The sequence below is a fragment of the Scyliorhinus torazame genome, chromosome 24 (assembly GCF_047496885.1).
Source record: "Scyliorhinus torazame isolate Kashiwa2021f chromosome 24, sScyTor2.1, whole genome shotgun sequence".
Taxonomy (NCBI): Eukaryota; Metazoa; Chordata; class Chondrichthyes; order Carcharhiniformes; family Scyliorhinidae; genus Scyliorhinus; species Scyliorhinus torazame.
The window spans coordinates 26,840,379-26,902,408 of record NC_092730.1 but is presented as its reverse complement, the minus strand read 5'-3'; the positions used below and the strand labels follow the sequence as shown (position 1 = coordinate 26,902,408).

Genomic DNA, 62,030 nt, shown 5'->3' with positions numbered 1-62,030 from the left:
CACTTCAGTGCTGTGTCATAACCCCCCAGTGCTGTGTCTTAACCCCCCAGTGCTGTGTCTTAACCCACTTCAGTGCTGTGTCATAACCCCCCAGTGCTGTGTCTTAACCCCCCAGTGCTGTGTCTTAACCCCCCAGTGCTGTGTCTTAACCCCCCAGTACTCTGCCTTAACCCCTCCCCAGTGCTGTGCTTCAACACTCCAGTGCTGTGTCTTAACCCACTCCAGTGCTGTGTCTTAACCCACTCCAGTGATGTGTCTTAACCTACTCCAGTGCTGTGTCATAACCCCCCAGTGCTGTGTCTTAACCCACTCCAGTGCTGTGCCTTAACCCCTCCCCAGTGCTGTGTCTTACCCCACCCTCAATGCTGTGTCTTAACCCCTCAGTGCTGTGTCTCAACCCACCTTCAGTGCTGTGTCTTAACCCCCCCTCTTGTGCTGTCTTAACTCCACCTCATTGCTGTGTCTTAACACCTCCAGTGCTATGTCTTAACCCCCCCCCAGTGCTGTTTCTTCACCCCCCCCATTCTGCATCTTAACCCCACCCAGTGCTGTGTCTTAACCCCCCCCCCCAATGGTGCATCATAACTCACCCTCAGGTCTGCATCTTAACCCACTCCAATGCTGTGTCTTAACCCACCCAAGTTCTGCACTTCAACCCCCTCAGTGCTGTGTCTTAACCCAACCTCAGTGCTGTGTCTTAACCCAACCTCAGTGCTATGTCTTAACCAATCCCCAGTGCTCTGTCTTAAACCCCTAGTGCTGTGTCTTAAACCCCCAGTGATGTGTCTTAACCCCCCCAGTGATGTGTCTTAATCCCCCAGTGCTGTGTCTTAACCCCCCAGTGCTGTGTCTTAACCCACCCTCAGTTCTGTGTCTTAACCCACCCCAGTGCTGTGTCTTAACCCATCCCAGTGCTGTGTCTTAACCCCTCAATGCTGTGTCTTAACCCACCTTCAGTGCTGTGGCTTAACCCCCCTTGCGCTGTCTTAACTCCATCTCATTGCTGTGTCTTATCCCCTCCAGTGCTGTGTCTTAATCCCCCATGCTGCATCTTAACCCCACCCAGTGCTGTGTCTTAACCCCCCATGGTGCATCATAACTTACCCTCAGTGCTGCATCTTAACCCACCCTCAGTGCTGTGTTTTAACCCTCCCTCCGTGCTGCATCTTATCCCCCCCCAGTGCTGTGTCTTAACCCCCCTGCCAGTGCTGCATCTTAATCCACCAGTGCTGTGCCTTGATCACCCCCCCCCCCCAGTGCTGCATCTTAACCCCAATGGTGCTCCATCTTAACCCACTCCAATGCTGTGTCCTAACCCACCCCAGTTCTGCGTTTCAACCCTCCCAGTGCCGTGTCTTAACCGCCCCAGTGCTGCATTTTAATCCCCTCTCAGTGCTACATCTTAACCCATTCCAATGCTGTGTTTTAACCCACCCAAGTTTTGAATTTCAATGCCCTCAGTGCTTTGTCTTAACCCCCCCAGTGCTGTGTAATAACCCCCCCAGTGCTGCATCTTAACCCCCCCCCAGCGCTGTGTCTTAACCCCCCCCCCCAGTGCTGTGTAATAACCCCCCCCAGTGCTGTATCTTAACTCATCCCAGTGCTGTGCCTTAACCCCCCCAGTGCTGCATCTTAACCCCCCCCCAGCGCTGTGTCTTAACCCCCCCCCCCAGTGCTGTGTCTTAACCCCCCCCCCAGTGCTGTGTCTTAACTCATCCCAGTGCTGTGCCTTAACCCCCCCCAGTGCTGCATCTTAACCCCCCCCCCCACAGCACTGTGTCTTAACCCCCCCAGTGCTGTGTCTTAACCCCCCAGTGCTGTGTAATAACCCCCCCAGTGCTGTGTAATAACCCCCCCCCCCAGTGCTGTATCTTAACTCATCCCAGTGCTGTGCCTTAACCCCCCCAGTGCTGCATCTTAACCCCCCCCCCAGCGCTGTGTCTTAACCCCCCCCCCAGTGCTGTGTCTTAACCCCCCCCAGTGCTGCATCTTAACCCCCCCAGTGCTGTGTCTTAACCCCCCCCAGTGCTGCATTTCAACCCTCCTCAGTGCCGTGACTTAATCCCCCAGTGCTGCATCTTAACCCACCCCAGTGCTGCATCTTAACCCACCCCAGTGCTGCACTTAACACCAACGGTGCTCATCTTAACCCACTCCAATGCTGTGTCTTAACCCACCCAAGTTCTGCGTTTCAACCCCCTCAGCGCTGTGTCTTAACCCACCTCAATGCTGTGTCTTAAACCCCCCTTGGTGCTGTGCCTTAACCCCCCCTCAGTGCTGCGTCTTAACCCCCCCTCAGTGCTGCACCTTAACCCCCCAGTAATGCATCATAACCCATCCACTGCTACACTCCCTCTCCGTTAGTTCATGGGCTGGTTTAGCACAGTGGGCTAAATAGCTGGCTTGTAATGCAGAACAATGCCAGCAGCGCGGGTTCAATTCCCGTACCGGCCTCCCCGACCAGGCGCCGGAATGTGGCGACTGGGGGCTTTTCACAGTAACGTCATTGAAGCCTACTTGTGACAATAAGCGATTATTATTATTTTTCTCATGCGGTGCCTCGCACTACCTCTCTGCAGCGTCACATTCACCCGGCCCCCTGCGGACCGGCCTTTCTGGTAACTGTCCCGGTGGAAAGAAATTGGCCTCGCCTCCCAACCAGGCCTCGGTTCGCTGACAGCTTATCGACGCAGGTGACACATTCTCCGGCAGCCGCAGTTTGTCTTGGCGATCCCCAGCGCTTGCAGGCTGAAACTGGAAAAACCGCCTTTGCAGGAGCAGGTTTTATTCCTCTGGAACGTGGCCCACGCGTTTCCCTAGATAACAGGCAAGTCCCGGTCCCCCCTTGTCTCCGCAAATCCGGGCGCACAGAAGAAAGAAGATCCATTCCGGGCCGCGGGCTCGAGGCTAAAGGGGCGATGTTGCGTTTGTTGCCCGTCGCCAGGGTCTGCTAATCCAGTCAGGCTGATGGCCACTGCAAAGCTGGGTAGGCCGCAGCCTACCCGAGTGGCGGGAAAAGCGAGCGGAGGAAATCGGAGAAGTTGAAGGTGCACGGTTGGGTGGAATGCAGGAGAGTTGATAAATGGCCAAGGGGCAAGACAGCGGGAGGTGGTGAGGCTGAGGGCCGCGGGTAAAGGAGGTTAAAATGGCAACAGCACCCGCTGTCGAGAAAGGAAAATGGCACGGCTAAAGGACGGTCAGCGCGGCGGCAGGGACCCGGATTCAATTCCAGCCTCGGGTGACTGTGTGGAGTTTGCACGTTCTCCCCCGTGTCCATGTGGGTTTCCTCCGGGTGCTCCGGTTTCCTCCCACAGTCCAAAGATGTGCAGGTTAGGTGGATTGGCCGTGCTAAATTGTCCCTTAGTGTCCAAAGATGTGCAGGTTAGGGGGATTGGCCGTGCTAAATTGCCCCTTAGTGTCCAAAGATGTGCAGGTTAGGTGGATTGGCCGTGCTAAATTGCCCCTTAGTGTCCAAAGATGTGCAGGTTAGGTGGATTGGCCGTGTTTAAATTGTCCCTTAGTGTCCAAAGATGTGCAGGTTAGGTGGATTGGCCGTGCTAAATTGCCCCTTAGTGTCCAAAGATGTGCAGGTTAGGTGGATTGGCCGTGCTAAATTGTCCCTTAGTGTCCAAAGATGTGCAGGTTAGGTGGATTGGCCGTGCTAAATTGTCCCTTAGTGTCCAAAGATGTGCAGGTCAGGTGGATTGGCCGTGCTAAATTGCCTCTTAGTGTCCAAAGATGTGCAGGTTAGGTGGATTGGCCGTGCTAAATTGCCCCTTAGTGTCCAAAGATGTGCAGCTTAGGTGGATTGGCCGTGCTAAATTGCCCCTTAGTGTCCAAAGATGTGCAGGTTAGGTGGATTGGCCGTGCTAAATTGCCCCTTAGTGTCCAAAGATGTGCAGGTTAGGTGGATTGGCCGTGCTAAATTGCCCCTTAGTGTCCAAAGATGTGCAGGTTAGGTGGACTGGCCACATTAAAATTACCTCTTTGTGCGCAGGTCAGGTGATGGGGATAGGACGGGCGGGCCGGGGGGGGGGGTGCTAGGTAGGTAGGTTGCTCTTTCAGTGGGTCAATGCTGACCGAATGGGCCGAACGGCCTCCTTCTGCACTGCAGGGTTTCTATGGAATTGCTGGACCCCATGCCGAGGCTGGTAGATTGAAAATTGTCAAGTTCACCTTGCCCTTCAGGAAGCAGCGTGGCGAGAGGCAATAGGAGGTGTGGTCGCGAAGCACAACAATACGTACGGTGGAGACGCTAGCTGGGAGAAATCAGTCAACCGTTAATAAATATAATGTGCTGGTAGACGCAGCCTGTCCACAATGTGTGACAGAAATAAATCTGACTAAATTCCTTCAACCATTCGAGGAAAAGCAGGCCACACCAGTCAGAAAGTTTCAGAAAAGGCTGCTCGCGGATCCCATGCAAAGCGAGATTAACTCTCGGCAGTAGGTGAAAACCCCCTTGTCAAAACCCTTTTCTTAAATTAAAGGCTGGCTAACCGCAACTCGGAGCTATTTATATTTCGGAACCAGCGTACTGGCGCCAGCTCAGGATGACGCAAGAGCTCAAGCAAGCTGCCAGTTTCCTCCCCCGACCTGCCACCACCCAGGAGGAGATTAAAGAGATGCTTGCCCCGTTGCTGGCCGGTGGGATCTCGCTGCGCGTGCTGATCGGCTGCCGCCATTACCCCGCGTTGCACTTTGGATGTCCGCCCCCCCCCGCCCCCCCCGGGGATGTGGACAGCCTGGCGCCCTTGTCCTGGGACATCGTCATGAGGCCCGATCGTCATCGTCAATAATCTTCCCTTCGTCAGGAGTGGGGTTCTTCGCTGATGACCGCACAGTGTTCCGTATCATTCGCGACTCCATTCGCTGAAGCAGTCCATGTCCAAACGCAGCGAGACCCGGGCAATATCCAGACTCGGCCTGACAAGTGCCAATGACCATTGCCAACGAGAGAGAATCCAGCCCTCTCCCCGTGATGTTGAAGAGCATCCCCATCGCTGAATTCCCCCCCTTCCCCGCCCCACACTATCAACATCCTGGGGGCCCAGAAACTGACCTGGACCCAGCTGTCTAAATATTGTGGCCACGAGCAGGTCAGGGGCTGGGAATCCGGCGGGGAGCAAGTCACTATAGAATTCCTGCAGTGCAGAAGGAGGCCATTCGTCCCAACGAGTCTGCACCGACCCTCCGAAAGAACACGCATTCGGCCCACTCCCCGCCCTATCTCCATAATCCCACCTAACCTGCACTCTTTCGACCGTGGGAGAAATCCGGATCGCCCGGAGGAAACCCATGCAGACACAGGGGGAGGAAGTGCAAACTCCACATGCCTCCTGACCCCTGCCGGGAGTAACTCGCCTCCTGACTTCCCAAAGCCTGTCCGCCATCTACAAGGCACAAGTCAGGAGTGTAAGGGAATACTCCCCACTCGCCTGGATGAGCGCGGCTCCCAACGACACTCAAGAAGCTCAACACCGTCCAGGACAAATCCACCCCCGTTTGGCACACATCCACAAACATCCACTCCCTTGTGATGACCGGAAGACTTTAGGAAAATTGGATTCGAAGTATTGGGAAATTTAAGGGTTAAAAGCCGGGGTTAGACTGTGTTCGACTGCAGCGGTCATGTTTTAAAAAAGAAAAGGAATTCTGTTTTGCAGTGGCTGGGTGTGTTTAGCAGCCAGAAGGTGAAATTGACAAAGCAGTGTATTTTTCAGTCTGGGCTAACGGACTATGATTTGACTGGGAAAGTTCCTGGGGGAGTTATTGTGCTTTGGAGCCTGCAGAGCTAATTTGTTATCAAGCTTGGGGAGGTGATGCCATTGCTGGGTGGAGCCAAGGAAGGCAGTGAGACGTTTCGAAAAGGAGAGGCGGTTTTTGGAGAACCTTTGAAGAGACGAGTTGAATTCTGATCTGCCTGACGCTGAGCCGCAATCCCCGCACAGTAAGATAAATTGAGAGCTGTATGTTTATTTTCTGGTTGTTTAATGGGAAATTGAGTAGTAGTGTTTAAGGGGTAAATGTCAACCGTTCTTTTCAGTGTGAAGTTGAAGAGTTTAATATTGTATTCATAATAAAGTTCTGTTTTAACAATAACCAAGCCCTCTTTTTTTCTTGCAATCACTCCTGGAGCGAATCATTCTTTTCGCACAGTCTTACAAATCAACTAAAATATTGGGGGTTTGGTCCAGTATCCGAACCACTGTTGGGGTCTGGTCTGGGATCATAATACCCTCCACCCCCGACGCACAGCGGCAGCCGTGTGCACCGTCTACAAGACACGCCGCAGCCGCTCGCTCCTTCGACAGCACCTTCCAAACCCGCCACCTCTACCCTCTAGAAGGACGAGGGCAGCAGCAGACGCACGGGGCACACCACCGCCTGCAAGATCCTCCCCTCCGAGCCGCTCGCCATCCCGACTCGGAACTATATCGGCCGCTCCTTCGCCGTCGGCTGGGTCCGAAATCCAGAGCAGCTGTTGTTCAGCGGAGAGTGAGAAATCGGTGCTTAATCATGGGACTCAGTTTAAGATTCCGTCACCGAGGCACAGAAAGAGGCCATTTGGCCCATCTGGCTCCTGCTGGTGTTTATATTCCATACAAGCCGCCTCTCAGGCCATCGACAAACCCAGCTGCCCGTCATTAACCTATCCAGCTACCCCATAAACACGCTGCAAAGTTATTCATCTCATCCTTGCACACTCCTAGTTCCCTGCGTCTTGCCTCAAAGTGAACGGAACAACAATTAGCATTTCTGCAGGCCCTTTAAAGTTGAATTGGTGGCAACAGGAGCCGACGCGATGCGCAAACGCGGAAGATATCCCCCTCCGGGAAGACATGAGGATTATGTCCGGGTGGTGGAGAGCAGCATAACTTGAGTGGTGGCCTGCGTTAGCATACATTGAACCCCTCCCTCCCCCCTCACACACAGTTTCTGCAGTGGGGGGTGCAAACACCCCCCTCAGAGCACACCTCAGCCGATAGCTGACGACATGGGGCTTCAGGACAAAAACGCTACCCACCTGTCCGGAGTCCTGTCAATCCCGATTGGAGCACAAGCCCCCTGCGCCCCCCCTCCCCTGCTACAAAACTGACGACCTGCCGGTAGCGTCGTCTGCTGGTTGAGGGTGAAATCACCAACCACAACCCGGCTACTGACCCCAAGTGGTCGGGTTGCGACCTCCCGCAGAGAATCGGGACCACCCTTGGTCATTGGAGGAGAGGGGGCCCAGGGGAGATAGAACCATAGAATCGCTGAATTCCTCCAGCACAGATGGAGGCCATTCGGCCAATCATGTCTGCACCGACCCCCTGAAAGAGCAGCCTACCCAGGCCCACTCCTCCGGCCTATACCCATCTAACTTGCACATCTTTGGACACTAAGGGACAATTTAGCATGGCCAATCCACCTAAACTGCGCATCTTTGGACACTAAGGGACAATTTAGCACGGCCAATCCACCTAACCTGCACATCTTTGGGACACTAAGGGACAATTTAGCACGGCCAATCCACCTAACCTGCACATCTTTGGACACTAAGGGACAATTTAGCACGGCCAATCCACCTAACCTGCACATCTTTGGACACTAAGGGACAATTTAGCACGGCCAATCCACCTAACCTGCACATCTTTGGACACTAAGGAGCAATTTAGCACGGCCAATCCACCTAACCTGCACATCTTTGGACACTAAGGAGCAATTTAGCACGGCCAATCCACCTAACCTGCACATCTTTGGACACTAAGGGACAATTTAGCATGGCCAATCCACCTAACCTGCACATCTTTGGACACTAAGGAGCAATTTAGCACGGCCAATCCACCTAACCTGCACATCTTTGGACACTAAGGGACAATTTAGCACGGCCAATCCACCTAACCTGCACATCTTTGGACACTAAGGGACAATTTAGCACGGCCAATCCACCTAACCTGCACATCTTTGGACACTAAGGGACAATTTAGCACGGCCAATCCACCTAACCTGCACATCTTTGGACACTAAGGAGCAATTTAGCACGGCCAATCCACCTAACCTGCACATCTTTGGACACTAAGGGACAATTTAGCATGGCCAATCCACCTAACCTGCACATCTTTGGACACTAAGGAGCAATTTAGCACGGCCAATCCACCTAACCTGCACATCTTTGGACACTAAGGGACAATTTAGCATGGCCAATCCACCTAACCTGCACATCTTTGGACACTAAGGGACAATTTAGCACGGCCAATCCACCTAACCTGCACATCTTTGGACACTAAGGGACAATTTAGCATGGCCAATCCACCTAACCTGCACATCTTTGGACACTAAGGGACAATTTAGCACGGCCAATCCACCTAACCTGCACATCTTTGGACACTAAGGGACAATTTAGCACGGCCAATCCACCTAACCTGCACATCTTTGGACACTAAGGGGCAAATTAGCACGGCCAATCCACCTAACCTGCACATCTTTGGACTGTGGGACGAAACCGGAGCACCCGGAGGAAACTCACGCAGACACGGGGAGAACATGCAAATTCCACACAGACAGTCACCCAAGGCCGGAATCGAACCCGGATCCCTGGCGCTGTGAGGCAGCGGTGCTAACCACTGGGCCACCTTGCCGCCCCGACGAAGCGCTCGGTCCACACATAGATCAAGAGCGGACGACTCAAGTCGCGACCACCCCGAGTCAGGCAAAACCACCCGCGCGACTGAGGCTTCGTAAAAATCCTCGGGTCAGACGGTGGCTTTCGATACTGATCCGCGAGGGTGGAGGTTTCGACAGAGAAAGTAGCTGAGAAACATTCATGTTAGGCCTGAGGTTCCCAACTGGCTGTGCGTACCGCTCCCTCTGCTACCCGTCCTCACAGCCACCCCCCCCCCCCCCCCGCCTCACTCCACTCCCCACCCCGGGAATTATCTTGGACAGCACACAGAGTGGGGTGGGGTCGTCGCGCGGGAGAGTGACGTGCGGGCCTGCGAGGCGGGCCTGCGTTACGGAGTTACAACATCCAACCTCCGGCTGAACACTCACGTTTCCTGTCTGAACCTCTTCCTTTGGTTTCCGGGAACTGTAAACCACCATCGCTGTTCACGCCAGGGGACTGGCGGGCTGCGGGCCAAATCACCTTGTAGGACGAGCGAGAGGCCTTGGCGTTTCTTTACCTACCCCCGTCCCCTTCCCCCGCTGACCCCCTACAACCTCAGGACAACCCAAAGGTTTTGCAGCCAAAGGAAGGACTTTCACCCCGACTGCCCTCTCCCGCAGTTGTAGGAAACGTGGCAGTCAACTTTTTGCCCAGCAAAGCTCCACAAACAGAACAACCAAATGGCCTGTCCCAGCAACGTTCGTTGAGGATACATACTAGCTGGAATGCTGGGGGTACCTTGTAGACGGTGCACATGGCTGCCGCTGTACGTCGGTGGCGGAGGGGGTGAATGTTTGTGGATGGGGTGCCAATCAAGCGGGGCTGCTTTACCCTGGACGGTCTCGAGCCTCTTGTCGAGTTTCCGTTGAAGAAGCCACGGTTTCAGCTAGCAATGCTCGTGACTAATGACCCAGATCCCCCCCTCTCCTAGAAGGTTGCACACAGGGGGCTGAATTTTACACGGAAGGGCGACTCCCCACACTCTGATGTAAAACAGAGCCAGGCCCGCCTGGCTGGCCCTGCGGCAGGTATTTGGACCTCCCCCCCCCCCCCCTCCACATCCATGAGGAGGTCCTGCCTCCAACAGCTGCCGGCCAATCAGCCGACCCTTGTCCCGAGAGCGCCGCCACAAGAGGTGGCCACTACTGAAGTGCAAGCAGTCACGAAGAGGAACCAGACTCCGGCGAGTTTATGGTCTCGCCGGGGCCTAGTTGCCAGGCCCTGACGCGATGTGGGGGGGGGGGGGGGGGGGGGGGGCAGGGCTGCCAGGGCAGGGGGTAAACCCTGTCGGGAGGCGGGGAGGGGGTGGGCTCCAATTGGCACTGGTTGCTCAAGGTCGCTCACAAAGCTCACCAGCTTTTCTTGGTCGCCTTGGCATTGGCCTCCCTCAGCACCAATGAGATCTCAGTGGCAGGTTGGAGGCGGTCCTTAAGTGAGCATTGATTGGCCTCTCAATCAACCTAATTGGCGAATCGGTGAGGAGGCCTGATGCCTTCCCCACTAGGGGTAAAATGTCCAGGGGGGGAGGGGATGGGATGTGCTGCCATGATGGATAATTTTGCACAACCCCCTCCTTCGCCAGCCTGCCCCTTCTGGGGGTGGGGTAGGGGTGTAAAATTCTCGCCTGAGGGGCAAGATCAAGTATCGTGATGTGGGATCAGTGAGTGGAGGGATGTTCAGCACAGGCGTGCACAGAATTACATCGTGGACAGCATGGAAACAGGCCATTCGGCCCCTCTGCTCTATGCCCGTGTGAAATGATCTGGGCAATCTTTACATTTTGATTGAAAACACCCACGTTCGCAGATTATAATGGAAACCCACTGTGTAAACATGTCACGCCGCAGTTACAGCCTGCTACCATTGAAGGCGCTGGTTCACCAACACAGGAAGCTGAGTGGAATTAGCATGTGACGTGTTTACATAGGCAATTACCATTGCCAATTCAAATGTGAATATATAATGGCAAACATTGACGGACACAGTGGCACAGTGGTCAGCGCTGACATCTCACGGCGCCAGGGGCCTGGGTTCGATTCCGGCCTCGGTTGACTGTCTGTGCGGAGTCTGCACGTTCTCCCCCGTGTGTGCGTGGGTTTCCTCCGGGTGCTCCGGTTTCCTCCCACAGTCCAAAGGTGTGCAGGTTAGGTGGGGTTAAGGGATAGAATGGAGGAGTGGGCCTAGGTTAGGTGCTCTTTCAGAGGGTCAGTGCAGACTCAATGGGCCGAATGGCCTCCTTCTACACTGTGTGGATTCTATGGGAGAAATGGAGAAAGTGTATCTGTGGATTTATTGATTTAAATTTTCCAAAAAAATAAACTGCTCTCCACCCCATGTCCTGACTCTCAGAGGAGAGTTTGTGAGAAGATTTTAAATCTTTTGGTATCCGGGTCCTCGGAGATCGGCCTGGAGTTGGGAGATGCGCATCCTAGTGTGTAATTGTCCGGTGAGTTTAAACTTCCGATGGGCCAACTCCCTCTGCCCTGGCCCCTCCTCGAATGTGTCCGACCTGAAGCTCAGTAAGCGGGACTTACCAACATACTTAAGTGGGGTGCTCTTTCCAAGGGCCGGCGCAGACTCGATGGGCCGAATGGCCGCCTTCTGCATGTAAATTCTATGATTTCTATGATTTACCCCGGAGGTGTCGCACTGGTTAATGCCTGGGCAAACCCAGTGATTAACTTGTGTAACTGAAATGAGCCCCCCCACCCCCCAAAAGACCAGACTACCCGCTCACTCATCCACCACCTCACTAACCCACTGCCCCAAACCCTCAAAACCCACCACTGGATTTTTGCCGCCTGCTTTCGCGAGTGCGGGAACGTTGTGTGGCTGCCAAGGTGGTCAAGGAGGTAAAGACACCCCGGGACTGGGGGTGGGGGGGGGGGGGGGACCCACGCAGACACGGGGAGAACGTGGGGGGGGGGGGGGCCCACGCAGACACGGGGAGAACGTGCTAACTCCGCACAGACAGTGACTCAAGCCGGGAATTGAACCTGGGACCCTGGAGCTGTGAAGCAACTGTGCTGACCACGTGTGTTACCGTGTCAAAGTCACAGGGTATAAACTCTGAGGGTCCCAGGATAGAGAGCTCAGGGTCTGAGACAAAGTGGGCAGCACGGTAGCATAGTGGTTAGCACAATCGCTTCACAGCTCCAGGGTCCCAGGTTCGATCCCGGCTTGGGTCACTGTCTGTGCGGAGTCTGCACGTCCTCCCCGTGTCTGCGTGGGTTTCCTCCGGGTGCTCCGGTTTCCTCCCACAGTCCAAAGATGTGCAGGTTAGGTGGATTGGCCGTGATAAATTGCCCTTAGTGTTGGGTGGGGTTACTGGGTTATGGGGATAGGGGGGAGGTGTTGCCCTTGGGTAGGGTGCTCTTTCCAAGAGCCGGTGCAGACTCGATGGGCCGAATGGCCTCCTTCTGCACGGTAAATTCTATGATAAAGAGCCCAGGGGTTCCAGGATACAGAGCTCCGGGGGTCCCAGGAAGCTGGGAAACCTGCAGGGCGTCTGCATTGGCTTCCTCTGTGTGATGCTCCCTGCAGTCAAATAGCTCTCTAACTCTGACCCAATTGGGACAGCTGAACGGATGATTCCTCTGGAAGAGGAGGGGAAGCAAACGGAACTGGACAACGCCCCGGCCAGCTTTGCCCACTCTCCGTGAGTGACAGGAGCCGGGTAACAAGGCGGGGGAGAGCGAGGCTCCCCGCGGGTGGGGAGCTCGTCATCTCTGCCACGATTCATTGACAAAAAAAACAACCTCTGGGCTACAATGGGTTTTCCGATTGAGTCAATGGAATGAAACTAGAAAGCTGGCTGCGGCTTTAAGAAGAGCAGTTTCACTAATAAGAGAGAATCGACCATTGTGGCAACAGGAGGGCGGTGGTGGAAATGAATTGCACCAGCGTGAGGTGGTGGGGTGAGGGCTAGGGAGCTGGGGATGGGCCGCCTGACATTTTCAGGCACGTTCTTCAGCCACCTCGGCCTCCATTTTAGCTCGTCTACTTTCTCTGGTGTGGAAGAACCTGTTGGATAAAACGCATCTTGGGGGCGTGGAGGGGGGGGTGGTCCTTCTCCGCTAGGTCTCTCGATCCCTCAGGGAGCATTGTCCAGTGCCTTAACGCCAGTCCTTTAGTACCTCACCAGGCCCATGATGGTGAGCTTTTTGACGAGGGGGAGGGGGGTCTTCGTAGCTGAGCCCAAAACCTGCCCATCTGATGCATGCGCGTTCCAATTGGGCGGGGGGGGGTGGTGCAATCTCGGCTGGTTAACCCATCCCCCATTACCCTGGCCCACGGCTGTTCCCAGGCCAGATTTATACGAATCTAGGCACGGATTGGGAGATGGATCGCCCAATGACGTTTGACCTTTCACGATCTTCTCCTCTGGCAGTCCCATGTCTCCGCCGAGAGGCTGTTTGTGCCCCCTACGCCCCCCCCCCCCCCCACGGCTCAACCCCATTCCCAACGTATGTGATAGAATCACGACTGCACAGAAAGAGGCCATTCGGCCCCACTCTGCCGAGGCTGGCTCTTTGTGGGCCCATTAGTGTGGTGACTCGAAGAATTTCAGATATATTGGCCGAGATTCTCCAATCCTGCGGCCAAGTTCTGACGTCTGCGTGAAAAGTGGCACTCCGGTGTCAACGGGCCTCCCCTGGGCAGCTATTCACCCCTTCCCAGGGGGCTAGTACAGCGCCGGAGTGGTCTCCGCAGCTCCGACACCCGAGATCGCACACGCGCGCCGCGGTCGCCGTGAGTTCGCTCATGCGCGAGGGTTCCCGTCTCCGCCCCAGGCAATATAGCGGAGCCCCACCGTGGCCCGGCATGGAGGAATATAGGCCCCCACGGAACCAGCCTGCCTGCAGATCGGTAGGCTCCGATCGCGGGCCATGCCACCGTGGAGGCCCCCGCCGGGGTCGGACCCCCCCCCCCCCCCCCAACCAGGACGGTCCCCGCAGACAGAACTCCGAGGTCCATACGTAACCCACGCCACCGGGACTCGGCGGGCACTCGGCCCGTTGAGGCCCGGAGAATCGCCGGGGGGAGGGGGCGCTTTCAACAGGCGCACGAAAATCGGTGCAGGAGAATTGGCGAGCCGTCGTCGGGTGGCATGGCACGATTCTCGCGCCCACCCCGGGGATTCTCCGACCCGGTGCAGGTTCAGAGATTCCTGGCCATTGTTGGTATTTGGTGCAGTAAGTGTTAAAAACCGTGGGTTAGTGTGTGCGCGTGCTGTTGCCACAGTCATGTAGAATCCTGGCTTGAAAGATTTTGGGAGCCAGAGGTGCAATTAAAACCTCGTAAAAAGCTTGGGCTAATGGAACGTTGTTTGGATTAAGGGGATTCCCTGTGGAGTTAATGAGACTTCAGTTTTGTCATTACTGGCAGGAGCCAAGGTAACAGGCATTTTGCAGGAAGGCAGTTTTAGTTGAGTGTTAGCTGGAGGTGTGAGCAGGAGTCAAGCATCCCAGCTGGGTTAAAGGATGCACCTGAAGCTAGATTAGCAGTTTCTTCCCAAGCAGTTCAGAAGAGTATGAAATGAAATGAAATGAAAATCGCTTATTGTCACAAGTAGGCTTCAAATGAAGTTACTGTGAAAAGCCCCTAGCCGCCACCTGTTCGGGGAGGCTGGTACGGGAAGTATGCTTAGGAGGTGGGTGGAAACCAGCTGGAGCAGCTCCTGAAGAAATACAGCCAGAGTTTCTGCCTGGTTCTGACAGGAGTCAGATCTTTTCTTAACGCAGTGTCGAAATATCTCTTTGTCTCAAAGTAGAGTATCCAAAGATCTCTGCGAAGCAGATATTCCTGAGTGCTAACTGTATTTAACAGTGGATTGAGAGCCGAGATGGTTTATTTGTTGTGAAAGTAAAGATAGCGATTAAGGGTTACTGTATTCACTCATTGATTAGCGTTGTTTAAGGGGTCATTCTTAGCTATTTTATTGTGTGATGTTAAAGATATTTTAAGACCGTGTTGCCATATCCCTATTTTTTCATGAAATCATTCCTGGAGCGAGGTATACTTTCCTGACAGCCTTACAAAATTAAATTAAGATATTGTGGTTTCTGTCCCATATCCTAGCAACAGTTCTGGTCCGTGATTTAAATATTATTCCCACTCCTTCCTGCTCTGTTGTCATGGTCTTGTAAATATTTCCTTTTTAAATATTGCTTCAGTTCCTCCTTTTTTGAAAGTTCCTGTTCAATCTGCTTCCGTCGCTCTTTCAGGCGATCACATATCACAACTGGCGGCGTTTAAAACAAATCTCATCTCTTTTCTCGATTCTCCCCACTATGGTTACCCTGTGGTTACCCACCCTCCCACCAACCGGGAAACACTTACTCCTCCTTTACTCCGCCCCGTCTCGATTAAAGATCACCCCACCGCGCCTTAACCTTCTCCTGCTCCGAGGAGAACGAACCCAAACTTCTCCACATTGACCCAAGTCCCTCAATTCCTGGCCCAGGTCTGGGGGACGAACGTCCCCCCTCCCCCCGCCTCCCTCCGAGGCGTTGACAATCCTTTGCGGGGCCCAGATCCAGCTGAGGCCTAACTGGCGTTTTTTAAAAAAAGGGTTGGGGAAGGTCCTTGCTTGTGTACTTGGCCCAATGACTTCATAGAATCCCTACAGTCCAGAAAGAGGCCGTTCGGCCCATTGAGTCTGCACTGACCCTCCGACAGGGCAGCCCGCACCCCCGCCCTAACCCCGTAACCACATCTAACCTGCATATCTTTGGACACTAAGGGGCAATTTAGCGCGGCCAATCCACCCAACCTGCACATCTTTGGACACTAAGGGGCAATTTAGCACGGCCAATCCACCTAACCTGCACATCTTTGGACACTAAGGGACAATTTAGCACGGCCAATCCACCTAACCTGCACATCTTTGGACACTAAGGGACAATTTAGCACGGCCAATCCACCCAACCTGCACATCTTTGGACACTAAGGGGCAATTTAGCACGGCCAATCCACCCAACCTGCACATCTTTGGACACTAAGGGGCAATTTAGCGCGGCCAATCCACCTAACCTGCACACCTTTGGACACTAAGGGGCAATTTAGCGCGGCCAATCCACCCAACCTGCACACCTTTGGACACTAAGGGGCAATTTAGCGCGGCCAATCCACCCAACCTGCACATCTTTGGACACTAAGGGGCAATTTAGCGCGGCCAATCCACTTAACCTGCACATCTTTAGACACTAAGGGGCAATTTAGCACGGCCAATCCACCTAACCTGCACATCTTTGGACACTAAGGGACAATTTAGCACGGCCAATCCACCCAACCTGCACATCTTTGGACACTAAGGGGCAATTTAGCACGGCCAATCCACCCAACCTGCACATCTTTGGACACTAAGGGGCAATTTAGCGCGGCCAATCCACCCAACCTGCACACCTTTGGACACTAAGGGGCAATTTAGCGCGGCCAATCCACCCAACCTGCACATCTTTGGACACTAAGGGGCAATTTAGCGCGGCCAATCCACCTAACCTGCACATCTTTGGACACTAAGGGGCAATTTAGCACGGCCGATCCACCTAACCTGCACATCTTTGGACCCTAAGGGGCAATTTAGCACGGCCAATCCACCTAACCTGCACATCTTTGGACACTAAGGGGCAATTTAGCACGGCCAATCCACCTAACCTGCACACCTTTGGACACTAAGGGGCAATTTAGCGCGGCCAATCCACACGTCTGTGCGGAGTCTGCACGTTCTCCCCGTGTCTGCGTGGGTTTCCTCCGGGTGCTCCGGTTTCCTCCCACAGTCCAAAGATGTGCGGGTTAGGTGGATTGGCCGTGATAAATTGCCCTTAGTGTCCAAAATTGCCCTTAGTGTTGGGTGGGGTTACTGGGTTATGGGGATAGGGCGGAAGTGTTGACCTTGGGTAGGGTGCTCTTTCCAAGAGCCGGTGCAGACTCGATGGGCCGAATGGCCTCCTTCTGCACTGTAAAGTCTATGATAATCTTTGGACACTCAGGGGCAATTTAGCACGGCCAATCCACCTAACCTGCACATCTTTGGACACTAAGGGACAATTTATCACGGCCAATCCACCTAACCCGCACATCTTTGGACAGTAAGGGGCAATTTAGCACGGCCAATCCACCTAACCTGCACATCTTTGGACAGTAAGGGGCAATTTAGCACGGCCAATCCACCTGACCTGCACATCTTTCGACACTAAGGGACAATTTAGCCCGGCCAATCCATCTAACCTGCACATCTTTGGACACTAAGGGACAATTTATCACGGCCAATCCACCTAACCGCACATCTTTGGACAGTAAGGGGCAATTTAGCACGGCCAATCCACCTAACCTGCACATCTTGGACAGTAAGGGGCAATTTAGCACGGCCAATCCACCTGACCTGCACATCTTTGGACACTAAGGGACAATTTAGCCTGGCCAATCCATCTAACCTGCACATCTTTGGACACTAAGGGACAATTTAGCCCGGCCAATCCATCTAACCTGCACATCTTTGGGCACTAAGGGGCAATTTAGCACGGCCAATCCACCTAACCTGCACATCTTTGGACACTAAGGGGCAATTTAGCGCGGCCAATGCACCTAACCCGCACATCTTTGGACACAAAGGACAATTTAGCACAGTCAATCCACCTAACCTGCACATCTTTGGACACTAAGGGACAATTTAGCACGGCCAGTCCACCTAACCCGCACATCTTTGGACTGTGGGAGGAAACCGGAGCACCCGGAGGAAACCCATGCAGACACGGGGAGAACGTGCGAGACGTCACACAGTCGCTCGGGGCCGGAAACGAACCTGGGTCCCTGGTGCCGTGAGGCAGTGGCGCTAACCACTGTGCTACCGTGTCAGTCCCCTCGTTAACAAAGCCAGAGATCCCGTGGACTTTTGTTTCAACTGCTCTCTCGACCTGCCCCACAACCTTTGAGGATCGCAGAGCCTGAGGGAGGCCTCTCCACTCCCAGTGCCTCTTTACAATTGTAGCCATTCACACCTCTTGTCTGAAATCCAAGATTGGAGGGGCTGGGGGCGGGTGCAGGGGAACCAAAGAGGGTCAAATCAAGGAAGAACCAAGCAAGGCAAGAAGTCGAGTTCATTCCGCACTTTTAATGTAAGAAAATCCGTTTCGCACAGGTAGAAATAATTTGCATTTATATAGCGACTTTCGGTCCTCTGGGAACTTCCCAACTCTGAAATGCAATCACTGCGTAAGTACAGAAAGCACGATGGCCAAATTTCCGCACTGCCAGATGCCACAAACAGCCTTGGCGTGCCAGCCAGGTGGCCTATTTGTAACGGCGGCTGAGAGGTGAATGTTGGCCCGGGGCAGAACTAACTCCGCCCGCCCATTCCTCCCCTCGGCCAACCTCTCCTCTCCCGAGAGTCCTGGTGGCGCAGGCGTCCATTCACCCGGAACCTTCAGACAGTGCAGCAAACGCCCGCCCCGTTCGTAGCTGGAAGGGGTGCGGGGGGGGGGGGGGGGCTGCCGTCATCCTCGATCATCGATCGAGGCACTTGGGCGAGAGCGGCCGGCTGAAAGATTGGGTCAAGGTAGTCGGGTTGTTTTGAGGGATCACTGTTATTGTTGTGAAAAAGGTCGAGGGAGGCGGACAGCTGTGACTGGGGTGATCCAGAGAGTTCGACGGATGGCCCCAGGGTTGGGGCGAGGATACGAGGTGAGGGTTGGGGGTTGACGGTGGGGGGGGGGGGGGGGGGGGGGGGGGGGGGGGGGAGCATTTTAAGCCGGGGGAGATCGTAGCGAGGGGGAAAACATTTCAAACTCAACACGCTAATATAAAATGGTCAGTATGTACAGATTACCGGCCCCCAACTTTCAATTCCTGCCTCCGGCACACGCATTTCCTTCGGAAGCATTCTACCCAAGTAATGTTCATTCCGTCAAAACAATACTTCATGGGCCGGCCTCTCCCCACGGCGCCATGGAGCCTCTTCCCATGTGCTTGGCCTGGAGGAGGGGGCAAGGGGGAGGGTGGGGGTGGGGGGGGAAAGGGAACACTGCTCCCCTCTGTTTCCGTAGCAACGTCCTCAGCGGGCCCCACTGTCCAGAAGAGCCGGGGAAACGGAGTCAGGCGTGGAAAGAGGCGGGCGCGGCAGCTGGTTTCTCCCAAACCGCAGGTGCTTGTCCGCAGGTCACACGCAGGCCTGGGCCTCCCACAGGCCGAGCGACGGCAAGGACTCTCCGCGGCCCCTCCGTCTCCCCTCGCTTTTCGGCTGCGTGATGTACAGACGGGGTGTCCGCTGCTGCAGTCCCGTCACACCGCCACCGGCCGTCCCCGCAACCGCACGTCGTCAAACGGACACAAGTCGAGAACCTGAAACGAGGGACGTCGATATGTTAAAAGTGTCAGAGGAACGGGAGGCGGCCATTTTGTCCCTTCATGGCTGACCCAGTATCTTGACTCTTACCAACACACCATATCCCATCATATCTTTTGCCATGAGAGTCTGATTAGAGCTTCATATAAACTGTACCGTAACTCTCACCCCATTGGATTCCAGACCCCTTTAGACAAGGGCCAACATTCCATTTGCCTTTTTAAATTATTTTCTGTATCTGTATCTTTCACTGGCTTTCCTGATCCTCTCCGCACCACTCACCTCTCCAGTAAATGTTCAATCTCCCCGGTTCCTGTCAGGCTACAGGAATATCCATTATCGGCCTACACAGTGCTTGGCAGGCCTGTCCTGTGAGGAGAGATTGGTTCGACCGGGGCCTAGATTTACAAGAATTAGGAGGATGAGAGGAGCTCTGATTGAAAGGTATAAAATTCTAACAGGGCCGGACAGACCGGATTCAGGCAGGCTGCTGTCCCTGACTGGGGGAATCTCAAACCGGGGACCACAGTCTCGAGATACGGGTTCGACCATTTGGGACTGGGATGAGGAAAGATTTCTTCACTCAATGGGTTGCGAAGCTGTGGAATTCTCAACCACCCAAAGCTGCGGGGCGCCAAACCCACTGAAGAAAGATGCTTTTTAGATTTTAAGAGCATCGAAGGGTTTGGGGGAGAGAACTGGAATACGGTACGGAGGCCGAGGGTCAGCCATGATCGTTCGAATGGCAGACCAGCGTCAAAGGGCCGAATGGCCTCCTCCTGCTCCTAGTTTCCACGTTAAGATTTCGCCAGGATCGAATGGGAGTACCGCATGGAGTTGAAGGGAGGAAGGAAGCAGGGACAAAGAAGAGGAAAGGCAGCGAGGGAGAGAGAGAGGAGATAGAGGGAGGGAGGCGGAGAACGAAGCAGACAGAGAGAGAGACGGTAAGGAACAGGAGCCATTTGATAAAGAGGAAGAGAGATCTAAAAGGATCAGGACCCGGGGGGTAAGAGATAACAAAAACCTGTATTTGCATTTACATATCGCCTTAAGTATTAAGCAGCCCCCAGCCGGTTCACAAGGGTGATTGTCGAGCGAATTTGACCCCAAGCCTCACAAAGAGATGGACCAGAAGATTGGTCAATGAAGTAATATTTAAGGAGCGTCTTAAAGGAGGAGAGAGAAAAAGAAAGAAAAAAGAAGTGAGAGATAGAATGAGAGAGAGAAAGAGAGAGTGTGGTGAATGTATTACTGCTACCATTCACCATTGTTGCATTACATTGTATTATGTTGATGCCCTTGTGGGCTCCGCCTATGGCTCCGTCCCCTCGGGGGAGGTATATAGATCTGCAGCCTGTAGGCGGCACTCAGTACAGAGCAGTCGCAGGCAGGCACAGATCTAGCTGATTAAAACCACTGTTCACTTCTAATCTACGTCTCGTGTGAATTGATGGTCGCATCAGAGAGAAAAAGCGAGAGAGACAGACAGAGAGAGAGAAAGAATGAGAGAGAGAAAAACAGACAGACAAGAAAGAAAGAGAAAAAATGAAAGAGAGAGAGAGAGAAAGAATGAGAGACAGGAAGAGAGAGAGAGACAGGAAGACAGAAGACAGAAAGAAAGAGAAAAAGTGAGAGAGAACGAATGAGAGAGAGAAAGAGAGAGAGAAAAACACAGAAAGAAAGAGAAAAAGCGAAAGAGACAGAGAGAACGAATGAGAGAGAGAGAAAGAAAGAGAGAAAAAGCGAAAGAGAGAGTGAGAGAAAGAATGAGAGAGAGGAAGAGAGAGAGAAAAACACACAGAGAAAGAAAGAGAAAAAGCGAAAGAGACAGAGAACGGATGAGAGAGAGAGAGAGAAAGAAGAGAAAAGCGAAAGAGAGAGAGTGAGAGAAAGAATGAGAGAGAGGAAGAGAGAGAAAGGTAGACAGAATGACAAGGAGAGTGAGAAAGAAAACTAAAGAGAGAGATAGAGAGACAGAGCGAGAGATTATGGGCGTGATCGAACAGAAAAGTGTCATTTGTGGCGGGTTTTGCTGTGAGTTTCCCATCCACTCTGTTGGCATGTCTAACCCGCTATCTAACCACACTTTGTCACTTTTTCAGGCCCTGGGGAGTTTCCCCCCAGTCAAGCCCACAGTTGGAATTATTTTCATTACTGAGGAGCTGAACGCGTTGCCAGATCGGCTCCTCAGAGATCGGGCCGCCATTTTGAAAGGGTGCCACGATCTCTAAGAGGGCTTGTGGGTCGTCACCACCCCCCCCCCCCCCCCCCCCCACCCATGGTCAATGTCAGCCCCACACACATGGGCGTAACCCAGATCCACCTCCCCCCCGCCCCCCCCCCCCCCCCCCCCCCCCGGAAGTGAGGACACCCCTCTGTGACCCCCCTTTCAGGCGTTCCAATGTCCCATTCCCCCCTCATCCCCTGCCAGGGCCCCCACCCTTCACCCCCCCTCCCCCAATCCAGAGGCCCCTTCATACCCGCCCTGCACCAACCCCCATCCTTCATACCCAACCCCTCCATCCCCTCATGCCCTGACCCATGGCAGTGGCACCCTGGCAGTGCTCCTGCCAGCTTTGCGGTGCTCCCGGGCGCCTTGGCAGTGCCAGTGTGCCTAGGGCCTAGAGGGAGGATCAGGGGGGGCCTTCCTGCCCTGTCCCTGACCACCAGGGGCCTCTGACGGCCCAGGGGACCTGCCCGAAACCCACCCAGGCAGCTGAAGGCACGGCTGCCAATGGTGGAGCGATGGAGGAGCTAGATCGAGAGAGAATTGGTTTTGCAGGCCCTGACATCGACAGGCATCATCATGGGTGGGGGTTGGGGGACTTGATGTGCCAAATGGCTTCCTTCTGCTCGAGGGATTCCATGGATTCTACAGATACCAGGGGTTAGATTCTCCGCCCCGCCGCTCCCCAATTCTGTTTCAGCCCCCCTGGCGGGATGCACCGTTACGCCGGCCGGTCAATGGGGCTTCCCCTCGCCGTCAGGAAACCCCCAGGCTGCCGGTAAAACGGAGCATCCCGCTGGTGCAGAATCCCGCCCCAGAGCTGAGAGATTTGACCTATGAGGAGGGGACGAACAGGCCGAGGCTCTTTCCTCTTGTGGGGAGAAGACCGAGGGGGCAGGGTAACGCGAGTTCTTTACGATGGCGACAGGGTTTTCTGGGGCACAGGTTAAAGCAGGTGTCGTTGGATTGTCACCAAGAAATCAGATCGGGATTTCAGGAGAAACGTGTTTCACCCCGAGACTGTGGAACTCGCTCCCACCAACTCACACCGACGGACAGAGGGAGTGGCTCAATGGAATGTGGAGGGTTTGTCAGTGTGCCCATCCCCCAGGCCCACCCCGCCGACCTATCCCCCAGGCCCACCCCCCCTCGCCCATCTCCCCCCCCTCGGCCTGTACCCCAGGCCCACCCCCCCAGCCCAAATCCTCGGCCCGTCTCCCCCCCTCGGCCTAACCCCCAGGCCCACCCCCCGCACCTATCCCCCAGGCCCACCCCCCCCAGTCCAAATCCCCGGCCCAATTCCGCCCCCCCCCCCCCCCCCCCCAGCCCTTAATCAAGGTCCATCACCCAGGCCCAACCACCCCCGGCCTGTCACCCATCCCCCCGGCCCATCACCCAGGCTCATGCTTCACCCATGTCCATCACCCAGGCCCAACCACCCCCCAGCCTGTCACCCAGCCCCATCCCCCCGGCCCATCACCCAGGCCCCCCCTCCCCCCACCCCCGGCCTGTCACCCAGCCCCATCCCTCCGGCCCATCACCCAGGCCCCCCCTCCCCCACCCCCCACCCCCGGCCTGTCACCCAGCCCCATCCCCCCGGCCCATCACCCAGGCCCCCCCTCCCCCCACCCCCCCCCCATCCCCGGCCTGTCACCCAGCCCCATCCCCCCGGCCCATCACCCAGGCCCCCCACCCCCCACCCCCCACCCCCCCATCACCGGCCTGTCACCCAGCCCCATCCCCCCGGCCCATCACCCAGGCTCACCCTTCACCCATGTCCATCACCCAGGCCCCCCCCCCCCATCCCTGGCCTATCACCCAGCCCCTCCCCACAGGCTATCACCCAAGCCCAACCCCACCCCCCTGGCCTATCCCCCCGGCCCGTCCCCCAGGCCCACGCCCCCCTGCCTATCCCACAGCCCCACCCCTCTCGGCCTATCATCCAGGTCCAACACCCAGGCCTCCCCCCCCCCCCCCCCCCCCGGCCTATCCCACAGCCCCATCCCCCTGGCCCACCCCACCCCTCCCCCTGGCCCATCACCCAGGCCCACGCCCCCCCTGGCCTGTCCCACAGCTCCACCCCCCCGGCCCATCCTACCCCACCCCTCCCCCGGCCTATCCCCCCGGCCCATCACCCAGGCCCACCCCCCCCCCCCCCCCCCGGCCTATCCCACGGGCCCATCCCCCAGCCCATCACCCAGGCCCACCCCACCCCTCCCCCGGCCTATCTCCCTGGCCCATCATCCAGGCCCACGCCCCCCTGCCTATCCCACAGCCCCATCCCCCTGGACCATCACCCAGGGCCATCCCCCCCACCACCCGGCTCATCCCTCCAGCCCGCCACCCACACCTCCTGATACCTCCCTCCCCCTCCCCCACCTAGCCACCTCCCTCCCCCACCTAGCCACCTCCCTCCCCCACCTAGCCACCTCTTTCCCCCATCCCCCTCCCCACATAACCATCTCCCCCACCCTCAACACCATCCCCTCCCTGCCACCTCCCTCCCTCCCTCACCCTCCATACCATCTTCCTTCCCACCCCCTCCACACCATCACTCCCCTTCCCTCGCAACCTCCCTCCCCTCAACACCATCGTCCATTGCCTCCCCTCCTTCACCACCTCCCTCCCCTCCACACCATCTCCCTCAACTCCTCCACTCCATCTCCCTCCCCTCCCTCGCCACCTTCCACCCCATCTTCCCCCCTCCACACCAGCACCCTCCCCCTCCCCTCACTCGCCATGTCTCACCCGCTCCACACCATCCCCCTCCCATCCCTCCTCCTCCACACTAACTCCCTCCCCACCATCTCCCTCCCCTCCCTCAGCACCACATCTACCTCCCACACCCCTCCACCCCATCTCCCTCCCCTCCCTCATCTCCCTCGCCACCTCTCTTCCTCCCTCACATCAACGAACACCCACCTTCCCTTCCCCTCCACACCATGGCCCTCGCCACCTATTTTCCGCCCCCTTGCCACATCCTGCACCCTCCACACCACCTCGCTCCACCCTCCCCCTCGCCACCTCCCTCTCCCCCTCGCCACCTCCCTCTCCCCCTCGCCACATCCCTCACCCCTCCACGCCATCTCCCTCACCCCTCCACGCCATCTCCCTCTCTACACCCCTCGCCAACTCCCTCCCCGTCCCCGGGAAGATGCCACGTACATTCCAGTTGCTGCTGGCGAGATCCAACGGTGTCTCTTCCTCCAGGTTGGGCAGCAGCGGGTTGGCGCCTGCCCGGCAGAGGGCGGTGGCGATGCCAGCGTCCAGCCGCCCCACGGCCAGGTGCAGGGGGGTGCAGCCGTTGTACATGGGCGCGTCCACGTCACAGTCGGCGTGGAGTAGCCGCAACACCAGCCCTACCTCGCCCAGCTCCACCGCCAGGTGCAGGGCTGTCCTCCCACTGGTCACCTCCTGCCAGCCAAGCCAGAGAGAGGGAGGGAGAACAAAGATTAGATGGAAGACAAGATTACATCTTGGTGTACAGTGGGGTATATTGGTGTACAGTGGGATATATTGGTGCACAGTGGGATATATTGGTGCACAGTGGGGTATATTGGTGTGTAGTGGGGGTATATTGGCGTGCAGTGGGGTATATTGGCGTGCAGTGGGGTATATTGGCGTGCAGTGGGGTATATTGGCGTGCAGTGGGGTATATTGGCGTGCAGTGGGGTATATTGGCGTGCAGTGGGGTATATTGGCGTGCAGTGGGGTATATTGGCGTGCAGTGGGGTATATTGGCGTGCAGTGGGGTATATTGGCGTGCAGTGGGGTATATTGGCGTGCAGTGGGGGTATATTGGCGTGCAGTGGGGTATATTGGCGTGCAGTGGGGGTATATTGGTGTACAGTGGGGTATATTGGTGCACAGTGGGGTATATTGGTGCACAGTGGGGTATATTGGTGTACAGTGGGGTATATTGGTGTACAGTGGGGTATATTGGTGTACAGTGGGGTATATTGGTGTACAGTGGGGTATATTGGTGTACAGTGGGGTATATTGGTGTACAGTGGGGTATATTGGTGTACAGTGGGGTATATTGGTGCACAGTGGGGTATATTGGTGCACAGTGAGGTATATTGGTGTACAGTGGGGTATATTGGTACACAGTGGGGTATATTGGTGCACAGTGGGGTATATTGCTGCACAGTGGGGTATATTGGTGCACAGTGGGGTATATTGGTGCACAGTGGGGTATATTGGTGCACAGTGGGGTATATTGCTGCACAGTGGGGTATATTGCTGCACAGTGGGGTATATTGCTGCACAGTGGGGTATATTGCTGCACAGTGGGGTATATTGCTGCACAGTGGGGTATATTGCTGCACAGTGGGGTATATTGCTGCACAGTGGGGTATATTGGTGCACAGTGGGGTATATTGGTGCACAGTGGGGTATATTGGTGCACAGTGGGGTATATTGGTGTACAGTGGGGTATATTGGTGTACAGTGGGGTATATTGGTGTACAGTGGGGTATATTGGTGTACAGTGGGGTATATTGGTGTACAGTGGGGTATATTGGTGTACAGTGGGGTATATTGGTGCACAGTGGGGTATATTGGTGCACAGTGAGGTATATTGGTGTACAGTGGGGTATATTGGTACACAGTGGGGTATATTGGTGCACAGTGGGGTATATTGCTGCACAGTGGGGTATATTGGTGCACAGTGGGGTATATTGGTGCACAGTGGGGTATATTGCTGCACAGTGGGGTATATTGCTGCACAGTGGGGTATATTGCTGCACAGTGGGGTATATTGCTGCACAGTGGGGTATATTGCTGCACAGTGGGGTATATTGCTGCACAGTGGGGTATATTGGTGCACAGTGGGGTATATTGGTGTACAGTGGGGTATATTGGTGTACACTGGGGTATATTGGTGTACACTGGGGTATATTGGTGTACAGTGGGGTATTTTGGTGTACACTGGGGTATATTGGTGTACACTGGGGTATATTGCTGCACAGTGGGGTATATTGCTGCACAGTGGGGTATATTGGTGCACAGTGGGGTATATTGGTGTACAGTGGGGTATATTGGTGTACAGTGGGGTATATTGGTGCACAGTGGGGTATATTGGTGTACACTGGGGTATATTGGTGTACAGTGGGGTATATTGGTGCGTAGTGGAGTATATTGTTGTACAGTGGGGTATATTGGTGTACAGTGGGGTATATTGGTGTACAGTGGGGTATATTGGTGTACAGTGGGGTATATTGGTGCACAGTGGGGTATATTGGTGTACAGTGGGGTATATTGGTGTACAGTGGGGTATATTGGTGCACAGTGAGGTATATTGGTGTACAGTGGGGTATATTGGTGCACAGTGGGGTATATTGGTGTACACTGGGGTATATTGGTGTACAGTGGGGTATATTGGTGCACAGTGGGGTATATTGCTGCACAGTGGGGTATATTGGTGTACAGTGGGGTATATTGGTGCACAGTGGGGTATATTGGTGTACAGTGGGGTATATTGGTGTACACTGGGGTATATTGGTGTACAGTGGGGTATATTGCTGCACAGTGGGGTATATTGGTGTACAGTGGGGTATATTGGTGCACAGTGGGGTATATTGGTGCACAGTGGGGTATATTGGTGCACAGTGGGGTATATTGGTGCACAGTGGGGTATATTGGTGTACAGTGGGGTATATTGGTGTACAGTGGGGTATATTGGTGTACAGTGGGGTATATTGGTGTACAGTGGGGTATATTGGTGTACAGTGGGGTATATTGGTGTACAGTGGGGTATATTGGTGTACAGTGGGGTATTTTGGTGCGGGAGGGATGGATGTTGTGCTGTTGGATGTGAATACTTTGCGATGTGGACTCTCGATGTAACCGGGTCTGACCTGGGTATCGACCTTCGCTCCTGAAGACAGCAGGTGGTCCACCATTTTGCCGCTCCGAGAGTGGACCGCCAGATGCAAACAGGTCAAACCTGCTGGAGGAATCCCAGAGACATCGTCCGGTTAACAAACGTCAACCCACGTCAGGATCCCGCTGTGACCCCTCACTCTCTAGCGGGAGAGGGGTCATCGCCCGCGACCAACAGCCCCTCTGCCATCGCACCAGGGCCGATGGGTTTCCGCAACGTGAGGAGAGCTCTTTACTGGCGAGAACAGATCACCAAGTCTGTCTGAGTAACGTACCCCATCGTGGGCCCTTCCTAACTACAAGCTAGCTCCATGTTTTAATGGGGGTAATCGGCTCCTGCACATTAAGAAAAGAACCACTTGCATTTAAATAGCGCCTGTCCCGGGCACTGGGTGTCCCAAAGTGTCGGGCACAGCCAGATCCCAGAGACAGCAATGGAGATGATGGCCCAGATAGTCTGTTTATATCTTTCTCGTCCTTTATCAATCGAAGTGTTTCCCAAACACTCGCCAGCTCTCGTCCAAATGTTGCCTCTGTTCATCCACCTGAGCAGGTGGGGCCCGGTTAACCGTCTCCATCCATGTGAGAGGACCTACAACAGTGCAGCACTCCCTCAGTACTGACCCCCTGACAGTGCGGCACTCCCTCAGTACTGACCCCCTGACAGTGCGGCGCTCCCTCAGTACTGACCCCCTGACAGTGTAGCACTCCCTCAGTACTGACCCTCTGACAGTGCGGCACTCACTCAGTACTGACCCTCTGACAGTGCGGCACTCCCTCAGTACTGACCCTCTGACAGTGCGGCACTCCCTCAGTACTGATCCTCTGACAGTGCAGCACTCCCTCAGTACTGACCCTCTGACAGTGCCACACTCCCTCAGTACTGAACCTCTGACAGTGCGGCACTCCCTCAGTACTGACCCTCTGACAGTGCGGCACTCCCTCAGTACTGACCCCCTGACAGTGCGGCGCTCCCTCAGTACTGAACCTCTGACAGTGCAGCACTCCCTCAGTACTGACCCTCTGACAGTGCGGCACTCCCTCAGTACTGACCCTCTGACAGTGCGGCACTCCCTCAGTACTGATCCTCTGACAGTGCAGCACTCCCTCAGTACTGACCCTCTGACAGTGCCACACTCCCTCAGTACTGACCTTCTGACAGTGCGGCACTCCCTCAGTACTGACCCCCTGACAGTGCGGCGCTCCCTCAGTACTGACCCTCTGACAGTGCGGCACTCCCTCAGTACTGATCCTCTGACAGTGCAGCACTCCCTCAGTACTGACCCTCTGACAGTGCCACACTCCCTCAGTACTGACCCTCTGACAGTGCGGCACTCCCTCAGTACTGACCCCCTGACAGTGCGGCGCTCCCTCAGTACTGAACCTCTGACAGTGCGGCACTCCCTCAGTACTGACCCTCTGACAGTGCGGCACTCACTCAGTACTGACCCTCTGACAGTGCGGCACTCCCTCAGTACTGATCCTCTGACAGTGCGGCACTCCCTCAGTACTGATCCTCTGACAGTGCAGCACTCCCTCAGTACTGACCCTCTGACAGTGCCACACTCCCTCAGTACTGAACCTCTGACAGTGCGGCACTCCCTCAGTACTGACCCTCTGACAGTGCGGCACTCCCTCAGTACTGACCCCCTGACAGTGCGGCGCTCCCTCAGTACTGAACCTCTGACAGTGCGGCACTCCCTCAGTACTGACCCTCTGACAGTGCGGCACTCACTCAGTACTGACCCTCTGACAGTGCGGCACTCCCTCAGTACTGATCCTCTGACAGTGCAGCACTCCCTCACTACGGACCCTCTGACAGTGCCACACTCCCTCAGTACTGAACCTCTGACAGTGCGGCACTCACTCAGTACTGACCCTCTGACAGTGCAGCACTCCCTCAGTACTGACCCTCTGACAGTGTAGCACTCCCTCAGTACTGACCTTCTGACAGTGCAGCACTCCCTCAGTACTGACCCTCTGACAGTGCAGCACTCCCTCAGTACTGACCTTCTGACAGTGCGGCACTCCCTCAGTACTGACCCCCTGACAGTGCGGCACTCCCTCAGTACTGACCCCCTGACAGTGCAGTGCTCCCTCAGTACTGACCCTCTGACAGTGCGGCACTCCCTCAGTACTGACACTCTGACAGTGCGGCACTCCCACAGTACTGACACTCTGACAGTGCGGCACTCCCTCAGTACTGACCCCCTGACAGTGCGGCACTCCCTCAGTACTGACCCTCTGACAGTGCAGCGCTCCCTCAGTACTGACTCTCTGACAGTGCGGCACTCCCTCAGTACTGACCCTCTGACAGTGCAGCACTCCCTCAGTACTGACCCTCTGACAGTGCGGCACTCCCTCAGTACTGACCCTCTGACAGTGCGGCACTCCCTCAGTACTGACCCTCTGACAGTGCAGCACTCCCTCAGTACTGACCCTCTGACAGTGCGGCACTCCCTCAGCACTGACCCTCTGACAGTGCGGCACTCCCTCAGTACTGACCCTCTGACAGTGCGGCACTCCCTCAGTACTGACCCTCTGACAGTGCAGCACTCCCTCAGTACTGACGCTCTGACAGTGCGGCATTCCCTCAGTACTGACCCTCTGACAGTGCGGCACTCCCTCAGTACTGACCCTCTGACAGTGCGGCACTCCCTCAGTACTGACCCTCTGACAGTGCAGCACTCCCTCAGTACTGACCCTCTGACAGTGCAGCACTCCCTCAGTACTGACCCTCTGACAGTGCAGCACTCCCTCAGTACTGACCCTCTGACAGTGCAGCACTCCCTCAATACTGACCCTCTGACAGTGCAGTGCTCCCTCAGTACTGACACTCTTGACGGTGCAGTGCTCCCTCAGTACTGACCCTCTGACAGTGCGGCACTCCCTCAGTACTGACCCTCTGACAGTGCAGCGCTCCCTCAGTACTGACCCTCTGACAGTGCGGCACTCCCTCAGTACTGACCCTCTGACAGTGCGGCACTCCCTCAGTACTGACCCTCTGACAGTGCAGTGCTCCCTCAGTACTGACACTCTTGACGGTGCAGTGCTCCCTCAGTACTGACCCTCTGACAGTGCGGCACTCCCTCAGTACTGACCCACTGACAGTGCAGTGCTCCCTCAGTACTGACCCTCTGACAGTGCAGTGCTCCCTCAGTACTGACCCTCTGACAGTGCGGCACTCCCTCAGTACTGACCCTCTGACAGTGCGGCACTCCCTCAGTACTGACCCTCTGACAGTGCGGCACTCCCTCAGTACTGACCCTCTTACAGTGCAGTGCTCCCTCAGTACTGACACTCTTGACGGTGCAGTGCTCCCTCAGTACTGACCCTCTGACAGTGCGGCACTCCCTCAGTACTGACCCTCTGACAGTGCCACACTCCCTCAGTACTGAACCTCTGACAGTGTAGTTAGTTTAAAAGCTCTTACCTTTACAGGAGCAGCCCTTTGGATTTCGGCGGCAGCGGTGCGCAGGGGCCTTCTGGGAGGTGAGTAGTTAGTTTAAAAGCTCTTACCTTTACAGGAGCAGCCCTTTGGATTTCGGCGGCAGCGGTGCGCAGGGGCCTTCTGGGAGGTGAGTAGTGAGTTTAAAAACCTTACCTTTACAGGAGCAGCCCTTTGGATTTCGGCGGCAGCGGTGCGCAGGGGCCTTCTGGGAGGTGAGTAGTTAGTTTAAAAGCTCTTACCTTTACAGGAGCAGCCCTTTGGATTTCGGCGGCAGTGGTGCGCAGGGGCCTTCTGGGAGGTGAGTAGTTAGTTTAAAAGCTCTTACCTTTACAGGAGCAGCCCTTTGGATTTCGGCGGCAGCGGTGCGCAGGGGCCTTCTGGGAGGTGAGTAGTGAGTTTAAAACTGTCTGAGGATACAGCAGGATTTAGATTGTCTGGAGACTTGGGCGGAGAGATGGCAGATGGAGTTTAACCTGGACAAATGTGAGGTAATGCATTTTGGAAGGGCTAATGCAGGTAGGGAATATACAGTGAATGGTAGAACCCTCAAGAGTATTGAAAGTCAAAGAGATCTAGGAGTACAGGTCCACAGATCACTGAAAGGGGCTACACAGGTGGAGAAGGTAGTCAAGAAGGCATACGGCATGCTTGCCTTCATTGGCCGGGGCATTGAGTATAAGAATTGGCAAGTCATGTTGCAGCTGTATAGAACCTTAGTTAGGCCACACTTGGAGTATAGTGTTCAATTCTGGTCGCCACACTACCAGAAGGATGTGGAGGCTTTAGAGAGGGTGCAGAAGAGATTTACCAGAATGTTGCCTGGTATGGAGGGCATAAGCTATGAGGAGCGATTGAATAAACTCGGTTTGTTCTCACTGGAACGAAGGAGGTTGAGGGGCGACCTGATAGAGGTATACAAAATTATGAGGGGCATAGACAGAGTGGATAGTCAGAGGCTTTTCCCCAGGGTAGAGGGGTCAATTACTAGGGGGCATAGGTTTAAGGTGAGAGGGGCAAAGTTTAGAGTAGATGTACGAGGCAAGTTTTTTACGCAGAGGGTAGTGGGTGCCTGGAACTCACTACCGGAGGAGGTAGTGGAGGCAGGGACGATAGGGACATTTAAGGGGCATCTTGACAAATATATGAATAGGATGGGAATAGAAGGATACGGACCCAGGAAGTGTAGAAGATTGTTTAGTCGGGCAGTATGGTCGGCACGGGCTTGGAGGGCCGAAGGGCCTGTTCCTGTGCTGTACATTTCTTTGTTCTTTGTTCTCAGTACTGACCCTCTTACAGTGCGGCACTCCCTCAGTCCTGACACTCTTGACGGTGCAGTGCTCCCTCAGTACTGACCCTCTGACAGTGCGGCACTCCCTCAGTACTGACCCTCTGACAGTGCAGCACTCCCTCAGTACTGACCCTCTGACAGTGCAGCACTCCCTCAGTACTGCATTGGGTGTCGTCTTTTATTCTTCGCACTTAAACTCTGGGGTGGGACTCGAACACTGTCCCTTGTAAGTGAAAGGTGGCTATGCTGCCACAGCTGGGACTACTGTCTCCCTAACCTGGCATCCAAATTAGGGAGGTCCGAGCCAGCATCACAAAGCTCCTTCCCACCAATCTAATGGCCCCTCTCACCAGCGCTAAGACAGTTTTTCATTTGAGTTCTCGCGGCCGGCGTGAATGCCCACCCCTCGCGAACACCGCACCTTGCCAGTTGTGCTGCTCGAGGTTCCGTGTTCTCAGCTCGTCGGAAGCTTCGCACCCCAAACAGCCGCGCTCTTTGGCTGTGACGGGCTTCGTCAGGGCCTGTATGCACTCCTCCAAGCTGTACAGACAGGCCAGGTGCAGTGGGCTGTTTCCGTTGCGGTCCTGCAGCTCAGTGTCTGCCCCTTTCACAACCAGATGGCGCACAATGTTCGTCTGCTGTGTGTATGTGGCCAAGTGCAGCGGCGTCTGAAAGTCAGAGGGGAACATCGGTCAGCGCCCGGACCGCCCTCAGCGCCCGGACCGCCCTCAGCGCCCGGACCGCCCTCAGCGCCCGGACCGCCCTCAGCGCCCGGACCGCCCTCAGCGCCCGGACCGCCCTCAGCGCCCGGACCGCCCTCAGCGCCCGGACCGCCCTCAGCGCCCGGACCGCCCTCAGCGCCCGGATTTTGGGATTGATACAGGGCGATGGGGAGAGAGCGGGGCAGTGGGATTAGTTTGGGATTGATACAGGGCTATGGGGAGAGAGCGGGGCAGTGGGATTAGTTTGGGATTGATACAGGGCTATGGGGAGAGAGCGGGGCGGTGGGATTAGTTTGGGATTGAGACAGGGCTATGGGGAGAGAGCGGGAGAGTGGGATTAGTTTGGGGATTGATACAGAGCTATGGGGAGAGAGCTGGGCAGTGGGATTAGTTTGGGATGGATACAGGGCTATGGGGAGAGAGCATGGCAGTGGGATTAGTTTGGGGATTGATACAGGGCTATGGGGAGAGAGTGAGGCAGTGGGATTAGTTTGGGATTGATTAAAGGCTATGGGGAGAGAGCGGGACAGTGGGATTAGTTTGGGGATTGATACAGGGCTATGGGGAGAGAGTGAGGTAGTGGGATTAGTTTGGGATTGATACAGGGCTATGGGGAGAGAGTGAGGCAGTGGGATTAGTTTGGGATTGATACAGGGCTATGGGGAGAGAGCATGGCAGTGGGATTAGTTTGGGGATTGATACAGGGCTGTGGGGAGAGAGCAGGGCAGTGGGATTAGTTTGGGGATTGATACAGGGCTATGGAGAGAGAGCGGGGCAGTGGGATTAGTTTGGGATACAGGGCTATGGGGAGAGAGCGGGGCAGTGGGATTAGTTAGGGGTTGATACAGGGCTATGGGGAGAGAGCGGGGCAGTGGGATTAGTTTGGGATTGATACAGGGCTATGGGAAGAGAGTGGGGCAGTGGATTAGTTTGGGGATTGACACAGGGCTATGGGGAGAGAGCGGGGCAGTGGGATTAGTTTGGGATTGATACAGGGCTATGGAGAGAGAGCGGGGCAGTGGGATTAGTTTGGGATTGATAGAGGGCTATGGGGAGAGAGCGGGGCAGTGGGATTAGTTTGGGATTGATACAGGGCTATGGGGAGAGAGCGCGGCAGTGGGAGTAGTTTTGGATTGATACAGGGCTATGGGGAGAGAGCGGGGCAGTGGGATTAGTTTGGGATTGATACAGGGCTATGGGGAGTGAGCGGGGCAGTGGGATTAGTTTGGGATTGATACAGGGCTATGGGGAGTGAGCGGGGCAGTGGGATCAGTTAGGGATTGATACAGGGCTATGGGGAGTGAGCGGGGCAGTGGGATCAGTTTGGGATTGATACAGGGCTATGGGGAGAGAGCGGGGCAGTGGGATTAGTTTGGGATTCATACAGGGCTATGGGGAGAGAGCGGGGCAGTAGGATTAGTTTGGGATTGATACAGGGCTATGGGGAGTGAGCGGGGCAGTGGGATTAGTTTGGGATTGATACAGGGCTATGGGGAGTGAGCGGGGCAGTGGGATTAGTTTGGGATTGATACAGGGCTATGGGGAGAGAGCGGGGCAGTGGGATTGGTTTGGGATTGATACAGGGCTATGGGGAGAGAGCGGGGCAGTGGGATTAGTTTGGGATTGATACAGGGCTATGGGGAGAGAGTGGGGCAGTGGGATTAGTTTGAGGATTGATACAGGGCTACGGGGAGAGAGTGGGGCAGTGGGATTAGTTTGGGATTGATACAGGGCTATGGGGAGAGAGCGGGGCAGTGGGATTAGTTTGGGATTGATACAGGGCTATGGGGAGAGAGCGGGGCAATGGGATTAGTTTGGGATTGATACAGGGCTATGGGGAGAGAGTGGGGCAGTGGGATTAGTTTGGGATTGACACAGGGCTATGGGGAGAGAGCGGGGCAGTGGGATTAGTTAGGGGTTGATCTATTGAGGAACCAGCGCTGACATGAAGGGCCGAATGGCCTCTTTCTGCACAGTAGGAAGTCCATGGCTCTATCCTGTGGCATTGTGGGAAACGTGGCAGCCAATTTGCGAACAGGAAGATCCAAAACGAAACGGTGGGAAAAGGAGCACAAAAACCTTTTTTCTGTTGCGCTGTTTGTTGGATGGGCCGGGCCTGGGGAAATCCCACATGTTCTCCCCACCCTCCCCCAGGTCCGAGGCGAGAGGGCCACGCGCATCCCCTTCCAAGCGCTTGGCCGGCTTACCCACCTGGAAGAGATCATTCTGCCAGTTCAGGTACCCTGGGCCGCACTGACCGATGAAAGCTAGGGCCAAGGCCTCGGCCTGGTGAATGACGCAGAGGTGGAGGAACCTGCAAGAGAGGAAACAAAAGAGGAAGGAATTGAGGATCGGGAGAAAGGCGGGATGGTCGGACATGCTCAAATGTTGAGTCAGTGGGGGGGGTGAAAAGAGAGCTCCTCACCCAGGCCCATTCCCCCCGCCTATCCCCGTAACCCCCACCTCACCTTTTAGCAATTTTATCATGGCCAATCCACCGAACCTGCACATCTTTGGACACTAAGGGGCAATTTAGCACGGCCAGTCCACCTAACCTGCACATCTTTGGACACTAAGGGACAATTTAGCACGGCCAATCCACCTAACCTGCACATCTTTGGAGCCGAAGGGGCAATTTAGCACGGCCAGTCCACCTAACCTGCACATCTTTGGACACTAAGGGACAATTTAGCACGGCCAATCCACCTAACCCGCACATCTTTGGAGCCGAAGGGGCAATTTAGCACGGCCAATCCACCTAAACTGCACATCATTTGGACACTAAGGGGCAATTTGGCACGGCCAATCCACCGAACCTGCGCATCTTTGGACACTAAGGGGCAATTTATCACGGCCAATCCACCTAACCTGCACATCTTTGGACACTAAGGGACAATTTAGCACGGCCAATCCACCTAAACTGCACATCTTTGGACACTAAGGGACAATTTCTCACGGCCAATCCACCTAACCTGCACATCTTTGGACACTAAGGGACAATTTAGCACGGCCAATCCACCTAACCTGCACATCTTTGGACACTAAGGGGCAATTTAGCACGGCCAATCCACCTAACCCGCACATCTTTGGACACTAAGGGACAATTTAGCACGGCCAATCCACCTAACCCGCACATCTTTGGACACTAAGGGACAATTTAGCACGGCCAATCCACCTAACCTGCACATCTTTGGACACTAAGGGGCAACTTAGCACGGCCAATCCACCTAACCTGCACATCTTTGGACACTAAGGGGCAATTTAGCACGGCCAATCCACCTAACCCGCACATCTTTGGACACTAAGGGACAATTTAGCACGGCCAATCCACCTAACCTGCACATCTTTGGACACTAAGGGGCAATTTAGCACGGCCAATCCACCTAACCTGCACATCTTTGGACACTAAGGGACAATTTAGCACGGCCAATCCACCTAACCTGCACATCTTTGGACACTAAGGGGCAATTTAGCACGGCCAATCCACCTAACCTGCACATCTTTGGACACTAAGGGGCAATTTAGCACGGCCAATCCACCTAACCCGCACATCTTTGGACACAAAGGGACAATTTAGCATGGCCAATCCACCTAACCTGCACATCTTTGGACTGTGGGAGGAAACCGGAGCACCCGGAGGAAACCCACGCAGACACGGGGAGAACGTGCAGACTCCGCACAGACAGTGACCCAGGGGAATCGAACCTGGGACCCTGGCGCCGTGAGGCCGCGTTGCTAACCACTAGGCCACCGCGCCGCCCACTAGCTGACAATCCAAGCTGAGAAGCTCCATTGGGACGGTTTTCCTATGTTAAAGGCGTCATATAAATGCAGGCCGGTTGTCGGAAATCCTGCGGATTCCCACAGCCCCCCTCCCCCCAACAAGTGGAGGGGAATTTTAACCATTTGAACTGCTGGGGCAGGCGTACTGGGATGGGGGCAGGGGGGGGGGAGAAATCCCCCTGACCCCATGAGGGGGGGGATGTTTCAACATCGGACCCCATGGGGGGGGGGGGGGGGCGGAAGGAGACGGATGATCCACCCCTGACCCCGTGAGGGGGGGTGGCAGAGTGGATGTCGCAACCCCTGACCCCATGCGTGGGGGGGGGGGGGATGTTCGAACACCTGATGCCCCATTCGACTGAATTTGGAAGGTTAACGGGAAAATCAAATCAAGGTATTTGAACAGTTGACAGGTTAGATTGGAAGAAACTACCTCCTCTAGTGAGGGGAAAGTCCAAACATGGTGCGGGGGGGGGGGGCTTGCAGAACGTTAAAATTTGAGTCAAACCGCTCGACAAGTGGGGTCAGGTAACACTTCCCTCATACGGAACTCCGGAACTCTCGCTCCCATGGAAAAGTTTGAAGACGGAGATGGATAGATTTACGTTAAGTCGAGGATATGGAGATAGGGCGAGTAAATGAGGTGCAGTACCAGCCGTGACCTGCTTCAACGGAGGCAGTATTACAGCGGCAGACCCTGATGCGGGACTGGAAGAGTCCAGTGGGGGGGGGGGGGGGGGGGTCTGGAAAGTCCCGGCTTAAGTGAAGGCGGCGGAGGTCAGTGCAAACCGGGTGGGGCCGGGTATATTCCGTGCTGGGGAGATGGTGGGGCGGTGATACTGTCGCTGGATTGGTAATCCAGAGGTCATCGACTGTCACAAAAACCCATCCGGTTCGCTGATGTCCCCCTCTAGGAAAAGGGGGAAATCTGCCGTCCTTACCCCGGTCTGGCCTACATGTGACTCCATACACTCCTCCCACCACACACACACACACACAGCAATGTGCTCGACCCTTAACAGCCCCTCTCTGAAACGGGCCCAGCGAGACACTCAGAACACACGCCATCTAGGGGACAAACCACGGATCCCCCCCCTCCTCCCCACTCTCCGACCCAGTTACCCCCGAATTGCTCCTCACCCCAGTATTGCTCCCAACGCATCATGGGCGATTTCCCCGGACTGAAGACGGGGGTGGGGGGGGGGGGGGGGGGCGGACAAAGTTTCCACGAACCTTCATGAGCCTCCAGTCCAGCCTCAGCCGGGGAACACCCGTACAGTCCAGGGAGATGCATTTTGGGAAGGATATGAAGGCGCGGCAGAGGGTGAGGGAAAGCTTCACGGGATCGGTCCCGGGGATGAGAAATTTCGGGTTACGAGGTCGGAGCGGAGAAACCAGCACTGGGTTCCTCGGAGAAGAGGAGGCTGAGGGAAGATTTGACCGAGGGGGTCGGGGGGGGGTCTCCACAGAGGAGACGGGGAGAAACCCATCCCATTGGACGGACAGATGGAGAACGGAAGGGACACAGGCTGAAGGGGATTAGAGTCATAGACGTTCACACCATGGAAACAGGCCCTTCGGCCCAGCTTGACTGTGCTGCCCAGTTTCTATCACGAAGCTAGTCCCACTTGCCCGCATCTATACCCACCCTGCCCACGTAACTGTCTAACTGCTTTTTAAAAGATAAAATCGTACCTGCCTCTACCACTGCCTCTGCCAGCCCGTTCCAGACGCCCACCACCCTCTGTGTGTGAAGAAATTTCCCCTCTGGTCTCTCTTGTATCGCTCCCCTCTCACCTTTAACAAGTCCCGAAAGACGGTCTGTTACATAAATTGGACGTTCTGAATTCCCCTCCGTGTACCCGAACAGGCGCCGGAATGTGGCGACGAGGGGATTTTCACAGTAACTTCATTGCAGTGTTAATGTAAACTTACTTGCGACAATAAAGATTATTATTATATGATTATTAAACCTATGCCCTCTAGACTCCTCGACCTTTGGGAAAAGATGTTGACTATCTACCTTTCCGATGCCCCCATTATTTTATAGACCTCTATAAGCTCACCCCTAAGCCTCCTGCGCTCCAGGGGAAAAAGTCCCGGCCTCTCCAGCCTCTCCTTATAACTCAGACCATGAAGCCCCAGTAGCAACCTCGTAAATCTCTTCTGCACTATCACAGCGTACCGTGGTTCTCCAACCAACATAACTAATAAAAAAACATGATGCGGAGATGCCGGCGTTGCACAGTACGAAGTCTTACAACACCAGGTTAAAGTCCAACAGGTTTGTTTCGATGTCACCAGCTTTCGGAGCGCTGCTCCTTCCTCAGGAGTCATAAAAAACAATAGGGGAAGGATGACCAGCATTCAAAAAACAGAAAATGCTTTGGGACCGGCGGGGGGGGGGAGGAAGAAACTCTGGGGGTCGAGACATTGCCTCTGGAGTGGGGCAATGTCCCCAGTCCATGCGCCGTTACGCACTCGAAACGTTACCCTCTGCCCACAGATCTTACCAAGACCCTTTTGAGTCTTTTCGGTCTTCAGATTTCGGGTTCGGGTTCGGGTTCAGGTTCAGGTTCAGGTTCAGATTTCGGGTTCAGGTTCGGGATCGGGTTCAGGTTCAGGTTCAGGTTCGGGTTCGGGTTCGGGTTCAGGTTCGGGTTCGGGTTCGGGTTCAGGTTGCCCCCCACCCCCCCTCCCCTCCTCCCCCTTCACCGTCCCCCTCCTCACTCCGGGGTATTTTGCTTTCATCCCGTCGCTGCGCGTGGGATCCCACCGTGCGCAAATTGGCAGGCGGCGGCACAGCGGTTATCACGGCTGCTTCCCGGCGCCAGGGCGCCGGGTTCGCTTCCCGGGCTTGGGTCCCGGGCGCTCCGGTTTCCCTCCGAAGGACGCGCTGGTCGGGTGAACTGGACGTTCCGAATTCTCCCGCCGTGTCCCCGAACAGGCGCCGGAGAGCGGGGACTAGGGGAAGTTCACAGTAAGTTCACCGCGGTGTTAATGTGAGCCGACTTGTGACACCGATAAAGATTATCATGGCCTGCGTTACAAAGTGACGGGAGGTTCGCAGCCGCCGTGACAGGAATACAGTCGTTCTCTCGTCACCCTCCCCACCCACAACACCCCCCCGGCCCCGGGGAATTTAACATCATCAAAGTTCACAGAGACAGAGATTGTTTTAAAAGTCACACTTACGTGTCTCCCTCTTCACTCAGGTAGGCCCAGGGGTCGAAGGTGACCTCGTGGGCCGGGGACCCCAGGGAGCACCGCGAGGCGAAGCTGTCCGGCAGGCCCGAGCCGTAGGCCGAGTCGCAGCGGTCCTCCCCCGGGCCGGGCCGCGGGGGGCCGGCGCCCGAGCCGCCCCGGGAACAGGCCTGGTCCTCGGGGGGCTGCCGCTCGGCGCCGCCGCCGCCCGCCGACATCTCCCGCCCTGGCGCAGGTGCGCTGCCGGAGGGGCCGGGCCTCTCGCAAAGCCAGCCGCTGAGGTGATCTCCGGCACTGCCCCTGGTGTCCCCTCCCCCTCCAGCCCTGTCACTGCGAGGCCAGGCGGCGGCAGCTTCCTCCTGCTCCCATGCCATGGGCAAAACCGCAACCAGGGCGGTACTTATAAAACCCCCACACACACACAGCTGCAACCCGCCCTGGGTCAGACCCGCCGGGCACAATCCACCCGCCGGGCACAAACCACCCGCCGGGCACGAACCACCCGCCGGGCACGAACCACCCGCCGGGCACAAACCACCCGCCGGGCACGAACCACCCGCCGGGCACGAACCACCCGCCGGGCACAAACCACCCGCCGGGCACGAACCACCCGCCGGGCACAATCCACCCGCCGGGCACAAACCACCCGCCGGGCACAATCCACCCGCCGGGCACAATCCACCCGCCGGGCACGAACCACCCGCCGGGCACAATCCACCCGCCGGGCACAATCCACCCGCCGGGCACAATCCACCCGCCGGGCACAATCCACCCGCCGGGCACAAACCACCCGCCGGGCACCGCCGGGCACAAACCACCCGCCGGGCACAATCCACCCGCCGGGCACGAACCACCCGCCGGGCACGAACCACCCGCCGGGCACAAACCACCCGCCGGGCACGAACCACCCGCCGGGCACAAACCACCCGCCGGGCACGAACCACCCGCCGGGCACGAACCACCCGCCGGGCACGAACCACCCGCCGGGCACGAACCACCCGCCGGGCACAAACCACCCGCCGGGCACAAACCACCCGCCGGGCACAAACCACCCGCCGGGCACGAACCACCCGCCGGGCACGAACCACCCGCCGGGCACAAACCACCAGCCGGGCACGAACCACCCGCCGGGCACGAACCACCCGCCGGGCACGAACCACCCGCCGGGCACGAACCACCCGCCGGGCACGAACCACCCGCCGGGCACAAACCACCCGCCGGGCACAAACCACCCGCCGGGCACAATCCACCCGCCGGGCACAAACCACCCGCCGGGCACAAACCACCCGCCGGGCACAAACCACCCGCCGGGCACAATCCACCCGCCGGGCACGAACCACCCGCCGGGCACAAACCACCCGCCGGGCACAATCCACCCGCCGGGCACAAACCACCCGCCGGGCACAAACCACCCGCCGGGCACAAACCACCCAGCGGGACGCTGCGGCTCAGACGCGGATCAATCACGATCCACGGGGCTGGCGGAACAGGGATCAGTGGGGTAAAGATCCCCCTGCTCCCTCAGATTGTACCCGACCCCCTCGATTAGATTCCAGTCTGTAACTCACTCCCGGGTATCTGTTATTCTATATATAAACCACCCCGAACCCCTCGATTAGATTCCAGTCTGTAACTCACTCCCGGGTATCTGTTATTCTATATATAAACCACCCCGAACCCCTCGATTAGATTCCAGTCTGTAACTCACTCCCGGGTATCTGTTATTCTATATATAAACCCCCCCCGAACCCCTCGATTAGATTCGAGTCTGTAACTCACTCCCGGGTATCTGTTATTCTATATATAAACCACCCCGAACCCCTCGATTAGATTCCAGTCTGTAACTCACTCCCGGGTATCTGTTATTCTATATATAAACCACCCCGAACCCCTCGATTAGATTCCAGTCTGTAACTCACTCCCAGGTATCTGTTATTCTATTTATGAACCACCCCGAACCACTCGATTAGATTCCAGTCTGTAACTCACTCCCGGGTATCTGTTATTCTATATATAAACCACCCCGAACCCCTCGATTAGATTCCAGTCTGTAACTCACTCCCGGGTATCTGTTATTCTATATATAAACCACCCCGAACCCCTCGATTAGATTCCAGTCTGTAACTCACTCCCGGGTATCTGTTATTCTATTTATGAACCACCCCGAACCACTCGATTAGATTCCAGTCTGTAACTCACTCCCGGGTATCTGTTATTCTATATATAAACCACCCCGAACCCCTCGATTAGATTCCAGTCTGTAACTCACTCCCGGGTATCTGTTATTCTATATATAAACCACCCCGAACCCCTCGATTAGATTCCAGTCTGTAACTCGCTCCCGGGTATCTGTTATTCTATATTTAAACCACCCGAACCCCTCGATTAGATTCCAGTCTGTAACTCACAACCCGGGTATCTGTTATTCTATATATAAACCCCCCGAACCCCTCGATTAGATTCCAGTCTGTAACTCACTCCCGGGTATCTGTTATTCTATATATAAACCCCCCGAACCCCTCGATTAGATTCCAGTCTGTAACTCACTCCCGGGTATCTGTTATTCTATATATAAACCCCCCGAACCCCTCGATTAGATTCCAGTCTGTAACTCACTCCCGGGTATCTGTTATTCTATATATAAACCACCCCGAACCCCTCGATTAGATTCCAGTCTGTAACACACTCCCGGGGATCTGTTATTCTATATATAAACCACCCCGAACCCCTCGATTAGATTCCAGTCTGTGACTCACTCCCGGGTATCTGTTATTCTATATATAAACCACCCCGAACCCCTCGATTAGATTCCAGTCTGTAACTCACTCCCGCGTATCTGTTATTCTATATATAAACCACCCCGAACCCCTCGATTAGATTCCAGTCTGTAACTCACTCCCGGGGATCTGTTATTCTATATATAAACCACCCCGAACCCCTCGATTAGATTCCAGTCTGTAACTCACTCCCGGGTATCTGTTATTCTATATATAAACCACCCCGAACCCCTCGATTAGATTCCAGTCTGTAACTCACTCCCGCGTATCTGTTATTCTATATATAAACCACCCCGAACCCCTCGATTAGATTCCAGTCTGTAACTCACTCCCGGGGATCTGTTATTCTATATATAAACCACCCCGAACCCCTCGATTAGATTCCAGTCTGTGACTCACTCCCGGGTATCTGTTATTCTATATATAAACCACCCCGAACCCCTCGATTAGATTCCAGTCTGTGACTCATTCCCGAGTATCTGTTATTCTATATATAAACCACACTGAACTCCTCGATTAGAATCCAGTCTGTAACTCACTCCCGGGTATCTGTTATTCTATATATAAACCACCCGGAACCCCTCGATTAGATTCCAGTCTGTAACTCACTCCCGGGTATCTGTTATTCTATATATAAACCACCCCGCACCCCTCGATTAGATTCCAGTCTGTACCTAACTCCCGGGTATCTGTTATTCTATATATAAACCACCCCGAACCCCTCGATTAGATTCCAGTCTGTAACTCACTCCCGGGTATCTGTTATTCTATATATAAACCACCCCGAAACTCTCGATTAGATTCCAGTCTGTAACTCACTCCCGGGTATCTGTTATTCTATATATAAACCACCCCGAACCCCTCGATTAGATTCCAGTCTGTAACTCACTCCCGGGTATCTGTTATTCTATATATAAACCACCCCGAACCCCTCGATTAGATTCCAGTCTGTAACTCACTCCCGGGTATCTGTTATTCTATATATAAACCACCCCGAACCTCTCGATTAGATTCCAGTCTGTAAGTCACTCCCGGGTATCTGTTATTCTATATATAAACCACCCCGAACCCCTCGATTAGATTCCAGTCTGTAACTCACTCCCGGGTATCTGTTATTCTATATATTAACCACCCCGAACCCCTCGATTAGATTCCAGTCTGTAACTCACTCCCGGGTATCTGTTATTCTATATATTAACCACCCCGACCCCCTCGGTTAGATTCCAGCCTGTAACTCACTCCCGGGTATCTGTTATTCTATATATAAACCACCCCGAACCCCTCGATTATATTCCAGTCTGTAACTCACTCCCGGGTATCTGTTATTCTATATATAAACCACCCCGAACCCCTCGATTAGATTCCAGTCTGTAACTCACTCCCGGGTATCTGTTATTCTATATATAAACCACCCCGAACCCCTCGATTATATTCCAGTCTGTAACTCACTCCCGGGTATCTGTTATTCTAAAATAAACCACCCCGAACCCCTCGATTATATTCCAGTCTGTAACTCACTCCCGGGTATCTGTTATTCTATATATAAACCACCCCGAACCCCTCGATTAGATTCCAGTCATTAACTCACTCCCGGGTATCTGTTATTCTATATATAAACCACCCCGAACACCTCGATTAGATTCCAGTCTGTAACTCGCTCCCGGGTATCTGTTATTCTATATATAAACCACCCCGAACCCCTCGATTAGATTCCAGTCTGTAACTCACTCCCGGGTATCTGTTATTCTATATATAAACCACCCCGAACCCCTCGATTAGATTCCAGTCTGTAACTCACTCCCGGGTATCTGTTATTCTATATATAAACCACCCCGAACCCCTCGATTAGATTCCAGTCTGTAACTCACTCCCGGGTATCTGTTATTCTATATATAAACCACCCCGAACCTCTCGATTAGATTCCAGTCTGTAACTCACTCCCGGGTATCTGTTATTCTATATATAAACCACCCCGAACCCCTCGATTAGATTCCAGTCTGTAACTCACTCCCGGGTATCTGTTATTCTATATATAAACCACCCCGAACCCCTCGATTAGATTCCAGTCTGTAACTCACTCCCGGGTATCTGTTATTCTATATATAAACCACCCCGAACCCCTCGATTAGATTCCAGTCTGTAACTCACTCCCGGGTATCTGTTATTCGATATATAAACCACCCCGAACCTCTCGATTAGATTCCAGTCTGTAACTCACTCCCGGGTATCTGTTATTCTATATATAAACCACCCCGAACCCCTCGATTAGATTCCAGTCTGTAACTCACTCCCGGGTATCTGTTATTCTATATATTAACCACCCCGAACCCCTCGATTAGATTCCAGTGTGTAACTCACTCCCGGGTATCTGTTATTCTATATATTAACCACCCCGACCCCCTCGGTTAGATTCCAGCCTGTAACTCACTCCCGGGTATCTGTTATTCTATATATAAACCACCCCGAACCCCTCGATTAGATTCCAGCCTGTAACTCACTCCCGGGTATCTGTTATTCTATATATTAACCACCCCGACCCCCTCGGTTAGATTCCAGCCTGTAACTCACTCCCGGGTATCTGTTATTCTATATATAAACCACCCCGAACCTCTCGATTAGATTCCAGTCTGTAACTCACTCCCGGGTATCTGTTATTCTATATATAAACCACCCCGAACCCCTCGATTAGATTCCAGTCTGTAACTCACTCCCGGGTATCTGTTATTCTATATATAAACCACCCCGAACCACTCGATTAGATTCCAGTCTGTAACTCACTCCCGGGTTTCTGTTATTCTATATATAAACCACCCGGAACCCCTCGATTAGATTCCAGTCTGTAACTCACTCCCGGGTATCTGTTATTCTATATATAAACCACCCTGAACACCTCGATTAGATTCCAGTCTGTAACTCACTCCCGGGTATCTGTTATTCTATATATAAACCACCCCGAACCCCTCGATTAGATTCCAGTCTGTAACTCACTCCCGGGTATCTGTTATTCTATATATAAACCACCCCGAACCTCTCGATTCGATTCCAGTCTGTAACTCACACCCGGGTATCTGTTATTCTATATATAAACCACCCCGAACCCCTCGATAGATTCCAGTCTGTAACTCACTCCCGGGTATCTGTTATTCTATATATAAACCACCACGAACCCCTCGATTAGATTCCAGTCTGTAACTCACTCCCGGGTATCTGTTAATCTATATAAAAACCACCCTGAACCCCTCGATTAGATTCCAGTCTGTAACTCACTCCCGGGTATCTGTAATTCTATATATAAACCACCCCGACCCCCTCGATTAGATTCCAGTCTGTAACTCACTCCCGGGTATCTGTTATTCTATATATAAACCACCCTGAACCCCTCGATTAGATTCCAGTCTGTAACTCACTCCCGGGTATCTGTTATTCTATATATAAACCATCCCGAACCCCTCGATTAGATTCCAGTCTGTAACTCACTCCCGGGTATCTGTTATTCTATATATAAACCATCCCGAACCCCTCGATTAGATTCCAGTCTGTAACTCACTCCCGGGTATCGGTTATTCTACATATAAACCACCCCGAACCCCTCGATTAGATTCCAGTCTGTAACTCACTCCCGGGTATCTGTTATTCTATATATAAACCACCCCGAACCCCTCAATTAGATTCCAGTCTGTAACTCACTCCCGGGTATCTGTTATTCTAACTATAAACCACCCTGAACCGCTCGATTAGATTCCAGTCTGTAACTCACTCCCGGCTATCTGTTATTCTGTATATAAACCACCCTGAACCCCTCGATTAGATTCCAGTCTGTAACTCACTCCCGGGTATCTGTTATTCTACATATAAACCACCCCGAACCCCTCGATTAGATTCCAGTCTGTAACTCACTCCCGGGTATCTGTTATTCTATATATAAACCACCCTGAACCGCTCGATTAGATTCCAGTCTGTAACACACTCCCGGGTATCTGATATTCTATATATAAACCACCCCGAACCCCTCGATTAGATTCCAGTCTGTAACTCACTCCCGGGTTTCTGTTATTCTATATATAAACCACTCCGAACCCCTCGATTAGATTCCAGTCTGTAACTCACTCCCGGGTATCTGTTATTCTATATATAAACCACCCCGAACCCCTCGATCAGATTCCAGTCTGTAACTCACTCCCGGGTATCTGTTATTCTATATATAAACCACCCTGAACCCCTTGATTAGATTCCAGTCTGTAACTCACACCCGGGTATCTGTTATTCTATATATAAACCATCCCGAACCCCTCGATTAGATTCCAGTCTGTAACTCACTCCCGGGTATCTGTTATTCTAAATATAAACCACCCCGAACCCCTCAATTAGATTCCAGCCTGTAACTCACTCCCGGGTATCTGTTATTCTGTATATAAACCCCTGTACCCCTCGATTAGATTCCAGTCTGTAACTCACTCCCGGGTATCTGTTATTCTATATATAAACCACCCCAAAGCCCTCGATTAGATTCCAGTCTGTAACTCACTCCCGGGTATCTGTTATTCTGTATATAAAGCACCCCGAACCCCTCGATTAGATTACAGTCTGTAACTCACTCCCGGGTATCTGTTATTCTATATATAAACCACCCTGAACCCCTCGATTAGATTCCAGTCTGTAACTCACTCCTGGGTATCTGTTATTCTATATATAAACCCCCCTGAACCCCTCGATTAGATTCCAGTCTGTAACTCACTCCCGGGTATCTGTTATTCTATCTCTCAACCACCCCAAACTCCTCGATTAGATTCCAGTCTGTCACTCACTCCCGGGTATCTGTTATTCTATGTATAAGCCACCCTGAACCCCTCGATTAGATTCCAGTCTGTAACTCTCTCCCGGGTATCTGTTATTCTATATATAAACCCCACTGAACCCCTCGATTAGATTCCAGTCTGTAACTCACTCCCGGGTATCTGTTATTCTATATATAAACCACCCCGAACTCCTCGATTAGATTCCAGTCTGTCACTCACTCCCGGGTATCTGTTATTCTATATATAAACCACCCCGAACCCCTCGATTAGATTCCAGTCTGTAACTCACTCTCGGGTATCTGTTATTCTATATATAAACCACCCCGAACCCCTCGATTAGATTCCACTCTGTAACTCACTCCCGGGTATCTGTTATTCTATGTATAAACCACCCTGAACCCCTCGATTAGATTCCAGTCTGTAACTCACTCCCGGGTGTCTGTTATTCTATATATAAACCACCCTGAACCCCTCGATTAGATTCCAGTCTGTAACTCACTCCCGGGTATCTGTTATTCTATATATAAACCACCCCGAACCCCTCGATTAGATTTCAGTCTGTAACTCACTCCCGGGTATCTGTTATTCTATATATAAACCACCCGAACCCCTCGATTAGATTCCAGTCTGTAACTCACTCCCGGGTATCTGTTATTCTATATATAAACCACCCCAAAGCCCTCGATTAGATTCCAGTCTGTAACTCACTCCCGGGTATCTGTTATTCTGTATATAAACCACCCCGAACCCCTCGATTAGATTCCAGTCTGTAACTCACTCCCGGGTATCTGTTATTCTATATATAAACCACCCTGAACCCCTCGATTAGATTCCAGTCTGTAACTCACTCCTGGGTATCTGTTATTCTATATATAAACCCCCCTGAACCCCTCGATTAGATTCCAGTCTGTAACTCACTCCCGGGTATCTGTTATTCTATCTCTAAACCACCCCAAACTCCTCGATTAGATTCCAGTCTGTCACTCACTCCCGGGTATCTGTTATTCTATGTATAAGCCACCCTGAACCCCTCGATTAGATTCCAGTCTATAACTCTCTCCCGGGTATCTGTTATTCTATATATAAACCCCCCTGAACCCCTCGATTGGATTCCAGTCTGTAACTCACTCCCGGGTATCTGTTATTCTATATATAAACCACCCCGAACTCCTCGATTAGATTCCAGTCTGTCACTCACTCCCGGGTATCTGTTATTCTATATATAAACCACCCCGAACCCCTCGGTTAGATTCCAGTCTGTAACTCACTCTCGGGTATCTGTTATTCTATATATAAACCACCCCGAACCCCTCGATTAGATTCCACTCTGTAACTCACTCCCGGGTATCTGTTATTCTATATATAAACCACCCTGAACCCCTCGATTAGATTCCAGTCTGTAACTCACTCCCGGGTGTCTGTTATTCTATATATAAACCACCCTGAACCCCTCGATTAGATTCCAGTCTGTAACTCACTCCCGGGTATCTGTTATTCTATATATAAACCACCCCGAACCCCTCGATTAGATTTCAGTCTGTAACTCACTCCCGGGTATCTGTTATTCTATATATAAACCACCCGAACCCCTCGATTAGATTCCAGTCTGTAACTCACTCCCGGGTATCTGTTATTCTATATATAAACCACCCCGAACCCCTCGATTAGATTCCAGTCTGTAACTCACTCCCGCGTATCTGTTATTCTATATATAAACCACCCCGAACCCCTCGATTAGATTCCAGTCTGTAGCTCACTCCCGGGAATCTGTTATTCTATATATAAAACACCCCGATCCCCTCGATTAGATTCCAGTCTGTAACTCACTCCCGGGTATCTGTTATTCTATATATAAACCACCACGAACCCCTCGATTAGATTCCAGTCTGTAACTCACTCCCGGGTATCTGTTATTCTATATATAAACCACCCCGAACCACTCGATTAGATTCCAGTCTGTAACTCACACCCGGGTATCTGTTATTCTATATATAAACCACCCCAAACCCATCGATTCGATTCCAGTCTGTAACTCACTCCTGGGTATCTGTTATTCTATATATAAACCACCCCGAACCCCTCGATTCGATTCCAGTCTGTAACTCACTCCCGGGTATCTGTTATTCTATATATAAACCACACCGAACCCCTCGATTAGAATCCAGTCTGTAACTCACTCCCGGGTATCTGTTATTCTGTATATAAACCACCCCGAACCCCTCGATTAGATTCCAGTCTGTAACTCACTCCCGGGTATCTGTTATTCTATATTTAAACCACCCCGAACCCCTCGATTAGATTCCAGTCTGTAACTCACTCCCGGGTATCTGTTATTCTATAGAAAAACCACCCCGAACCCCTCGATTCGATTCCAGTCTGTAACTCACTCCCGGGTATCTGTTATTCTATATATAAACCACCCCGAACACCTCGATTAGATTCCAGTCTGTAACTCACTCCCGGGTATCTGTTATTCTATATATAAGCCACCCCGAGCCCCTCGATTAGATTCCAGTCTGTAACTCACTCCCGGGTATCTGTTATTCTGTATATAAACCACCCCGAGCCTCTCGATTAGATTCCAGTCTGTAACTCACTCCCGGGTATCTGTTATTCTATATGTAAACCATCCCGAACCCCTCGATTAGATTCCAGTCTGTAACCCACTCCCGGGTATCTGTTATTCTATATATAAACCACCCCGAACCCCTCGATTAGATTCCAGCCTGTAACTCACTCCCGGGTATCTGTTATTCTATATATAAACCACCCCGAACCCCTCGATTAGATTCCAGTCTGTAACTCACTCCCGGGTATCTGTTATATATATAAACCACCCCGAACACCTCGATTCGCTTCCAGTCTGTAACTCACTCCCGGCTGTCTGCTTTTCTATATATAAACCACCTCGAACCATTCGATTAGATTCCAGTCTGTAACTCACTCCCGGGGATCTGTTATTCTCTATATAAACCACCCCGATCCCCTCGATTAGATTCCAGTCTGTAACTCACTCCCGGGTATCTGTTATTCTATATATAAACCACCCCGAACCCCTCGATTAGATTCCAGTCTGTAACTCACTCCCGGGTATCTGTTATTCTATATATAAACCACCCCGAACCCCTCGATTAGATTCCAGTCTGTAACTCACTCCCGGGTATCTGTTATTCTATATATAAACCACCCGAAACCCTCGATTAGATACCAGTCTGTAACTCACTCCCGGGTATCTGTTATTCTATATATAAACCACCCCGAACCCCTCGATTAGATTCGAGTCTATAACTCATTCCCAGGTATCTGTTATTCTCTTTATAAACCACCCCGAACCCCTCGATTAGATTCCAGTCTGTAACTCACTCCCGGGTATCTGTTATTCTCTATATAAACCACCCTGAACCCCTCGATTATATTCCAGTCTGTAACTCACTCCTGGGTATCTGTTATTCTATATATAAACCACCCCGAACCCCTCGATTAGATTCCAGTCTGTAACTCACTCCCGGGTATCTGTTATTCTATATATAAACCACCCCGAACCCCTCGATTAGATTCCAGTCTGTAACTCACTCCCGGGTATCTGTTATTCTATATGTAAACCATCCCGAACCCCTCGATTAGATTCCAGTCTGTAACTCACTCCCGGGTATCTGTTATTCTATATATAAACCACGCCGAACCCCTCGATTAGATTCCAGTCTGTAACTCACTCCCGGGAATCTGTTATTCTATATATAAACCACGCCGAACCCCTCGATTAGATTCCAGTCTGTAACTCACTCCCGGGTATCGGTTATTCTATATATAAACCACGCCGAACCCCTCGATTAGATTCCAGTCTGTAACTCACTCCCGGGTATCGGTTATTCTATATATAAACCACCCCGATCCCCTCGATTAGATTCCAGTTTGTAACTCACTCCCGGGTATCTGTTATTCTATATATAAACCACGCCGAACCCCTCGATTAGATTCCAGTCTGTAACTCACTCCCGGGTATCGGTTATTCTATATATAAACCACCCCGAACCCCTCGATTAGATTCCAGTCTGTAACTCACTCCCGAGTATCTGTTATTCTATATATAAACCACCCCGAACCCCTCGATTAGATTCCAGTCTGTAACTCACTCCCGGGTATCGGTTATTCTATATATAAACCACCCCGAACCCCTCGATTAGATTCCAGTCTGTAACTCACTCCCGAGTATCTGTAATTCTATATATAAATCACGCCGAACCCCTCGATTAGATTCCAGTCTGTAACTCACTCCCGGGTATCTGTTATTCTCTATATAAACCACCCCGAACCCCTCGATTAGATTCCAGTCTGTAACTCACTCCCGAGTATCTTTAATTCTATATATAAATCACGCCGAACCCCTCGATTAGATTCCAGTCTGTAACTCACTCCCGGGTATCGGTTATTCTATATATAAACCACCCCGAACCCCTCGATTAGATTCCAGTCTGTAACTCACTCCCGGGTATCTGTTATTCTATATATAAACCACGCCGAACCCCTCGATTAGATTCCAGTCTGTAACTCACTCCCGGGTATCTGTTATTCTATATATAAACCACCTCGAACCCCTCGATTAGATTCCAGTCTGTAACTCACTCCCGGGTATCTGTTATTCTATATATAAACCACCTCGAACCCCTCGATTAGATTCCAGTCTGTAACTCACTCCCGGGTATCTGTTATTCTATATGTAAACCATCCCGAACCCCTCGATTAGATTCCAGTCTGTAACCCACTCCCGGGTATCTGTTATTCTATATGTAAACCACCCCGAACCCCTCGATTCGATTCCAGTCTGTAACTCACTCCCGGGTATCTGTTATTCTATATATAAACCCCCCCGAACCCCTCGATTAGATTCCAGTCTGTAACTCACTGCCGGGTATCTGTTATTCTATATGTAAACCACCCCGAACCCCTCGATTCGATTCCAGTCTGTAACTCACTCCCGGGTATCTGTTATTCTATATGTAAACCACCCCGAACCCCTCGATTCGATTCCAGTCTGTAACTCACTCCCGGGTATCTGTTATTCTATATATAAACCCCCCCGAACCCCTCGATTAGATTCCAGTCTGTAACTCACTGCCGGGTATCTGTTATTCTATATGTCAACCACCCCGAACCCCTCGATTCGATTCCAGTCTGTAACTCACTCCCGGGTATCTGTTATTCTATATGTAAACCACCCCGAACCCCTCGATTCGATTCCAGTCTGTAACTCACTCCCGGGTATCTGTTATTCTATATATAAACCACCCCGAACCCCTCGATTAGATTCCAGTCTGTAACTCACTCCCGAGTATCTGTTATTCTATATATAAACCACCCCGAACCCCTCGATTAGATTCCAGTCTGTAACTCACTCCCGGGTATCTGTAATTCTATATATAAATCACGCCGAACCACTCGATTAGATTCCAGTCTGTAACTCACTCCCGGGTATCTGTTATTCTATATATAAACCACCCCGAACCCCTCGATTAGATTCCAGTCTGTAACTCACTCCCGGGTATCTGTTATTCTATATATAAACCACCCCGAACCCCTCGATTAGATTCCAGTCTGTAACTCACTCCCGGGTATCTGTAATTCTATATATAAATCACGCCGAACCACTCGATTAGATTCCAGTCTGTAACTCACTCCCGGGTATCTGTTATTCTATATATAAACCACCCCGAACCCCTCGATTAGATTCCAGTCTGTAACTCACTCCCGGGTATCTGTTATTCTATATATAAACCACCCCGAACCCCTCGATTAGATTCCAGTGTGTAACTCACTCCCGGGTATCTGTTATTCTATATATAAACCACCCCGAACCCCTCGATTAGATTCCAGTCTGTAACTCACTCCCGGGTATCTGTTATTCTATATATAAACCACCCTGAACCCCTCGATTAGATTCCAGTCTGTGACTCACTCCCGGGTATCTGTTATTCTATATATAAACACCCTCGAACCCCTCGATTAGATTCCAGTCTGTAACTCACTCCCGGGTATCTGTTATTCTATATATAAACCACCCCGAACCCCTCGATTAGATTCCAGTCTGTAACTCACTCCCGGGTATCTGTTATTCTATATATAAACCACTCCGAACCCCTCGATTAGATTCCAGTCTGTAACTCACTCCCGGGTATCTGTTATTCTATATATAAACCACCCCGAACCCCTCGATCAGATTCCAGTCTGTAACTCACTCCCGGGTATCTGTTATTCTATATATAAACCACCCTGAACCCCTTGATTAGATTCCAGTCTGTAACTCACACCCGGGTATCTGTTATTCTATATATAAACCATCCCGAACCCCTCGATTAGATTCCAGTCTGTAACTCACTCCCGGGTATCTGTTATTCTAAATATAAACCACCCCGAACCCCTCAATTAGATTCCAGCCTGTAACTCACTCCCGGGTATCTGTTATTCTGTATATAAACCCCTGTACCCCTCGATTAGATTCCAGTCTGTAACTCACTCCCGGGTATCTGTTATTCTATATATAAACCACCCCAAAGCCCTCGATTAGATTCCAGTCTGTAACTCACTCCCGGGTATCTGTTATTCTGTATATAAAGCACCCCGAACCCCTCGATTAGATTACAGTCTGTAACTCACTCCCGGGTATCTGTTATTCTATATATAAACCACCCTGAACCCCTCGATTAGATTCCAGTCTGTAACTCACTCCTGGGTATCTGTTATTCTATATATAAACCCCCCTGAACCCCTCGATTAGATTCCAGTCTGTAACTCACTCCCGGGTATCTGTTATTCTATCTCTCAACCACCCCAAACTCCTCGATTAGATTCCAGTCTGTCACTCACTCCCGGGTATCTGTTATTCTATGTATAAGCCACCCTGAACCCCTCGATTAGATTCCAGTCTGTAACTCTCTCCCGGGTATCTGTTATTCTATATATAAACCCCACTGAACCCGTCGATTAGATTCCAGTCTGTAACTCACTCCCGGGTATCTGTTATTCTATATATAAACCACCCCGAACTCCTCGATTAGATTCCAGTCTGTCACTCACTCCCGGGTATCTGTTATTCTATATATAAACCACCCCGAACCCCTCGATTAGATTCCAGTCTGTAACTCACTCTCGGGTATCTGTTATTCTATATATAAACCACCCCGAACCCCTCGATTAGATTCCACTCTGTAACTCACTCCCGGGTATCTGTTATTCTATGTATAAACCACCCTGAACCCCTCGATTAGATTCCAGTCTGTAACTCACTCCCGGGTGTCTGTTATTCTATATATAAACCACCCTGAACCCCTCGATTAGATTCCAGTCTGTAACTCACTCCCGGGTATCTGTTATTCTATATATAAACCACCCCGAACCCCTCGATTAGATTTCAGTCTGTAACTCACTCCCGGGTATCTGTTATTCTATATATAAACCACCCGAACCCCTCGATTAGATTCCAGTCTGTAACTCACTCCCGGGTATCTGTTATTCTATATATAAACCACCCCAAAGCCCTCGATTAGATTCCAGTCTGTAACTCACTCCCGGGTATCTGTTATTCTGTATATAAACCACCCCGAACCCCTCGATTAGATTCCAGTCTGTAACTCACTCCCGGGTATCTGTTATTCTATATATAAACCACCCTGAACCCCTCGATTAGATTCCAGTCTGTAACTCACTCCTGGGTATCTGTTATTCTATATATAAACCCCCCTGAACCCCTCGATTAGATTCCAGTCTGTAACTCACTCCCGGGTATCTGTTATTCTATCTCTAAACCACCCCAAACTCCTCGATTAGATTCCAGTCTGTCACTCACTCCCGGGTATCTGTTATTCTATGTATAAGCCACCCTGAACCCCTCGATTAGATTCCAGTCTATAACTCTCTCCCGGGTATCTGTTATTCTATATATAAACCCCCCTGAACCCCTCGATTGGATTCCAGTCTGTAACTCACTCCCGGGTATCTGTTATTCTATATATAAACCACCCCGAACTCCTCGATTAGATTCCAGTCTGTCACTCACTCCCGGGTATCTGTTATTCTATATATAAACCACCCCGAACCCCTCGGTTAGATTCCAGTCTGTAACTCACTCTCGGGTATCTGTTATTCTATATATAAACCACCCCGAACCCCTCGATTAGATTCCACTCTGTAACTCACTCCCGGGTATCTGTTATTCTATGTATAAACCACCCTGAACCCCTCGATTAGATTCCAGTCTGTAACTCACTCCCGGGTGTCTGTTATTCTATATATAAACCACCCTGAACCCCTCGATTAGATTCCAGTCTGTAACTCACTCCCGGGTATCTGTTATTCTATATATAAACCACCCCGAACCCCTCGATTAGATTTCAGTCTGTAACTCACTCCCGGGTATCTGTTATTCTATATATAAACCACCCGAACCCCTCGATTAGATTCCAGTCTGTAACTCACTCCCGGGTATCTGTTATTCTATATATAAACCACCCCGAACCCCTCGATTAGATTCCAGTCTGTAACTCACTCCCGCGTATCTGTTATTCTATATATAAACCACCCCGAACCCCTCGATTAGATTCCAGTCTGTAGCTCACTCCCGGGAATCTGTTATTCTATATATAAAACACCCCGATCCCCTCGATTAGATTCCAGTCTGTAACTCACTCCCGGGTATCTGTTATTCTATATATAAACCACCACGAACCCCTCGATTAGATTCCAGTCTGTAACTCACTCCCGGGTATCTGTTATTCTATATATAAACCACCCCGAACCACTCGATTAGATTCCAGTCTGTAACTCACACCCGGGTATCTGTTATTCTATATATAAACCACCCCAAACCCATCGATTCGATTCCAGTCTGTAACTCACTCCTGGGTATCTGTTATTCTATATATAAACCACCCCGAACCCCTCGATTCGATTCCAGTCTGTAACTCACTCCCGGGTATCTGTTATTCTATATATAAACCACACCGAACCCCTCGATTAGAATCCAGTCTGTAACTCACTCCCGGGTATCTGTTATTCTGTATATAAACCACCCCGAACCCCTCGATTAGATTCCAGTCTGTAACTCACTCCCGGGTATCTGTTATTCTATATTTAAACCACCCCGAACCCCTCGATTAGATTCCAGTCTGTAACTCACTCCCGGGTATCTGTTATTCTATAGAAAAACCACCCCGAACCCCTCGATTCGATTCCAGTCTGTAACTCACTCCCGGGTATCTGTTATTCTATATATAAACCACCCCGAACACCTCGATTAGATTCCAGTCTGTAACTCACTCCCGGGTATCTGTTATTCTATATATAAGCCACCCCGAGCCCCTCGATTAGATTCCAGTCTGTAACTCACTCCCGGGTATCTGTTATTCTGTATATAAACCACCCCGAGCCTCTCGATTAGATTCCAGTCTGTAACTCACTCCCGGGTATCTGTTATTCTATATGTAAACCATCCCGAACCCCTCGATTAGATTCCAGTCTGTAACCCACTCCCGGGTATCTGTTATTCTATATATAAACCACCCCGAACCCCTCGATTAGATTCCAGCCTGTAACTCACTCCCGGGTATCTGTTATTCTATATATAAACCACCCCGAACCCCTCGATTAGATTCCAGTCTGTAACTCACTCCCGGGTATCTGTTATATATATAAACCACCCCGAACACCTCGATTCGATTCCAGTCTGTAACTCACTCCCGGCTGTCTGCTTTTCTATATATAAACCACCTCGAACCATTCGATTAGATTCCAGTCTGTAACTCACTCCCAGGGATCTGTTATTCTCTATATAAACCACCCCGATCCCCTCGATTAGATTCCAGTCTGTAACTCACTCCCGGGTATCTGTTATTCTATATATAAACCACCCCGAACCCCTCGATTAGATTCCAGTCTGTAACTCACTCCCGGGTATCTGTTATTCTATATATAAACCACCCCGAACCCCTCGATTAGATTCCAGTCTGTAACTCACTCCCGGGTATCTGTTATTCTATATATAAACCACCCGAAACCCTCGATTAGATACCAGTCTGTAACTCACTCCCGGGTATCTGTTATTCTATATATAAACCACCCCGAACCCCTCGATTAGATTCGAGTCTATAACTCATTCCCAGGTATCTGTTATTCTCTTTATAAACCACCCCGAACCCCTCGATTAGATTCCAGTCTGTAACTCACTCCCGGGTATCTGTTATTCTCTATATAAACCACCCTGAACCCCTCGATTATATTCCAGTCTGTAACTCACTCCTGGGTATCTGTTATTCTATATATAAACCACCCCGAACCCCTCGATTAGATTCCAGTCTGTAACTCACTCCCGGGTATCTGTTATTCTATATATAAACCACCCCGAACCCCTCGATTAGATTCCAGTCTGTAACTCACTCCCGGGTATCTGTTATTCTATATGTAAACCATCCCGAACCCCTCGATTAGATTCCAGTCTGTAACTCACTCCCGGGTATCTGTTATTCTATATATAAACCACGCCGAACCCCTCGATTAGATTCCAGTCTGTAACTCACTCCCGGGAATCTGTTATTCTATATATAAACCACGCCGAACCCCTCGATTAGATTCCAGTCTGTAACTCACTCCCGGGTATCGGTTATTCTATATATAAACCACGCCGAACCCCTCGATTAGATTCCAGTCTGTAACTCACTCCCGGGTATCGGTTATTCTATATATAAACCACCCCGATCCCCTCGATTAGATTCCAGTTTGTAACTCACTCCCGGGTATCTGTTATTCTATATATAAACCACGCCGAACCCCTCGATTAGATTCCAGTCTGTAACTCACTCCCGGGTATCGGTTATTCTATATATAAACCACCCCGAACCCCTCGATTAGATTCCAGTCTGTAACTCACTCCCGAGTATCTGTTATTCTATATATAAACCACCCCGAACCCCTCGATTAGATTCCAGTCTGTAACTCACTCCCGGGTATCGGTTATTCTATATATAAACCACCCCGAACCCCTCGATTAGATTCCAGTCTGTAACTCACTCCCGAGTATCTGTAATTCTATATATAAATCACGCCGAACCCCTCGATTAGATTCCAGTCTGTAACTCACTCCCGGGTATCTGTTATTCTCTATATAAACCACCCCGAACCCCTCGATTAGATTCCAGTCTGTAACTCACTCCCGAGTATCTTTAATTCTATATATAAATCACGCCGAACCCCTCGATTAGATTCCAGTCTGTAACTCACTCCCGGGTATCGGTTATTCTATATATAAACCACCCCGAACCCCTCGATTAGATTCCAGTCTGTAACTCACTCCCGGGTATCTGTTATTCTATATATAAACCACGCCGAACCCCTCGATTAGATTCCAGTCTGTAACTCACTCCCGGGTATCTGTTATTCTATATATAAACCACCTCGAACCCCTCGATTAGATTCCAGTCTGTAACTCACTCCCGGGTATCTGTTATTCTATATATAAACCACCTCGAACCCCTCGATTAGATTCCAGTCTGTAACTCACTCCCGGGTATCTGTTATTCTATATGTAAACCATCCCGAACCCCTCGATTAGATTCCAGTCTGTAACCCACTCCCGGGTATCTGTTATTCTATATGTAAACCACCCCGAACCCCTCGATTCGATTCCAGTCTGTAACTCACTCCCGGGTATCTGTTATTCTATATATAAACCCCCCCGAACCCCTCGATTAGATTCCAGTCTGTAACTCACTGCCGGGTATCTGTTATTCTATATGTAAACCACCCCGAACCCCTCGATTCGATTCCAGTCTGTAACTCACTCCCGGGTATCTGTTATTCTATATGTAAACCACCCCGAACCCCTCGATTCGATTCCAGTCTGTAACTCACTCCCGGGTATCTGTTCTTCTATATATAAACCCCCCCGAACCCCTCGATTAGATTCCAGTCTGTAACTCACTGCCGGGTATCTGTTATTCTATATGTAAACCACCCCGAACCCCTCGATTCGATTCCAGTCTGTAACTCACTCCCGGGTATCTGTTATTCTATATGTAAACCACCCCGAACCCCTCGATTCGATTCCAGTCTGTAACTCACTCCCGGGTATCTGTTATTCTATATATAAACCACCCCGAACCCCTCGATTAGATTCCAGTCTGTAACTCACTCCCGAGTATCTGTTATTCTATATATAAACCACCCCGAACCCCTCGATTAGATTCCAGTCTGTAACTCACTCCCGGGTATCTGTAAATCTATATATAAATCACGCCGAACCACTCGATTAGATTCCAGTCTGTAACTCACTCCCGGGTATCTGTTATTCTATATATAAACCACCCCGAACCCCTCGATTAGATTCCAGTCTGTAACTCACTCCCGGGTATCTGTTATTCTATATATAAACCACCCCGAACCCCTCGATTAGATTCCAGTCTGTAACTCACTCCCGGGTATCTGTAATTCTATATATAAATCACGCCGAACCACTCGATTAGATTCCAGTCTGTAACTCACTCCCGGGTATCTGTTATTCTATATATAAACCACCCCGAACCCCTCGATTAGATTCCAGTCTGTAACTCACTCCCGGGTATCTGTTATTCTATATATAAACCACCCCGAACCCCTCGATTAGATTCCAGTGTGTAACTCACTCCCGGGTATCTGTTATTCTATATATAAACCACCCCGAACCCCTCGATTAGATTCCAGTCTGTAACTCACTCCCGGGTATCTGTTATTCTATATATAAACCACCCTGAACCCCTCGATTAGATTCCAGTCTGTGACTCACTCCCGGGTATCTGTTATTCTATATATAAACACCCTCGAACCCCTCGATTAGATTCCAGTCTGTAACTCACTCCCGGGTATCTGTTATTCTATATATAAACCACCCCGAACCCCTCGATTAGATTCCAGTCTGTAACTCACTCCCGGGTATCTGTTATTCTATATATAAACCACCCTGAACCCCTCGATTAGATTCCAGTCTGTAACTCACTCCCGGGTATCTGTTATTCTATATGTAAACCACCCCGAACCCCTCAATTCGATTCCAGTCTGTAACTCACTCCCGGGTATCTGTTATTCTATATATAAACCCCCCCGAACCCCTCGATTAGATTCCAGTCTGTAACTCACTCCCGGGTATCTGTTATTCTATATATAAACCACCCCGAACCCCTCGATTAGATTCCAGTCTGTAACTCACTCCCGGGTATCTGTTATTCTATATATAAACCACCCCGAACCCCTCGATTAGATTCCAGTGTGTAACTCACTCCCGGGTATCTGTTATTCTATATATAAACCACCCCGAACCCCTCGATTAGATTCCAGTCTGTAACTCACTCCCGGGTATCTGTTATTCTATATATAAACCACCCTGAACCCCTCGATTAGATTCCAGTCTGTGACTCACTCCCGGGTATCTGTTATTCTATATATAAACCACCTCGAACCCCTCGATTAGATTCCAGTCTGTAACTCACTCCCGGGTATCTGTTATTCTATATATAAACCACCCCGAACCCCTCGATTAGATTCCAGTCTGTAACTCACTCCCGAGTATCTGTTATTCTATATGTAAACCACCCCGAACCCCTCGATTAGATTCCAGTCTGTAACTCACTCCCGGGTATCTGTTATTCTATATGTAAACCACCCCGAACCCCTCGATTCGATTCCAGTCTGTAACTCACTCCCGGGTATCTGTTATTCTATATATAAACCCCCCCGAACCCCTCGATTAGATTCCAGTCTGTAACTCACTCCCGGGTATCTGTTATTCTATATGTAAACCACCCCGAACCCCTCGATTCGATTCCAGTCTGTAACTCACTCCCGGGTATCTGTTATTCTATATATAAACCACCCCGAACCCCTCGATTCGATTCCAATCTGTAACTCACTCCCGGGTATCTGTTATTCTATATATAAACCACCCCGAACCCCTCGATTAGATTCCAGTCTGTAACTCACTCCCGAGTATCTGTTATTCTATATATAAATCACGCCGAACCCCTCGATTAGATTCCAGTCTGTAACTCACTCCTGGGTATCTGTTATTCTATATATAAACCACCACGAACCCCTCGATTTGATTCCAGTCTGTAACTCACTCCCGGGTATCTGTTATTCTATATATAAACCACCCCGAACCCCTCGATTAGATTCCAGTCTGTAACTCACTCCCGAGTATCTGTTATTCTATATATAAACCACCCCGAACCCCTCGATTAGATTCCAGTCTGTAACTCACTCCCGGGTATCTGTTATTCTATATGTAAACCACCCCGAACCCCTCAATTCGATTCCAGTCTGTAACTCACTCCCGGGTATCTGTTATTCTATATATAAACCCCCCCGAACCCCTCGATTAGATTCCAGTCTGTAACTCACTCCCGGGTATCTGTTATTCTATATATAAACCACCCCGAACCCCTCGATTAGATTCCAGTCTGTAACTCACTCCCGGGTATCTGTTATTCTATATATAAACCACCCCGAACCCCTCGATTAGATTCCAGTGTGTAACTCACTCCCGGGTATCTGTTATTCTATATATAAACCACCCCGAACCCCTCGATTAGATTCCAGTCTGTAACTCACTCCCGGGTATCTGTTATTCTATATATAAACCACCCTGAACCCCTCGATTAGATTCCAGTCTGTGACTCACTCCCGGGTATCTGTTATTCTATATATAAACCACCTCGAACCCCTCGATTAGATTCCAGTCTGTAACTCACTCCCGGGTATCTGTTATTCTATATATAAACCACCCCGAACCCCTCGATTAGATTCCAGTCTGTAACTCACTCCCGAGTATCTGTTATTCTATATGTAAACCACCCCGAACCCCTCGATTAGATTCCAGTCTGTAACTCA

At 52.0% G+C, this 62,030-nt stretch overlaps 1 protein-coding gene across 2 annotated transcripts; it reads right to left on the bottom strand.

Moving 5' to 3' along the window:
* Positions 1 to 17,745: 17,745 nt before the first annotated feature.
* LOC140399984 (NF-kappa-B inhibitor epsilon-like) lies at positions 17,746 to 39,943 on the bottom strand. Of its 2 annotated transcripts, none has more exons than XM_072489486.1 (6): positions 39,545 to 39,943; positions 34,778 to 34,880; positions 32,266 to 32,512; positions 27,081 to 27,172; positions 24,388 to 24,636; positions 17,746 to 18,991 (listed from the first exon to the last, which is right to left on the bottom strand). In XM_072489486.1, exons 1-6 carry the CDS (start codon positions 39,925 to 39,927, stop codon positions 18,932 to 18,934), a joined length of 1,134 nt encoding a protein of 377 aa, XP_072345587.1. In that variant the 5' UTR covers positions 39,928 to 39,943; the 3' UTR covers positions 17,746 to 18,931. The 2 variants fall into 2 exon arrangements, with proteins under 2 accessions (XP_072345587.1, XP_072345588.1); XM_072489487.1 differs by having other exon boundaries at positions 27,081 to 27,169; positions 39,545 to 39,936.
* Positions 39,944 to 62,030: the final 22,087 nt, after the last annotated feature.

Bases quoted from the DNA above. Each gene is read 5' to 3' on its own strand.
- LOC140399984 (XM_072489486.1), bottom strand. From the start codon at position 39,927: ATGGCATGGGAGCAGGAGGAAGCTGCCGCCGCCTGGCCTCGCAGTGAC. The intron at 24,637-27,080 runs GTCAGACCCGGT...CTTGGCTGGCAG, and splicing joins GAGCGAAGGTCGATACCCAG to GAGGTGACCAGTGGGAGGAC. The intron at 18,992-24,387 runs GTACGTGGCATC...CCCTCGTTTCAG, and splicing joins TCGCCAGCAGCAACTGGAAT to GTTCTCGACTTGTGTCCGTT.